Source organism: Numenius arquata, chromosome 2, assembly GCF_964106895.1.
Source record: "Numenius arquata chromosome 2, bNumArq3.hap1.1, whole genome shotgun sequence".
NCBI lineage: Eukaryota > Metazoa > Chordata > Aves > Charadriiformes > Scolopacidae > Numenius > Numenius arquata.
This window is the reverse complement of record NC_133577.1, coordinates 33,007,432-33,068,379: the sequence shown is the minus strand read 5'-3', so window position 1 is coordinate 33,068,379 and position 60,948 is coordinate 33,007,432. Positions and strand designations below refer to the sequence as shown.

Genomic DNA, 60,948 nt, shown 5'->3' with positions numbered 1-60,948 from the left:
GCCTTGCACTTACCATCACCTGGCTGGCTATGTCCCTGACATCCCGATCCCGGCATGGCTCACCCTCCCCTGGCTTCCCCACACCGCAGATGCTCCTCTGCTGTAAGAAGAAGCTACCGTCAGTGGCAGAAGGAGGACGGGGCCCTGCCCTCAGCTCCAGTAGAAAGGGATGCTGCAAAGCTGAGCTTGCTGCTTTGGCTCCCCATCTTACACCAGGCTCCATCCCCCAGCTCTCTCCCCAAGCTGAGGGTGCTGGGACCACAGCAGCCCCTATGCAAGGGATGAGAGCGAGGTGTTGCCCACCCAGTTTCACTCTGGTCGTGCAACAGCCATGCACCAGGCTGAGCCTGGTTCCAGAGCTGGTACCTTGGCGTGGATGGCCCCGAGCAGGGTATCTGCTTGCTGGAGGAAGGCGGCCACCTCCAGGGCCAGCTGCAGCACCTCGTGGTGCTCCTTCAGGGTCCCCTGCAGCCGCAGCCACCTGTGTGGGTGGAAGAGGTGAAGGACAGCCCATGCCACCTGGGAAGCTGTGCAGAGCTGGGGTGAGGGGATGCAGGCAGGAGTTTCGGGGGGTCCTGCTTCCCAGCCCAGCTTGCCCCTGCTCAGTCCTGCTCAGTATGTCCTCCACTCACGTTTTGTTGAGGTTCTTGCGCCGGGCCGAGATGCTCCTGCTCTCACTTTTGCCTTGTTTCTCCAGCTTCTGGGCCAGACTGTTCAGCTCCTCATGCAAACTCTGGAACTGCTGCTCCTCCTGGCCCGAGCAGAGACAGACATCAGCATCCCTCGGCTGACCCTCCTGACCGCCTCTCAGGGACCTGCACCATGCCCCAGCCTCATGGGGTTTGGGGTCCCTGGCACGCTGGTGGTCCCCCAGCAGCTTCTTACCTGCTTCAAGTCAAGGATGCGGCGGGTGAGCTGGATCTTGTCCGGGCTTTCCTGCAGGAGGGCTGCCAGGGAGGGCTTCTCCTCCTGGGTCAGGAGAGGGTGTGATAAGGCAGGGGGACAGTCAGGCTGTCCCCCTACCTGGACCGTGCTCCTCACACCTCATACCTTGTGCCTGATCCATGCCTCCAGCCGCTCAGCTTTCCTGTTGAAGTCCTGCAGGCTCCGCAGCCCCCCCAGGGCTTTGCTCTGGCTGGTGGCCGTCTGCTTCAGGAGCTGCCACTGGTCCCGCAGGGCCAGCAGCTGCCTCCGCACCCCCTCGGCACTGGGGCTTGCCCGCCACATCAGCTGCTCACCCATCTGTGGGGACAAGGGATTCACTCAGTGGATCAGGGGCTCCCAGGGACCCTCCACTGAGGAGAGCCTGGGGACATGGGTTCTGCAGGGAATGAGAGCTGTGCAGCTGCCTGGCCTCACCTGGTTGAGCTTTATCAGTGTGTTCTCGAAATCCTTCATGTCCCGCTGCAGGGTCTGAGCCACCTCCTCCCAGTCCTGGAGGTCACAGCCATCCTTCATGTCCCGCAGCTTGCCTCGCACCCAGCCCTCTGCCTGCAACGTGGGGAGAGCCGTGTGGCCGGGTGCCTCCTCCAGAGTCCTGAGGACACTGCTTTGGGGACCCAAGCCCAAACCCCCCCAAAACTGCCACAGGGACCGGAGGGCACCCTTTCAGCTGACAACCCATTTGCTCCGAGAGCCAACAGGCCAGCAAAGGGGCTCAGGACAGCAATGGTGGCAATGGAGGTAGGAAGGCAAGCAGCACCTTGCTTCTTTCCGGCATCTGCCCCAGCCCAGCAGGAGAAGTCAGGACCCCACCGGGCAGGCCAGACTGGGGGTCTCAGTGTAGGACATTCTTACATGAAGCATCTCTCCTCCCTGCACCCTGCTCCCCGGTGCAAGCGCCTGTGCACCCTTCCCAGCATGGCATGGAAGCAGATGCCATCTGTGCCATCCCAGTTCCCACGCCACTGAGGAGGGACAGGGGCTGGGAAGAGGAGGATGAGGGATGGGAGGAGCATGCGCATGTTGGGAGGAAGCAGGGCCCTGGTGTGGGCTGACCCCTCTCCCCGGGGCTGACAGCCAGGGAGAGGCAGCCAAACATGATCTCATGCCACAACCATGGCTTCGCTCGGGGCCGGGAGTTCAGCCCTCCCCGCCGCGCACCCCACCCCACAGCTCACATGAAAGGCTGCTGGTGGCCCCCCCGTCCTGCTCACCATGCAGCCCCTTGGGCAGGCACCCCAGCTGGCCTCACCTGCAGCATCTCCCGGTTGAACTGGGCTACCAGAGGGCTCGGGTCGAGGAAGGGGGCCACTCCCGTGCCATTTCGCCCACTGCATCTCGGTGTCACCACAGGCTCCTTGCCTCTGGGGCTTTCTTTCCGGGGTGATGACGCCAGGGGTCCTGCCAGCTGGGGTGGGCAGAGATGGGGGGTTGGTCAGCATGCTGCCCCCAGGGACCCTTCCCCACTGCCTCCCAGGAGCATTTCAGAAGCCGAAATAAATGAGGTCAGCCTGCTTCATCCCTGAGCCCACTCCTTCACTGACATATTTGGGGTGCTCTCCCAGCACCCCGAGGCACAGCTCCCCTCTACAAAGGCCACACCGGTGGCTTTTGCAGCCTCAGCAGGCAGTTGCGAGGTTGTCCCTCAGCCTTGGTTCACTCCGGGCTGGTAGGCTGGCACCCAGCACCCAGGCTGGTCCTCGCTTTGGAGGGGGATGTCATGCTTGCTGCCCCTCCACTCTGAGGCTGCACATCCCTGCAAGAAGTATTCATATCTGTGGCATCCATTTGGTGTCACCCCAAGGGACACTGCCTGGGGATAGGGGTACACGGGGCAGGTGCCCGACAAGCTCAGCCTGCCACTCCTTCAGGGGCATCCGGAGACCCCCACCCCAAGCAAGCGGCAGCAGGGGGGTAGGAAGCGCAGCATCCCCACTGGGGCTTGGCCTCGCTGGTGGCCGGCGCTGACGAAACCCTCTGTCAAGGCTCCAGCTCTGCTGGGGGTGACGGCAAAGGTCAGCCAGGGAAAGCGCTGGCCCCACTCCAAGCTCAGCCCCAGGCCCAGCTGCATGCAGCCCAGGGGATGGCACAGCCACCCAGGCACTTGCTTCCCACCCTGCTGCCCAGGGACAGGGCTCTCACAGCACACTACCTGGTGGCAAGCAGGAGCCTGAGCATCTTCAAGAGAAACCTGAGGGCGCAGGGCCCACTGCCTCCTCTCACTAGGCAGAAATTGCTCCAGGCAGCCGTCCATCCCTAAGGGAGCTTGGTGCAAGCTGCCCCGTGGGGTCCCAGCCGCCCCCAAGCCCACCAGGGTACAATTTCCCAGGAGCCTGCAGAGCAGCAGGGTTCAGGCAACTGTTTCAGGCTCTCTAAGCACTCTGGCATGTGCTGCCCCGCTGACGGCATGGGAGTCACTTTTCAAAGTCTTTCTGCCTAACCACAAGAACTAGAGAAATCCTCTGTGTTTTTTTTCCTCTTCTTTCTTCTTTCTTTTTTTTTTTTTTTTTTCCTTCTTTTTAAATAGCAACACAGACTCTCAGGCCCTCCTGCAACTCTGGGATCTTCAGTCTCTTGCCATGGCCAGGGCTGGAGGAGCCCATAATCTGACTCCCTTGGAAGTGATAAAACCTCTGGGCACTGGCCTGGGGGCTATCCCCACGCCATGTCATGCCCAGCTTGTCCCCTCGCTCATTTAACCACGGGTGAGGTTCCATCCACACCCGTGCCCACACAGACCACCAGCATCTGCCCTCACTTACTCAGCCCCAAGCTGCACCCCTGGGTCAGACCCTCCAAATGGCGAGGGCAGGGGGACGTACCACGCAGAAGGGGGAACCTCTGTCCGCCGGCGAGCAGAAACCACCGGCCTGGGGACTCCTGGCCTCCTGCTGCTCATTCTCCACATCCACGTCCTTCCTGAGGAAGACCTAGAGACGGGAAGGCGCAGCCATGAGCCTGGAAGTGCTCAACCGTGCCAGTAGTCAAGTGGACAGAGGTTAACGTGCCTGCCTAACCCTGCCCTGGGCCAGAGGAGACTGCCAGCAGCACCAGACACCACTTGGCTGGGCTCTTGCCTGTCCCTCCTTACGCATCCTGGCCAAGCTCCTCTGGGCAGCATCCGCAGTTCCTGCCATGTGTTCAGCAAGTGGGAAGAGCTCCTAAGCTTGCTCTGCTCAGCACCTTCTCCACTTTAGCTCGCCCACACACACCCTTTTTCCCCCTGAATCAACTCCAAAACCAGCAGAAACCCATTCAGTAGACACCACTGCCCCTGGTCATCTAAGAACGCTCAAGGTCAGCCACCCCTGCCCATCTCCAGGACAGCAGGGCAGAGGCATGAGGGCACAGGAGGACATTAACCCCACCGGCACAAACTTGGATCATCTCAGCTGCTGATCCCTGACCTCAGCCTGTCTGGGAGGCAAGAGTTAAGGGGGAGGCTGACTCGCAGGGAAGGGACCCTGTGGGACGGGGGTGAGGGTGGGAGCAGAAGAGGCAGGAGGAAGGAAGTCCAGGAGCCTCTGCCAGGCATGGAGAGGAGGTCCAGGATGAACTCCCTGTTACCTTGTCCTTAACAGAGCCCAGCCCCAGGAGGAGAGGTGCATGGGATTGCTTGGATCATGCACAAGGGCAGTCATTCTCATCCTCTATGGATGGATCTTTTCTTGGGCTGTTGGATACAGCAGGCTGATTTAGGGATCTCCTTCCATTCCCTTCCCAGGGCCACCTTGCTGTCTCTGTAACAGCCATCCAAGCGTGCACAGGGCAGCATGGGGTGATGGGCACACTGACACCCCCTCTCTGGTCTCCTCTGAGGCCACAGAAAACAGGGTTGGTGGATCAGCCAGAGCCGAATCCAGCCCACTCACCACCTCGACCACTCCAGACTGGGGAGAGCGTCCAAGGGGGAGACAAGCCAGGCAAAGCAGGACTCTCTCCCTGTACAGAAAGTGGCTTTCTACCTTCTCTGCAGGACTGAAGAAGAGTCCCAACATGGATGGCATCCCCCAGCGCTACAGCTGCTGTCATCAGAAAGGCTCAGAGCCCCACAAGCAGCCCAACAATTCTGTAACGCCTGGGAGACCAGCACCACCAGACCTTTCCAGAGGGCTGCAGAGGACAGACCACCGCACCGTGCTGCAGCGTCCCATCCCATGCAGGAAGAGCAGGCAGGGAGCAAGGCTGAGTCACGGCCCAGCAGGCGCAGCAAGAGCTAAGCGTGTCTGGCAGGTGGGTGCCAGAAGGAGAAGGCACCCCCCTTCCCAACCACAGGGCTGAGAGGTTTGGATGCCCATTTAGGGAATGGCAGGGAACTAAATGTGAAGGGTTCACATGGCATAAGACCCTACAAAGCCCCTCTTCTAGGCAGCAGTGTCCCACGCTGGCTGCAGCCCACGAGCCTGCCCCCCTCTTTCTCCCCTCCCCCCAAGTCTCAGTCGTGGGAGAGAAGCCTGTAGGTGACACGGGAGCTTTATTCAAAGTCCCCGTCTCGCGGTCCATCAGCTGCAGGAAAACAGGGCTGCCGGCACAAAGATGACTTCATCCTTCCTGCAGAGCTGCTCCACCGGGACTGCCCCTCCTCCCCGGTCCCTCTGGCTGGAGCTGGGTCCTTGCTCCAGCAAAACAACAAACTCTCACAGCAACAGAAGGCTGGGAGAAATGCCTTCCTCGGCATCTGCGAGGTGCCACACTAACTGCTCTCCAGCAGGACCCATGGCTTCACGACATGAGCAAAGCCATGTGTAAAACGAGCGCAGCGGCCTCAGCTGCCTCCTCTGCAAATGCTTCTTCCCCTCATTAAAAGCAAAATTAACATGGCACATATTCTCACTGCATTCCCATATAAGAGTAGGTGCCAGTGACTTCCCACAAGCAAGACGAGTCGGGACAGACCTTCCCGGACCACACTATGCTTATCCCGGAGGAGTCCCCCCATTCCTACAGGGCAAGAGTGAAGGGCAGAGCCAAGGGCCGGGGGACATGCTCAGGAAAGCCCTAATGTGCCCTATGTCAGGGACAGCATTCCCTTCTCTCCACTGGCTGTTGTCCTGCCTAACGCATGCTTTCCCCCGCGCCCTGGCTATCCCTCTCCCTCCCAAAGCTCCATCTTGCAGCCTGCCCCCCCCCCTTCCAGCTCCACCCCCCCAGGCCGGACATGCAGGAGAGGCCGATCCTGGCGGCTGCCCGAGAGTCCCGCACCGCACCACTGTGCTGAGCATGTGTCCCTACCTTATATGAAAGAGGGGAGCCCTCATGCCGATGCCCCTTGGGCTGCGCAGACTCCAGCCACCCAACGAGGAGCTGCCTGCGTGCCGGAGGAAGCAGCAGCTCTTGCGAGGCTGTGCCTGGCCTTTATTGGCAATGAAGACAAGGATTTTGGCAGTGGGCTGTGCAGCTCTCCCTAGCGCTATCCCGCCGGGAAACCAGCTGTTGTGGGTCAGGGTTAAATCCCAAGGAGTTCCTGCCTGCTCTTGCCAGCGATGCAGAAGTCTTTGAGCTGCCTTCTGCCCCATCCCAGCCACATAGGGGGTCTCCTGGGCTCCAGCACTGACAGATTTGGATCTCCATGCCTGTGAGCACTCAGACTTGGAGGGTGGGGCGCTGGGAGCCCTGAGTCCTGCTCCTAGCCTTGTCCCAGCTCTGCCTGGCTGTGTGGCCCTTCATGAGTCACTTCCCTTCTCCCAGCCTCAGTTTCCCCTCTGGTAACGGGAGAGCGAGTTTCCAGCTCCCACACACACCACTACATCTTCACAGGCATGCCTAAGCTGAGCCCTCCACAGCTCGGGCTCTGGGACAGAGCTTTTCTGGTTCTTCTTAGCCCTAGGGAAAGCCTGTCTCCAGCTCGCCTGCAAAGACCTCCTGCCCTCCAGCCTGATGGTACAGAAAAGTGCAGGGGGTGGGGAGGAGGCGAGAGGAAAAGCAACTACCCCAGGAGCCCTGTAGCGAGTGCTGCCTGGAGGACATGGGACAAGGGAGCAGGGATCCCCTGACGGCGTGCAGCCTCCCCAGGCAGCCAGGAATGGGGAACCACACGCAAGTGGGGAGAGCAGGGTCCAGGGAGCACTTACCTTGAAATGAGCTTTCCCTGGCCTGCTGTTGTTGTTATTGTGGTTCCTCTCGCTGCTGGTCCGGGCAGAGCCCTCGGGTCCCCCTGCGTCCCCAGTACCAGCCTCCCCATGCCAGTTGGACAGCGTGATCTTCTTAATGGAGCGGGCGAGGGAGTTGCGGTTCAGCCGCTCCTCGTCGGTCCCTCCATCCTCGCCGGGGCTGGGGCTGTGGGGCTGGCCCTCGGGGCCGGTGGGGCTGGCCCGGGCTTGGGCCAGGTAGAGGGAGATGCGCTCGTTGAGGCTACGGCGGAGGCCGCGGTGGTTGTCCAGAGAGGAGGCGAGGGCGATGCCGGGGCAGGTGTCCCCGGGGAAGTCGGCGGCACACTTGGGCAGCGAGAGCTTGGTGCTGATGGTGAAGGGCTGCACCTTCCTCGCCGTGCTGCCGGACATCCTCGCCCTCCCCGCCGCCGCCGGCGGGCAGCGGGGAAGCCGGGGGTGCCGGCCCGGGCACCGTGGAGCGAAACAGCAGCGCGGGTCCCCCGCTGCCCGGGAGCGCCGGTGATGGAGACCGCCCGGGCGGCGCCGGCTCCTTCCCCGGGGCGGGCGGCGGCGGGGCCGCCCCTTGCCGCGGGGGCGCTCAGTGGGGCGGCCCCGCGGCGGGGGGCAGCGGGGCGGGGGGCGGCCCGGCTCCCATGGCCGGAGTAGCAAGGCGCGGGCGGCCGTCCGGCCTCGGCTGCCGACGGACGGACGGACGGGCGGGCGGGACGGACCCTCCGCCCCCGCCGGGGCGCGTCCCCTCCCCTGCCCGGGTCCCTCCTCCCGCGGCGGGCAGGGGAGGCGGGGGGTGAGCCGCCGCGCCTTGCTCCTTCCCTTCCCCGGCGGGCTTCAGTCGTCCACCTTCTTGCGCAGGTTGAGGAGGCAGAGCAGGCAGGTGAGCAGGGCCTGGCGGCTCTCCCGGGAGCGCAGCCGGCGGCCCAGGCGGCGGAGCGGCGGCAGGAGGCGCTTGCGGGCCAGCGGCAGCAGGCGGGCGAGCAGGGCGCGCAGCAGCGGGGCGGCCAGCGGCGGGGCGGGCATGCTGGCCCCCGAGCCTGCGGGCGCACCGTCAGACCCTCGCCGCCCTCCCCCTCCCCCCCGCCCCGAGGTGCCCAGGAGCTCTGAGGGCCTTCCGACCCGAGAGGGATGCGGGAGCCCCGAGTGGGATGCTCGGGGGGTCCGCACCTCCCTGGGAGCCGGGGGCTGCTCGGGGGAGAAGCGCTGGAGGGGACCACTCTCCTCCCCGCCTCTTTCCCTGGTCACTCTTACCCTCCTTGGGATCCTTCCCGCTCCGGGACACCGCTCAGCCCTTTCTGCCAGAGGAGCCTGTAGTGCTCAGCTCCCCCCACGTGGACCTGCCACCAGCCCAAATGGCAGGAACAGCTCCAGAGCAAGGGACAACAAAAAAAAAAACAGCTGTCCATTTAAATGCCCCCTCCTCCTAGGCCAGACACATGCTCCCTGTAAACGATACTGCTCCTCAGCCCAGGACGCCATTTGTCGGGGTGGCAGTGCTGGGGAAAGAAGGGGGGCGAGGGAGGAACAACATCTGCCCACCACAGAAATGTGGGCTGGCAGGACAGGGTCCTGTTTCACTACAAGGCTTTGCTGAAGCCCCTAAGCAGGCAGCTGAGTCCAAAATATGCTTGTCTCTCATTCTCTGCCAGCACCAGCAATTGCCACCCTGCTCCCACAAGGGCCAGGAATGCAGACCAGGCGGACCGCCAAGGAGAGCCAGCAGGAGATGCCCCAGGGCACACACCAACGAGCAGATGGGGCACTCCCCTGTGGAAGAGCTGTGATCGGGTCACTAGAGCAGGCTGGTAAGCAGTGTCCCGTGCTTTCCAGCTGTGCTCCCAAGCTGAGCCTGCCTGGGGCAAGCAGCCAGGGCACTGCAGACCAGGGGAGCGCAAGCTAGCCAGGGTGAGGGAGCCAGCAGGAAGGTCCATGCCTCACTTTTGTGCCCTTCCGCTTCCCTCCTGTGCCTAACCTTTGTTTTGTTTCTGGTGGCTGTCTGGCTTCATTTCCTCCCCTTGCTGTTCCCTTCAAAAACCCTGCCAAGCCCTACTCTTGGCTCCTACTCAAGCAGAATTTAGGAGAATAAACAGACACATGGGACCAAAAGCTACTGCTCCATCTCCCAGCCTGCCTGATGCAAGCTGTCCCTTGCCCAGCGAGTCCCATCCAAGGGCGGTTAGTTCAGCCAGGGTGACCTTTCCCAGCCCCGCGGATTTCTCTTGGGGAGCCAGGCATGGATGAGGAAAGCGGGCTGGCCGTGCCTCAGCACAGAGACACCATGTGCCGAAACCAGAAACAGCTCCCCGAAGGCTCGGCTCCAGGCCCGGGAGCTGCAAGGTCTGGGGCTGACGTCAGCCCCTTGGGACTGGCCTCCCGGAGGCTCCTGGGCTCTGCATCTGCCATGGTCAAAGGGCTCCAGTGCAGGCACACTGCTTTGCTGCATGCCACCACCAGCCCCATGCTGGTGGTGCTACAGGGAATGCAAAGAGCCTGGGCAAAGGAAGCAGGAGCCAAAGCTTTGCTGCAGCTGTGTCAGGGTTTACACTTCCCTGAGAGGGAACTTCTCGCCTTTTATCAGGTAGGCAGCAGGTGTGGTGCTTGGTGCCTGCTCTTGTGATTCCTGGGTTCACTGTGCTGCACCTGAGCCCGGGTAACTCGCTGCCTTGCTTGGTGCCTCAGTTTCCTCAGCAAGAACATCCCCTCCCTGTGCAGAGGGCCCTTGAGGCATCCTGCCTCTGAGCAGGCTGGGAACCACTGGGATGAAAAGTGCAGTGTCCCCAGTCAGCAGCAATGACTGAAGTGATGGAGGGGAATGGAGATCTTATTCCCCAGGGAGCCTAGAAAAAGCTGTACCTGAGCCGGGGGAACCGCCCATCCTTCCATGCCTGCCAGGGGAATCCTGTCCTTTGGTCCCACGGGGAAAGGGAGGTGCCGGCCAGGTGCAGAGGTGTTGCAGCAGAGGTGTTGCAGCATATTCCTGGGGGCATTGTGTCTGAGTGTTAAGTGACAGATAGACACAAGGTGGGGGTGGAAAATCCCTTGGGAACAAAGGGGCTTCAGTGTGCAGCCTCTGCAGAAACCTGCTCTTTCCTAGGGAGGGAGTGCAGGTAAGGGCAGGAGGGTTACCCTCCTGTGAGAGCCGGTTGCTTGCAACATCCCAGCAGTGGGTGGGAAGTGAGGCAGGACTTGTTTGCCAAGCTCTTGGGACTCGTAAAGGGGCAGGTTTTTGTCTCTGCCAAAAATGCGGAGACATTGGTTGCCGAGCTGCTTTCCCCACCCAGAAGGTCAGGGGCTTTAGCCTCCTTTTGCAGTTAGGCAAAAGCACAGCTCAGGGAGGTGAAGGGACCCTGCTCCTCTGGTGAGCCAGGCACAGAGCTGGGAAGAGAATTCAACCTCAAAAGAAAATGAAATCCCACCAGTATCTGCTTCCAAACACAAGGGCGCTGGGGTCCTGTGCCCATGTGTTTCTCGGGCCAAGGTGTGTAGAGTCTTGCTCTAACTTCTCTGATCCACAGAGGACTTTCTGCTCCTGCAGTCACTGCTCTGTCTCTCAACCTGTGTTCTTGTCTACCCTTCATCCCTCTTCACCAAGGGGCTCAAAATCCCTCACCATGTGGCTGGCTTCTTTTTTGCTGGGTACGTATCAAGGCTGCTTCCTTTCAGGTGTCCATTTTCCTTATCATACCAATTGCACAGCCGAGTACCCCCTATTTAGTTGCTGGGGGGGGCTGGGATCCACTTCCCAAGCCCAAACAGGGACTGTGTATCCCTCTGTAGCACTTATTTCACTCAGGTGGTCAGTTGACAGCTGGACAACAGCAAACAAAGAGCAGTAGATGCCCCTGGGCAGTGTGAGACAGGCATGGGGGCCCGGGAAGCCTGCGGATGGAGCACCACAGGCGATGGGAAAGCAGGGCTGCCCAACTACAGGGTCTGTCCTCAGGATGGTGCTAGGACTGTGCAGAGCGCTAGGACTGTGCAGAGCTGTCCTCTCGTCTTCTCCTCCCTACCATCCCAAGGCTCTGGGGATTCAGCTTGCATAAAGCCCAACCCCTTCCTTCTTGCTGCTGAGCCCACAGCCCACATGTCCTCTGGGAGATCCCGGGGCTGGAGCTAGCTGGTCTGGGAAAAGATGACTCTCTTGGAGACCACCTTGGAGGAGGCACAGTTGGAGGGTCAGGGGTGTGGGATATCCAGCCTTTGGGCAGGACACGGCCGTGCTACCTCCTGGTATCACCCCTCTTGGTCACTGCTGCCCATCAGCAGAGGGGGAATGCCTTCTGAGCATCACTGTCACCCAACAAGGCAAACCTGGCATGGGCTTTGAGAGTGGGCCAGAACCCTGGCCTTTGCCCCATGAGCGACCTGCCAGCACCCAGCCTGCTCCCAGGACAGCATCTCTGCTTCCTGGGAGTTCAAGATCCCCATGCCACCTCAGAGGCAGGCACAGGGGACATAGCAACCGTTGGCACCTGACAACGTTTAAAGTGGCTGTCACATAGTTAAGGCTCCAGAGGATCCTTAACTACAACAGAAATGGGGGGAGGAAGATGAGAGGCTGGTAAGAGTCCTTTCACTGGGGAGACCTCACCCTTCTGGCAGGGACCCGAGAGGGTGTGGGTGGTGGGGACCCCAGTGGCACCCAAGCACCTGGCCCCAGGAGGAACGTGGGCCATTCCTGCCGGGGAGGGATGTGAATGCTATAAATAGTTGGTTTAACTCACCGTGGCCAGGGTCTGGAAAGCCCCAGCCCATGCACATTCCCTGTGGCTGGCGCTGAGATGGCAGCTGTTGAAAAAGGCTGAATCCAGCAGCTGCTGCCCGGTGCTGCTGGCTCCCATCCCATGCCCCCAGCCCTCCCGCTCCCCTCATGGGGTAGCCGAGGCCATGGCATCCATTAGCATGAGTCCCAAGGCTCGCCAAGGAGGGACCAGCTCCACGCTGGTGTTGACGCTGCTCCCCGGGCTGGCAGTGGCTGCAGGATGCTCCCACTGCCTGGCTGCTGGAGCCGGAGGGGTGAGGAGGACGGGGAGGGGGCTTTCCTCACTGACCACCCTTGCAGCAGCCCGGACACTGCCAAGCTGCAAGGCCATGCTGGTGGCAGCTGCTTCCCACGCACATGTCCTCGGCTGCGGCTTTCCCCAGCCCCAGCTGGGGATGCGGGGCTGGGCCATGGCCCCCCGCCCACCAGCTCTGCTCGCACAAAGGCCCCTTGTGCCCACGGGACTGACATTCCTGTGGCTGTGGGCCTGGGGCAAAGCAAAGCACAGCCAAGGGGGAGATGGGGCCAGAGCCCAGCTGCTGGGGCAGCTGGTGGGGCCAGGTGGGGATGGGCTGCGGTCTTGCCCCCCCTGCCCTGTGCCTGGAAAATGGACATGAGCAGCTGGTGGGAGAAGCGGGACCCCCAGGATGGGCAGGCGGCTCTGGGCTGTGGGAGGCAGGGACACAGAGCACAGGGTGCAGGAGGAGATGCCGTGATGCTGGGGAGCAGGAGCAGTGGTGCTGTGCACCCGTGGGTGCTGCCTGCCCACCTTGTGCACTCCCACCCAACGCAGACCTGTGGGATTGGTGTGAGAAAGCAGGGAGTGGGCTGGCTCCGGCTGGCTAGTCCCCATCGCAAGACAAACCCAGAGCTACGAGCAGTTTTGGCCACATCTGGCCCCTCAGTCCCTCTTGCTCCTCACCTCACACCAGCATTTAAGGACCCTGTTGGGCCTCCTCCTTGTCCCCTTTGCAACGAGGGGAACAAGCCAGGCTACTCTTCGTGGCATTAGCTGGCAGCTGGGGACCCCCCACCTGCTGGCCCCCCACTGATACTGGCCTGCCAGCTGCTGGGGCTGGCGAGGGAAGGGATCTGCCAGCTGGCAGCCAGAGGGAGGGAGGGAGGGGGCTTCTGGTAAGGCTACGCCGGGGGCACCTGTCATCCCAAAGCCAGGGTGTCACCGTGCCCTACAATCAGGCCTCTGTGTGTGTGACGAGGCCCTGCAGCTGGGACAGTGATGACAGCTCTACATGCTTGCCCCTGTATCCCGTCTCCACCTAAGCCCTTGTTTCCCAGGCTTTTGGGTTTGCATTGAGAAGCAGAGAGCCCAGGTTTGGCAAGCCCCAAGGTACCCCCACCCCACGGAGGGTAGCTCAGCTCACAGGTAGCCAAGAGCCAAGTGCAAGTAGGCCACCTCCATCCAGCCCTGTGGAGCCTCCGGAGGAGAGGGGAGCCTTTGGAAGCAGCTGGGGGGTTGCTCCCTCTTGCCATCATACCTCGGTTCCCCTCTGTGCTCTGAGCCAGGCTGGCTTGCTCCAGAGCTGGGTGATGCCCCACTGCAGGGAGGCTGGCCCCAGAGAGCTAGGCTGGCACAAAGGGCACCCACATGGGGGATATTGAGGTGCCAGAGGGATAAGGTGTGGAAGTGCACTGCTAGTCCAAATGCCAAGCACCCCTGGGGCCATCTGGGCTGCGATGCCCTTCTGGGGTGTCAGCAAGGGGTGGGATGCACACACCGAGAGTGAGTCCTGCTCTGAGCCATGCAGGGAAAAGCCCCACCCCCTGGCCTTTCACTACCATTTTTGTGGAAGGCTTTTGCCTCCAGCTGTAACCTGCACGGCCTCAAAGGAAGCAGGGGACAACACCGACGTTCCATAGCCCCTGCTGAGGGTCACATACCTCGTGTGTCTCTTTCCAGGGTCCAGAGTTTTAGGCTGCCCTCCACTCCCACCCACTCCATGGTTAACTCCATCCTATCCCCTCCCCAGCCTCCCCAAGACACCTTTCTTTAAGAGCAGACCCCAGATCTGCCACCAGCAGAGGAGACCTTGGCGGTCAGGACAACAAATGATGACCAACGTTAGTCCACCCCAGCAAAAAAGTCCATGGGGTCCAACCCTGCCTTCAGCCACTGCCAGGCTGCTGGCAAGGAAGGGGGACGGGGGGTTTGAACTGCTCCAGCTACTTGCATGGCAGAGGCAGCCAGGAGTGCCCTGGGGAAGCCTTTGGGACACTGTGGCCAGACCCAGGGCTCCTGTAGCTGAGAGGGAGTATGGCTGCACCCACATCCCCGGGGCACAGGCTGGGATGAACCTTCCCCAGCTCCCCAGCCCAGCCTGGCACTAACACACTTGTCCCACCGACACCAGGGAGCAAGGACTGGCTTTTCCTCCAGGGAACAGGGACCCTCGCATCCCCATGGCATGACCTGTACCAGGTGGTGCCCCTCCACCCGTGGCCCAGGCTGGGCAAGCAGTGTACCTCAGGCTTGTCTCCGCATCTCATTCCCTCTCAGACCAGGCCACAGTGAACGGAGAGAGGACACAACCCCCGAAGTCACCGCCTGGGCCACATGTCCAACAGATCTTGGTTTATTCCTGGAGTACGCAGTGAGCGGGGTGAGGAAGCGGAGCTGCCGGGCAGGCAGCAGTGGTTATTGCTGCAGGCGCGTCCTCCAGTGACGACAGGGGTCTGGGGGATGCTAACTACCTGCCTGTCTGCCTCTACAGGGCAAAGGACGGGCTGTTGCCCACTGCCAAGCTGGAGCCACCTCGTTACCCCAGAAGAAGGTGAGGGGAGCAGAGGAACAGAGAGAAGTGCAAATATGTTGGCGCCGGAGCCCATCTGCACTGGGTAGAGGAGCCCAAGGGAAGAGGAGAGAGTAACAGTGTGGGAAAATGAGGGAAAGGGGGAACACACCCCCCCCCCCCCAGCTGTGTGCAGGAGAACTGCCCCCAAAACAACCACCCCCTCCTCTCTGGAGGAAGGCATCGCCTCTTGGGTGCTGGGCCTCCTCCCCCCTGCCCCTGCTGTGGGCCATAAGCAGGAGCTGATGCTCCAGGAGCTCCCAGGGATGGGAGGGGAGGCCAAGCCGCTGACGAAGGTGGCATTGCTGTGCCTACATGGAAGAGAGGAGCTTCTGCTACACTATAGGGTGGCATGTGTTCATGCGGTGGGGGGAGCCCCCAAACATTCGGTGCTTAAGTTGCAGGGCTTGACCCAGTGGTGGGGCAAAGGCTGGGGCATGGAGGTGGGAGGGATGTCTTGAAGGCCACACAGAAAGAGCCAGTGGGTTCCATGCTTTGGTCGTGCTTAGTGGTGATGAGTGCAGTGCAAGGGCTTCAAGAAGAAGAATATGGCCCTTCCTCCTCCCAGAAGGCCACTCCAGCTCGCTGGGAACCAGCTGCCTCTGCCTGGGTAAGGCAGTACCTGCAGATGCTCCCAGGCATGTGCAGAGGCGGGCAATGCGTGCCAGTGGGGATGGGACAGCACTAGAGCAAGCGATTCGAGTCCCCTCTCTCTTCCCCCTGTAGCTCCTGCCTCTCCTGGCTCTGCAGCTGGCCCCCAGCCTGCTCCTTCACTCCTGCCAAGCTTGGTGCAGGGATGCACATGTACCCCCATGCTGCTTGCCCTCCTCTTGTTCTAGGGTGAGGAGAGAGGAGGGGGAGAGTGGAAAGAAACCCAGCCCAGAAGAGGAGAAAGGCATCTCCTGCCTGCCTTGACCCCTGGTCCACCGGAGAGGGCGGCGTGAGGCTTGCTGGGAGGCAGGGCTGGTGGCTCAGCTTGGGATGGAGCAAGGGGGGAAGAGTATCCTGTGTTCACAGATCCAAGGGGAGGCACTTGGAGGGGGCCTGGCCCGCCGAGGTGTCCCAGCCACAGCAGATCTGTCGTGGCTCCTAGCCGCACATCGTCAGCAGCAGCCACTGGGAAGGAGAAGGAGAAGGGATGAGCAGGGGGGGCTGGTGCGTTTTTGACATGCCCTCATGTGTCAACTTTGACAGCCCTTCAAGAAACATGGAGCCCGCAGCAATCCTGTTTTCTTATCTTGATCTTTCATGTGTTCCTTCCCTACTGAAGGGGCTGGAAGGCTTCCTAACACCCACCCCATGTGCCTCATTCAACCTAATGCCTTGTCCCCTTGTCTCCCACCACACTCCCTGCTGGGCTGAGCACTCACCTCGGTAAGGTTCATGACGGCGGTGCCAGTGCCTTCGGAGTCCATGCTGTGAAAGAACCCTGCAGAGGCACAAGAGCAAGGTGAGCAACATGTCCCCGTGTCCCTGCTCTCCCTGTCCCAGAGCCACCACTCACTGAACATGGCCTCCAGCTTCACGAGGCAGCAGACAAAATTGTCAAAGTCCACACCCATGTCAGCATCTGCATAGCGGGCCACCACCACCTGATGCAGCTTGTTGTTCAGCTTGAAACCTGCAAGGCAGAGAGTAGTCAGCACCCCAGGGAGAGGCTGGGACCACCTTGTGTGCACCCCTAACCCTGAGGCTCCAGCACTTGGCACAGCTGGGATGGAGAGAGCCCAGCACAGACATGGTCCACATCTTACTACCACAAAAGGTTGGCTCCAAGCATGCAATATAGGCTGGTTTCACTCTTCTCCAGATACCTGGGACAGGGGTCTGACAGCAGGAGCCCCCTCCCCAGACCCCAGCCCAGCCCCATCCTTCTCCAGACGTACCAGCTGACTCTAGAGCCATGCGCATCTCATAGGAGCTCATGGTGCCTGACTTATCCAGATCGTGCTGGCGGAAGATCATCTGCAAAAACATCACAGAGGATGCTGAGGGCAGGCTCTCCTGTGGCCTCCGGCATGGCTGTCCCCTCACCCTGCTGCCCTAGAAGGGGTGCTACCCCTTGGCAGTGTGCCATGCCCCCAGCTCGTCCTCACCAGCCAGCTCCGGATCTTGTTCCACAGGATCTGGAACTCCACCAGCCCGAGGCGGGCACTGCCATCTTTCTGGGGAGCAAAAGGTCAAGGAGAAAGCAGCCAGCAAAGGGGGTGGCGTAAAGGCAAAGCCATCAGATTCCAGCCACCTGAGGCGAGAAAAGCCTGGCCACACTTGGCCTGCCCAATTTGCTCCCCAACTTCCCCTCTCTGTCCTGCAGCATCAGCAAGATCAGAGCCTGAAACCCAGTGGGGAAAGTGCAATGCTTAAACTAGCTGCCATGCAACTCCCCAGGAGCAGCTGTGCTGCTGTTGTAGGAAGCACATCACTCTGGTGTCCTTGGAGCAAAACTGGGCTGGCCTGCAGCAAAAGGGGATGCTGCATGGCCAGGCTGGGGAAGGGCTTGGAGGTGCTCTCCTACCCTCGCCTGACCCCTCAGCTGCATGTCCTTGTGCAAGCAGGAACACAGGCTGTGGTTCCTGTTCATTTACACCTCTCATCCTCAACTGCTGGACAGGATGGTCTGGGGGGAAAGAAGCCAAACAGCCCTCGTTCCCTTTCAGGAACATCTCAAAGCTAAGTGGCATCATGGCACATCAGGCTGGGGAGCCTGTGGGGAACGGAAGCACAGGACGCTTCCTCCTGGAGGGGAAGACTGAAGGCAGGAGTGGGGCTGGACTAGGCTTCTGGCAGTGTATCCAGAGCCCAAAGCAAGCAGGGGAACTGATGGCCCTTTCTAAAAAACCTGCTGCTAAAGCCCAGGGGTGTAGGGCAGGTGGCCCTGAAGCCACAAGGATCTCTTCCTTCCCTCCCCTGGCTGAACAGCCTCAGCATGGCTGGAGAGCCAAGACCCAACTCCCACGGAGAAGCCTTACTGCTGGCAGGCTGAGGACCAGGGAGTCTGGCCCCTGCCTGCAGTGCCAAGAGGATACATCCATCAGGTTGACCATATTGCGGCACGAGTCCAGGCTGAACCCATCCGTCTTCAGATCTTTGTCTGAGGAGGAAGGAGGGGGTTGAGTGTCTGCATCAAAACCCAACCTGTTGAGCAGGCCTGGGCCATAGGGAGCAAGGGTTGGGAAGGGCAGTGCTTACGTCTAGCAATGACTCTGTTCAGAATAGTCCGGAGCTCGAAGACGCTGATTTCCATGTCCTGCAGCAGGAGCACAGTTAGCAGCCACCCCTTGCCTGCTCTCCACCCCACTTACGGCCATTCCCTGCCTCCTGCCTAAAAATCTCTGCCTTAGTCACAAAACATCAGGCTGCCATTGCATTTTCTGCATGCCCAGAAGAGATTTGGCCACAGCTGGATGCCTCTTCCCCAACTCTGTTCCTGTCACACCACCCCTGGGGGCGGCTGGGCTGAGCCACAGCAGAGATGGACTTGTCCGCAGGATTGGACTGAGAAAGCGCAGGGTGGGCTGGAGCTCTCACGGCCAGGGGTCCCATCCTGTCCCCTCCCCAGGCCAGGACCCCCCCCACAGCTCAGCGCAGCCATACCCACCTCCCCTGCCAGCTGCTGGAACATGTTCTTGAAGCCGTCCTCTATGTCATCTTCAGTTATTTCCTCCTGGGGTGACACAGCCACAAAGAAGAGGTCAAACATGGGTTCTGCCCTGCCTCCCAGGCTCAACAAACCCAAACTGGAAGGGAAGCTCTTCTTTGTTTTTATCTTTGTTATTTCCCACATCCCCATCACCTCAACTCTGCCAGCCCCTCTCCAGCCCCAGTGACATCCCAAACCCAGGCAACCACCTCCTGCCTGCAGCTCCCCCTCCCAAGCCCCAGAGCCTCAGCATCAAATGAGCCAAAGTGGCGGCTCCTACCTCATCTGCCAGATCTGCCGAGATCTCCTCGTCCAGCTCCCTGGGGGCAGAAAGAAGGAAACCAAAGTGATGAGTGGGGTTCCCAGCCAGCAGGCTGCCTGCGGTGGGAAAACATCCCACCACTCACAGACACAGGGTGCCCCCTGGCCAGGCAGGGACTCACGCCGTGTCTGACTGCTTCTCGGTGAAGACCCGCAGGACAAAGTCGGCCTCCTTGTGTGGCTCGAAGGTGGAGGGCACAATGATGTACTCGCCAGGGGGCAGCCGGATCTGGTTGCTCACCTCCCGCAGGTTGATGAAGGTCTCAGACCTTGCCCGCGACTGATTTCGCAGGAAGAAGTCCTTCTTCAAGTGCACATTCTGGGTGCCCTGGGCCTGGGGGAACGAATGTGCTTGTGGACCACAGCCTCACAACAGGGGAGACCCACAGGGAGCAGCAGAACCAAAGCCAGCCCTGTTGGCAGGACATCCCTGCCCTACCGATCCCAGCAGGAGCCATCCCTCCTGCATGGATGTGCCCTGCACCCATTAGCACCCCTTAGCCACTGCCATCGTGGTGGGAGCTTCCACACCACTGGGTGCACATGCATGTATCCATGTGCATTAACCCATTCCTGCCCACTCTTGCACTCCTCTCCAAGATGAGGTAGGCTCCGGTGGCTCAGGACATACCTCCTCAGGAACCTGCAAGGAGGAGAGAAAAGGGAAAAAAAAAAAAAATCAGAATGCCAGTAGTTTCCCCCATCCCTTACGGTACAGGGAGCATGGGACAGGGGCATTAATCCACAGACCGGCCAAAGCAGGTGGGAAAAGTTTCCTTGAGGACTGGGGTGCCAAGTCCAGGCAGGACTGGCAGGGCTGAGCCTGTCCCAAGGAAGCAGCATCGGGGTGGGCAGGGGTTACCTCGTAGACAGCGAAGCCGATGGTGTGCATGTCGCCCCCCACCCGCCGCTCCCGTCGCCGGTGCTTCTGCATCAGAGCCACCAGGAAGCTGCAGGCCACCTCATCGTCCCCGGGGTCATCATCCTCTTCCAGCAGCCTGATCTTAAACTGGGGATTGATCCAGAACGTGGCTGGGAGGAAGCGGATGAGACGTGGATGAGACACCCAGCTCAATCGCGCTGCCAAGAGCAGAGATGCAGGGGGGAGAGGGTACCTGGGTGATTCCTGCAGCCCCCGGCAGTGCTCCCCCGGCGCCACGTGCCCTCAAACACCTGCGTGTGCCACCTGCTGAGCTCATCCTTGGTGAGGGCATCGGGGGTCAGGTTGCAGATCTCCAGCCTGGAGAACTCCCTCATGAAGTCCCGGAAAGACATCCTGTGGGAGGCAGGCAGCGGCTGAGGCCAGGGCACTACTGGGGGCGAGGGAGGAGGACACAAGCAGCTCCAGACCCAGCCAACATTTTGGACGAATTACGTGACAGCAAGATCTTTTACCCTGAGCAGTTATAGCTCATTTAAAGCCCCCTGCTGCGTTTGGAAGAAGGGATGTTTAACCTTCCTAGATGTTTATTTTGCACTTAGTTGGGCTGAATTTCCTTGAAGGGAGGGAAATTATTAACTAGACCAGATGAGAAAATGCTAGCAGGCTCTCTGGTGATGGAAACCCAGCTCATAAAGGCAGGTCGTGTTTCAGGCAAAGCAGGACCACGGGATCTCTCCCCAGCTCCTCTGCTCCTTGCCAGGCTGGCTGCTGAAGAAGAGCAGGACTTTGCTCCAGCACTCACCAGAACTCTCCATCCTCCATCTTCAGCTGCAGCTGTTCCCTGTCATCAGGGTCAATGTTGTCCCACTCGGAAGAGCTGGAGTAGCAGGAGAGAGACAATTAGATGAGGACTACTCAAGGTGAATTGAGCGCATTTCAGAGCTGGCTCTCAACTGCCCCCCTCATCACGCAAAGGCCACTGCACACTGCGATCTTCCCCTCGGTAGTGCCACGCACTCGATTGCTGTGTGAGCAGTGCCCATTGGCCTGCCAGCAGCAGGACTGAAGTCCCATCTGTCCAACTCACCCATCGCTCCAGGCTCCGGTCCACTCCACCTGACCCCAGGGGTTCCTGACGCGGATGAGCTGTTCCTGCTGACCCCGGTAGTTCACCTGCCAGCCAGAAGACACAGGAGGTTGAGCCCATGCCACTGGCCAGGCTATTTTATTGCTATTCAAGTGTCACATAACCAACTCACATCTCTGAAGGCTGTGACAGAATAGGCATGGCCCTTCACCAGCTTCTTGAAGGTCACTGCTTCCATGTCAAAGGCACTTGTGATCTGAGGAGAATGTGCAAAGCTCAAGTGAATATGATTAAATTCATGTAGTCCTGTCCCCATCCCCTTCCTCCACTCTGTGGAGAATTCCCCTTGCTTTGTACTGCTCCGGCCAAGAGAAGCAGCAGGTATCAGCATCCTCTGCTCAAAGGCTGCTGGCTGAGGATAATGTAAAGACAGTTTCCAAGCTAGAAGACCCTGAAGATATATCAGGGAACCCCTCAAACTTCAGAAAGCAAGAAAAGGATTTCATGAGAGGGAACGGATGGAAACCCCAGTTCCAGACAATTCTCAAATGCTGATGTAAGACATGGTCAGAGCTACAGGCAGACCCTTGCTCAACAGCTCACGTTTGAGATGGACATTCTCACTCCATCCAAAGGAGCCCATTCCCAGCAGCTGGGCTGCAGCCTCACTGTGCCCTGTGGCTGCCATGCTGGCTCTGGAACGGGTGCTCTGCTAAAAGGGGAAAGAAGTAACCTCCCATCCTTTGTCCCAGCAAGGGGATGGCTAACATGATCTCGGGCTGTGAGGCCTCACTTTGGTCATTGCTGGGGCAGAGCCCCTGGCTCATCCCAGCACACCACTTACGTCGATGGAGCAGCCCAGCAGGGACCCCCTCTCCAGTGCCTTTCGGATGATGTGGCCCATGTTGCGTGGTGGCCGCTTGAGGTCATACATCTCTGCCACGCCACCGGTGAAGTCCTCGAAGCCCTCAGTGGTGCTGCCCCCTGAGAGCGACTCGTAGCAGCCATTCAGCCTGAGTACCAGCCGGCAAGAGGGGCACGTGAGGTGACAAGGACATTGCACACTGCTGCTCCCCAGGCACCCAGTACAAGCAGGGCCAGGGATAGAAGAGTTCCCCTCCCCTCCACCCCTCACAGTGAGGTGCTCTGTCCCCCACCCGTCCATGTGCCCACCACAGAGATACCCACTTGGCATAGGCCTTCTCCAGCAGAGCACTCCAGAACTCAGTGCACTCTGCTGAGTGCACGAACAGGAGCTCCCCATCCTTCGTGGGCAGCTGGTCATCCACCACCACATCCACCCACTCACCAAACTGCCAGATCTGGGAGATCAAGAGAGAATGGGGTGAGCTCAGAGCATCACATGACTTGTTCATCCCCAGCACAGAGGAATGCCCTCGACCCACTGTCCTTCCTCCCACCCCCGTCCCACCAGCCATGGAGGGCCAGGAGCTCACAGCCCACCTGGAAGTGGAAGATGCCAGCATAGTCCTCCTGGAAGCTCTGCCCATGGGGCACCACGCGGTGCAGGAGCTCCTCATTGAGCGTGAGGGAGCCAATGGCAGCCAGCAGCCAGCAGTCGCCTGGGGAAGGAGAGGAAGCCTGTGTGAGCACCCACCACCTCCCTGGCTGGTGTGAGGGCTAGGCAGTGGATGTGTAGGAGCCCACAGCGTGCTCTCCTTGCAAATGTTTGGGTATCCTCAGCTCAAAAAGCATGTGAAGAAACCAGAGAGGGGCCAGCAGATAAAGGGAGCTCAGGGAGCCAGGCTCGTTCAGCCTGCCTCAGAGAGAAGTAGTAGCTCAAGGCAACAGAGAACCATCTTCCCTGACCTGGAGCTTGTGTTCAGACCACCCCATACAGGTCAGTCAGCACCAACAGACTCCTCCTGCAGCCATTTATCTAGACCCTCTTGGGACTCCTTCATATGACTGCCCTCCACATCTCAGACAGTGAGTTCAGCAGTGGAATTACACTTTGCATTTAAAAAAACATTTAATCAAGTGAGAGGTTTAATGCTGCTGCCCCGGATTCTCAAATTGCGAGCAACACCACCGCACTTTTCCTTCCAAGTGCTCTTAACCACAAGTGCTGCTCCAGGCCAGCACTATGCTTTAAATTCTTTGTCTTGGTTCCCCTTTCTCTTTTGCCTTTGAAGCCTGTCACACCTTAGCCTTGAGGCTGGATAACCTGCACCGGGCTGTGGTTTGACAAAATGGCATTCCAGACTTTTTAATGACCAATTGGATGACACCACAGCGCTCTGGGCTGTTACGTGCTCCCGTTAACACCTCAAGTTTGTTCTAATTACTGGATATATTAAATGTGGTCAGCCCTGAAGCCAGTGTGCTAAGTAAGGTACACGATACTCCCAATCAAGTGCCCAACTTGATCCAGATCAGGATGACACGCTTGGTGGTACCCAGATCTGGTTCCAATGACCACAAAATCTCAGTTGCCAGCCCTGCCAGCCTACCCAGCCCATTAACACTGCTCTCCTTGTCTCAATGCCTTGGCAGACACCCCTGGAGAAATGACAAATCACCACTTGTACTCCGTAGCTCTCCCCTCAGTTCCCTTCTGCCACACTGTATCGCCTTCGCAAGCACTTTGTCACCACCAGCACATCCTCACCTCAGCTTCTTCCTATCATCCAGCTGCCATCCCTCACCATTTACCACAGAAGGGAGCTCTTTGGAGCAGCTCCTGGCATTGCTGTCAGCATGTGTCAGGTATGGATCCACCCGACATCTCCCCTGATCTTAGCATGGTTAAGCTGTGTGCACATCAGCCCATTTTCATGGAACATTAATCTAGAGCCACCAGAAGGCAGAGGGTATCCCCTGACTTCCAGTTTCCACCACACTAAATGGGAAGGGAGCCTTTGGTACCGAGGTGGTTGTGCAGAGGCTGGCATGAAAATGCGCTACACGGGCCTGGAGAAAGATGTTGTGAAACCGGTCCACCCTCAACCTTACACAAACATGTCTTCTGCAGCCATGCCAACCTTCCCCAGCCACTGCTCTCCAGACCAAGGTCCGGGGACAGAGCTTCAACACTCACCCAGAGCCCCCTGGCAGATGTCCGTCCGGGTTGCACCACCAACGATGAACTGAGGATCATCCACTAATTCCTGCAGGAGGAGGAGAGAATCAGATGCTGGTGCTGGATCTCAGCAGGGCCTGGGCTTCTTGGGGGCTGGCACCCATTGCAGCTTTGACTCAGGAGGAAGGGTATATGGTCCCCCAGAGATGCACCCCACCTGCCCTCTGCCAGGGAAATACGCTTGACTGCAACCCCAAGGTCATCACGGTAAGGCAAGGCATGATCTGCTGTAGCCATGGGAGGACATGGCTAGATAGACTAATGGCGTTCTCCTTACACTCGTGGCACGAGGGGATATTCACACCCTCAAGAGCCCCAGTCACCAAGGGTGACACATCCATGCCACACCTAGAAGCAATGACATAGCCCACCCATTTTAAAGCCCACGGTCTGCTGCCCAGAGGAAGCAAGGGCTGCCAGACATGATGCTTTTCTGAGCAGACGCTCATGGGGCATTGCTCTAGGCCCTTGGGAAAGGAGGCCATGAAGCACTCAAAGGACTTTGAGCACCGTGAGGAGCAGGCCAGGGCCAGGCTGCAGCTTGGCAAACCACGTCAGTGCAGACATTGCAGATCAGGGACACCAGACCAGCCCAAGGAGAAGCAAGCCCAGCACTTACCGATGGACGCTTCCACTCCACCCCCCGCGTCTTGCTGGAGTGTGGCCCCAGCTCCTTGAATCCAAGGGCAGAGGGGCCGGCTGGGAACTGGGGGTCCCTAAAGAGAGTGCCACTCTCAATGCACTGCTGTTTGAGGGCCTCATAGTCTTGGTTGAGGTACTTGATGGCATTGTGGTGTTGGCCCACACCCTCAGCTCTCAGGCGGTCCCTCTGTAGACGGGCAGCCATTCCACCAAAGGGCATCATAGCTGGGCACCAGCAGCGCTACCTTCAGCTCCGCTCCCTGCAATGAAACAGGCATGGCCAGGCTGAGGCCCTGCCCCCCCCTGGGGACATCAGCCATTTCACAGTGTCAGGCTTGGAGGCTGGATCCCAAATTCCTCACCACCCCCACGGCAGGGACCTTCTCTGCCAGTGTTGCCCCAGCACAGCGAGCAGAGCTGGCACACAGAGCATCCCCAGGTTGGGCCCAGGTGTCAGGAGGACCTCCCCATATCCCACCCCGGGCAGCTGCCCCGTTCCGAGCCATTGCCTCCAGCCCAGCCGTCGCAGCCCTGATGTCTTGAGGGGACACCAAAGGGGCAGAGTGGCTTTGAGGGCCAGCTGGGAGGAGGCAGCCAGCTGGGAGGAGGCAGCCCGCCGCGGCTCTCCCATCCCATCCCATCCCATCCCTGCTGAGTGGAAAGGCCGAGCCCGGAGAAATTTCAGGTGCTTTCCCACTGCTGGCAGCCTCTGCTCCCGGCACAGCTTTCCCGGACCTTCCCTGGTCCCGGCCGCCCCGCGGCGTCTCCCTCTCCCTCTCCCTCTCCCTCTCCCTCCGCCCCGGCTGCCTGAGCACTGAGTCAATCGGTCCGGGAAGGGAGGAGCCCGGCGAAGCAGCCGCAGCTCTATCTATGGGGCCGGCGAGGGAAGGAAGAGGCGGGACGGCCCTTCCCGTCGCACACAGAGACTCGCTCGGGCGGGGTGACTCAGGCCCCGCCGGCGGCCAGCGGAGCAGCCTGCTGGGAGACACCCGGGAAGGGACGCGGGGTGCAGAGGGGCACCCCGGCACCAGGAGGCCGGGAGAAGAAAGGCCCCGCAGAGCCCCCCCCCCGGCACCACACCTCCCTATCTGGTCCAAACCCCCCCATGCAAGCAGGGTCACCTGCAGCAGGGACACAGGGCAGGTGTCACCACCGTGGGCCCACCAGCATTTGCAGCTTACCCTGCCCGACTCCCCAGCCATCTCAGCTCCTGCTCAGTGGGGCGGGTGCTGAATACTCCGGAGGTTTCTCCATGCGAGGTAGGGGAGCAATCCTTGGGAAAATGACCCAGGAGCCAGCAACCCACTCAGAGCAGCGGGCTGGGATGCCAGCGCTGGCTGCTGCCTCCCCAGCACCTCGTCCCAGGGGAGCAGGGTGCAGCCTGGCTCCGGAGAGGCACCTCTCCTTGCCCTGAAGCGCCGCAATAGCTGGGGGAAGGCAGGCAACAGCGGAGAGGGCAAGCTCTTGGCATGTGCGCAGGGCATAAACCTGGCTGCCCTAACCAGAAGCTTTTCAGCAGGAAAATCTACTCCTCCCCATCACTCCTCCTGCCCTGGGATGCTCTAAACCCATTGCCCTTCTCCTAGGCGGTGCAAGTCCTTCTCTCCTCTACGACAGCCCCAAATCTGTGGAGCTCAGCCCTTCCCCGCCACCTCCTCCCTCCGACTCCCACTCTGCAGCCAGCACCCTGGCAACCTCTCCCAGCAGCGAGGCACTCACTGCCTGTAGAGCCAGCGGGATGGCTCCTCCAGTCGGAGCTGCTGCCCAGAGCCCAGGGGGGCTGCAGGAGGAGGAATCCCAAATGCAGCCGCCTGCACAGCCTCCAGCTCCCACTTCCCCATCTCCCCAGCACTCACACCGCAGCCCGCCAAGGGCCAGGGAACTCCCCTTGCCCACAGCCCCTGCCAGGCTCCCTGCACCCTCTCCCACCCTGCCTACCAGAGCTGGACATGGCTGCGGACACGGGAGCTGTTTGCTGCCGAGACATGGGCACCGTGTGAGTTATTCTTAGCTCTGTGGCTCAAAATACTTGGGAAGGCTGTGCTCGGTGGCAGACAGAGGTCACGCAAGCGCAGAGCAAGGAAAAACATTTCAGACCCCAGGATGGATGGGACAGGAACCATGCGGTGCCTTAAGCAATGGGGTTGGTTGCCGATACCCTCCTAAGGCTGATGTTGATGGACACTGCAGGTCGTCCACAGGGGAGGAACAAGCATGCAGAGACAAGCCAAGCCCCCATGGCAGTTTTCCACACCAGCCAACATCCAACCACAGTATGATGCTTTCCAATATCAGAGGCACCTCTGATCCCTCCCAGGTGGGAGCAGAAAGATATGCTGGTCCCCACAGGGCCCCTGATACCTCTTGCACCTTAGCACATACTTAAAAACCACTGGAGCGCATCATTGCTGAAGTCCAGCCAAAAATCTCTGCAGACCTCTAGTTTGCCAGCTGCTCTCAGAGATGGAAGGAGGGAGGAGCTCCCTTCCTTAAAATCAGCCAGGCCGAGCCCAGACATCACATCCTGCCGCATACTCAGCTCGGGACAAGGAGCCGCAGCCGCCCATAGGGTCCCACACTGCGCAAACAGCTCTCAGGCCCTTCCCAACCTTCCGGCTGCCAAAGATCCTCATTTCCCGCAACCTCCCCTTTATGTTCCCCCACCCCCCCGACGAGATGCGGCGCTGGCTCGGGGTCGGCATCGCATCCCGGGTCGCTGCGGTACCCAGTTTACTCGCCGCCCTGATTTGAGAAGCCTCCGGGTCTCTGCGGCTGCGTTATCTAATGCAAAAATCCCCACGGATAAAAAGGGGCTGGGGCGGGATAGGGAAGCCTGGAGCGGCTCAGAGCCCGGCGGAAGCATCCGGGGGGGGGACACCCCGCCGACGGGCGGACCCCCCTCACTGTTGATCCCCGTGCTGGGGGTCGGATAAGGGTGAGGATGGGTACGGGGGGGGGGGGGGTGGATGGACTTACGGAAGCTGCCGCCGCCACCGCCCTGCCCGCTTCAGCCCAGCCCAGCCCGGCTCGGCTCGGTACGGCCCCGCGGAAGGTGGGGTTTCGGCGGGCAGGATGTACGAGACAAGCCGGGAGGGGCGGTGGGAGGGGGAATTAAAGGCGCAGCGACCTCTCACAGCTACCGGGAAGGGTTTTGCCGGAGATGCTGGTGCGGTCCTGGCTGCCGTCACCCCCTCCCAGCTCCCGGGGATGAGGGGTAACGCCGATCTGGGCGCGCTCCTTCCAACTTTGCTCCAAGCGAAGGGATTGGTGCACACAGAAACCGAGGCTGGAAGCAGAAGAGGAAGCAACTTCCCCCTGGAAAAGGGTTTGGGGGTGACATGGCACTGCCCCACGCCACTGGGACCCCAGCTTCACTGGGTGAAACTCTGCACTGCACACCCCCCCCCCCCAGGGCTTGTTGTCCTGGGGCTGAGCACAGTGGTCCCAATGGGTGTCACCCGCCATGGGATCCCTTCTTCCCTCCTGCGTGGGGAGGCTGTGCCCACACCGCCTCACTCCTACAAGCCCAGGCAGTCATGGCCAGCACCGACCGCACCAGCTGCCCCTTGCTGCTGGTGCCAGCAGGGCCCACCCCGAGTAGGTCCCACTGCCCTGGGGCTTCCCACAGTAGGGCTGCCCGTGCGTGCCCTCCATGACTCATGGTGCAGCTATGCCGGGTGGTGCCGTTGCCAACAGGCATGGCCACAGTGGGGCTTGGCAGGGCAACACGCAGCCCAGTGTGGTGCAACATGGCTTCGATTGACATGGCATGGCCCAGCCGGGACCGGCACAGCTCGGCCTGGTGGGGCTTCGCCCAGTGTGGCCAACATGGTTCTGCACAGCATGGCTTGGCCTGGCATGACCAGCTCAGCTCAGTTTGGCATAACCTGGCCCAACCCCACTCGCTCCAGGAAGAAGCTCTCCACTGCCATCCTTCTGGTGCCAGGGCTGAACATGGTGGTCCCAAATGGTGTCACCAACCATGGGGCGCCTCCTCCTCCCCTCGTGCCTGGTTGCAGCTGGGAACGCTGTGCCAGTACCACCTCACTGCAGGAGCTGACATCCTCCTGCTCCCTCCCCCAGGCTTCACAGAGTGCCTGCTTTCCAACCCACCCCACCTTGCCCCAGCGTGGCAAATCCTTGCTAAGCAGGGAGCAGGTTGCAAGTGGGGTCAGGAGCTCTGTCCCTTGCCTGAGGGAAGGGCAACCAGGGTGTTCAAAACCAGCTGTAGTGTGGTCCTGCTGCCACACCCACAAGGGAACACTCCGGCCCTAGCCAGGAACCAGGAGCTGCCCTGTCCCCATCCCCACCTAGGGGACCTTGCCATAGGCAGATTGTTCTGCCCACCCTGGCATGGAGGAGCCTTCGGGATACTCTGCTCTGGGTTGCCATAGCGGCTGCTCCATCTTATCCTCAGCCAAAACAGTGGCTGTATCACTGCCCACAGGCTGGGAGGGTAAGGGGGTCCTTGCTGGGGTCACCAGCTTGCTCTGCACCGACCTGCAGGCAGTAGCTTGCTTTCAGCCAAGGAGCAAGCAGACCTGCGACGCCAGGGCTTGTTCCTGCTTTGGGCTTGTGCCTGAATGGCTTTGCCAGCTTTTTCTCTGGCCTTGACCACCACTGCCTGCCTGCCTGCCCGCCCGCCCGCCCGCTCAGATCCACCCAGGACAGTGCCCGTCCTTGTTGTGACCCTGTTCCCCTCCTGCCTCATTACCCCTCGGGTGGCCTTTAAAGCCGCTTTCACAGCCGACTCTCCTGGGGTACGAGAGAGCTTGTGTAATCCCGTCACACAGGCTGTCCCGTGTCCTGCCTCCTGTGCACCTGGAGCAGCTTCCATCAAACACCTGCACAAATACCTGCGCAATTTCCTTCTTCCCTTCCCTCAAGCTTCCTTTTGCAGCCGTGCCTGCAGGGACTTGGCAGCGGGCGCTGTTGTTCTTCTGGTCTTTGGTTCTCTTTGTCTGTGCCCAGGCGTTGCCTCTTCCCAGCCTTTTGGCTGCGGGGTGCCAGGGAAAGGAGAGCTTTTTGTCCTCTGCTCACGCTGCGCTGCACATGAAGCCACGGAGCCCGAACACAGGGAGGTGGGAACAGAGTTGGGAGCCTGGGATCACTCGCCTGTCTCAGATGCCTGCCCCACACCTCACCTCTCCGTGAGCCACTGAATACAAAAATTAATGAGCACACAGCAGCTGCCTGGGACCCACCCCAGCCCCAGCCTGCACCGGAGAGCAGTCCTGGGGGCTGGCTCCTTCTGCCCACCCCCATGTTCAGGAGGTGGCTGAGCTACACGCAGCATCACACAGCAGGAAAGCACTCCCAACCAAGCTGTGCTTCAGGGGTCTAGTGCCCCTCACCCTTTCCCAAAGGCTTTAGCCATCCGCCCAAACCAGGCCAGGAGACAGGTTCCTGGAGAGAGACAGCAGGAGCAGCCACATAAATTGCTACTGGGACCATCGAGTTGAGCTGACACCTGCCACCAAGGCTACCAGCAAAACTCCCTTCCCCTCCCACACCATTCCCAAAGCACCTTCCCCATCCCAGCCTCGGAGCAGGCTGCTCCCCATCCACTTGCTTTTAGCAGCAGAGCCTTTGATGCCTCTGCCAGCCAGAGGGAGAGCCCACTTGGGCTGGGAGAGCCCACAAGCCAGAGCTCGGCTCCTGGCAGCAGGGCAGGGCTTGTGCTCACACAGGGGGAGCGCACAACCCCCCACTCCTCCCTTTGCACCACGCATGCTCCTGCATCCCTGCTGCAGCTGGGGTCCTCTCTCTCCTCCCAGGTCCCAGCCCCCAACTCACTCCACAAAGAAAAGACTGCAAGAACAATAGCTCCTTTTTTTCCTTTTTTTTTTCCTTTTCTTTTGTACACAAATATATACAGGGTATTATACACATCTCTACACAGACAGTGCCACTCAGAACACACAGCTCTCCACGGCAGAGCCCCGACAGCCGCAGAGGCAGCCCCGGGCCATGGCTGTACCTACAGAGACTGGAGCATCCCAGCCTGCCTGCTGGGCTGGGGGCAAGGGCAGTAGGTGGGTGCAAGAACAGGGAAGCAGGATCAACACCCTCCCTGCCCCAGCCTGGGAGCAGACCGGGAGCTCTCAGCTCACTTGCTCATTTCATTTCCAGCCCATCCCTGGAGGGGATGGGTGACATTCACCGTGCCCCCCTGCATGTTCTCCAGCCCCAGCCAAGCCCTGGGAGCACGGGCGGGCTGCCCTCCCCATGCATCGAAGACCCACATCCCTTCCCCTCCACCCCCCCCTTTCCTCTGGGCCTGGGATTCCTATAGAGAGGTGTATGGGAAAGTCAGCTATGTCCTCCCCAGAGCAGCCCCCCGCCTACTCCGTGTGTCCTCTAATGGAGGGGGCAAGGGGGAGAAAAGCCATGGGATGTGACTGCCCTTCCCCGGAGTGGAGCCGGGCAGGGCTGATGCTTCACTTGCTCAGGTCTATTAAAGTGCTTGGAGCTCCAGGGCCAGTATGGGTGATTGAAAAAGGTAATGACTGTCCCCTTCCACCCAGCCCCATAACACCCTGGAGGGCACGGCCCCAGTAAAGCCAGTGCAGCACCCACCGATGACAGGCAAAGGGAGGGTGGTAGTGTCTGCAATGAGCACCAAACAGGATGGTGGCAGGGGTTGAGGGAAATAAATATAGCTCGATAGCAGGGAGATTTATTATTTTCCTTACATTTTACACAAGGGGAGGGGGGAAGCAATTGAGGGCAACTGATCCTGACCAGAAACCTCCTCACAAAGAGCCCTTTAAAAGGGTCGAACCTCCCTGCAGGTGCCAGGGGCTCCAGTTGACCTCTCCCATCAATCATATCCCCTGCCTGCCCTGGGACACAGCTATCACCAGGGACAGGGCTAGGGGAGGAACAGCCCCCCTCTCAGGCTGGGTGATGCTGGGGTGACTGGTGACTCAGCCAGTTAGGGTAGGCGAAGAAAGCCAGCACAGCCCTGTGAGGCTTTTGTGCTCCTGAAGATGGTGGTCTTGCTTGGAGAGGGCTCCCAGGGGCTCCTCTCCCAGGGCTCCCTCCCTCTCTGACCACCTCAGCAGGGGGAAGATCTTGCAGCAGCTCAGGGAAGGCAGCCCATGGGGCCCCATCATAACCAGGCACCCTCCAGGGTGCCGAGGGCCTGTGGTCCAGGTCCCTTTCTCCCCTCTCCCTAGCACCCAGGAGACCCCCAGTACAGCCCTCCACCCCCAGGCCTGACCCTGCTGTGCAGACACAGGGCAGCAAAGGGGGCTGCGGTACCACATGGGGATCAGGTTGATTTGTTTGAAAGGGGAGTATAATGTGCAAAAAAAAAAAAAAAAAAAAGCGCCACTTAAAACGATGCTGCAATCCCCTGCCTGTGCCCCTGGGGAAGGAGGGGACAGGACCTGGGGGAGAGGCTGCCTGCGCCTCCTCCTGCCCACAAGAAATGCCCTCAGGACCCCTCACTCTGCAAGGGGCTGCCTAGCTCACACCAACCCTGCACCCCTTCCCGGGGTGATGCCACCCCTGACCACAAGGCCAGGCTGTCACCTTCCTGGTGGTGGGGAGGTCTCTGTCACCACCCCTTGCACCTGGGATGTCACGCCAAGAGGAGGCTGCAAGGGGTTGAGAAAGGGCACACGGGAGAAGGTGCAACAAAAGCCGCCCCCCTCCCTAGAGAGTACTTCCAATACACTGACTAAAGCTTTTTGTTTGTCACCTTCCTGTAAATCTAATAAATTATTAGTGTGTTTCTTGCCAGGAGGATGGGGGACAGAGAGGCCTGCTGAAGAGCTCCCAGAAGTTCCCCTTGTGCCCCTCCCCACAGAGCACCCAGCCTTCCTCCTCCCTGTGGGTCCAGAGCAGCACCGCAGGGGTCACAGTCCCCCCTCCTCCCCAGCCCCCAGGGTTTTGGGGTCTGGGGATGCATGAAAGAAGGTAGCTAGTAAAGAGCATGCCCGCCGAGCTGCTGGGCTGGCGCAGGGGTGGAGGGGCAGGGAAACGGAGAGCTTGTGGCAGGGCCCCTGCCCTCGCTGAAGGCAGCAGCCCTGGAGGGCGGGCGAGAGCAGTGGCCAGCACCCTCGGTGCCTCTCCCTAGGTCTCCGTACATACAGCCTGCCCCGCTCCTGGGCCTCCTTCCCCTCCCTCCCTCCGAAGTCCCTACTGGTGGATCTCGTTCTCTATCAGGCTGTCCTCACACGACTGGAAATCCGTGTCGTTCATGCCATCCGTGTTGATGAGCTCCTCGTCCTGTGACCCCTGCTCCTCCGACTCTGTCGCTTCGCCCTCTGGTGAGGAGTCCTGCAGCACTTGGGCGATGTACTTCTGCCAGGGCCGCACATGGGGTGGGTGATGGGTCAGGGAGAGCAGAAACACGTTAGCCTGGGGACTTCTCATGGCAGCAGAGCCCAACACACAAAGCACAAGAGGTTGAGGGTGGGGATATGCTGGGAGGGCAAGGAAGGGCCCAGACTCCATGGGATGTACCAGGAGAGTGGTTAAAAGCAGGGCTGGCTTGGCCCTGCAACAGCAGATATGCCTGCAGTATGGCTGTGGCCAAACCCCAGCATCCTGGGAAGGCATCACCCCCAGGGAGCCAGGGCTGGGAGAGCACAGGGCTTCTCAGTGCTTCAGAGCCCACATGGACTGGAAGACCATGCTCCCATTTTTGCCAGTGGATGTGTCCCTCTGCGGCTGTATCTGCCTCTTAAGGGGAATCTCCTCTGGGAGAGATGCTGCTGCCCTTAGATACATGGAGACCAGGAAAGAACCTGCATTACAAGTCCACACCCAAGCCGTGCTCTCCTAAGGAAGCAGAAGGCTCTGCCTGTACTCCCTGAACAGCTCTGCACAGACCCCAGCTAGAAAAATCTGAAGGAAGTGGCTGGGATAGAGCCAGTGAGCCAAGCAGGAGTTCAGAAAACTGACTCTGAGATCCCAGAGAGCTAGGCAGGGGAGGAGAATCCCCAGAGTGCTTCCATAGCCTTTAAAGCAATGCCCATGGAGACCTCTTAGTTGTGATGGCACCAGGACCAGCCCAGTGGGTGGCAGCCTTTGCTGATGGGCAAGTGCTCAAAGATGCAGAAGGAGAAGGGAGGCTGACCCAGCTGGATTCACTATCCCAGCCAAGAGAGAGGCAGAAAGTAGATGCACAGCATCTGAGGAGCAGCAGGAAAGGGGTCTGTGTGTGTGGGGGTTAAACCTCATCACCCAGCTTGCTGGGAAACTCTGGGTGTTGCCTCAGAGAGGTGAGAAGCGAGGTACTTGGACAGGGAGTTACCTCCCCCTTCCCAAACCCAGGTAAGAAGCATGCCAAGGCTACGGCATGGAGGTGGGGACAAGGACTCACAGCGGATTTGGGAGCCGGCAGGCTGGTGGCAGGTCTCCCGTTCTGCCTGTTTTCTATGGAGTCCACCTCTGTGTGGTCAATCTGGAGAGCAAAGGAGAAACTGAGACTGCTGGGATGACACATCTGCTGTCCCACCACAGGAGTAGCATAAAGGCAGCAGGGACAGCCTCAGGAACCGTTCCTTCTGTGAGCCAGGGTTAAGAAGCTCTGCCAGGGAGCATTCTAGGCCCTGCCTAGAACCCTCACTGTTTCGCTGCTGAGCTGTGCTCCCAAGGAGAAGTGTCCTGCACTCCCACCCAGCACTCCACCTCACCTTGTAGTTGTGAGCGCTGAGGTATTTGAAGTGGCCGAAGCAGACGTGACACAGGCAGATCACAATGGTGATCACAAGGACCACAAAGGTGAACATTGAAGTGGGGGCCAGGAACCCTGGGGCAAAAGAAAGATGAAATGGTGGTGTCAGAGGGACCTTGACTGTGCTCTGTGGCTGGGGACTGCCAGGACCACAGCTCTCAGCCAGGGAAGCGGCTCTGCAGGAAGTCAGGGGCTGGCATCCCAGCCCAGCACTCACCTGTGCGCATGGTAGAGAAGAAAAGAAGCCAGAAGAGGCAGAGGATGGGGGCTGCCACCACCTGGTTCACAGCCCCTGAATGGATCTTCTTGTCCAGCTTGGCAGGCAGGTAAGCATAATACAGGTTGTATCGGTCCACCAGGTGCTTAAGCAGCATGTACATGAGCCCTGGAGAGAGGGGAGGGATGCCAGCAGAGAAAGAAATCAGCCTCTTTCCCAGTACCTCCAGTACAGGGAATCTCTCCCACGTGACCCTTCTTGCCTCCCCCAGCCTCTGACACAGGGTGGCAGAAGAGTATTACTTACCAAAAGGGACAATGATAGGGCAGGTGATGCTGTATGTCATGACCACAGTGAAGACGCACATCATCCAGGCGTAAGCAGCCCCAAACTGGAACTCATAGGCCTGGTGCTGCAAGAGGGAACAGAGACCCATCAGCACAACTCCAGGAGCTCAGCGGGGGTGTGCAACACACCCAGCTGCACACACAGCATCAGGTGAGCCCCATTATAGCCCTCCCACCTCTGGGTGGAGGCCACCACACACCCCCTCAGCCCCACTACATACTCGTTTGACATTCCTCCGCTCAGCGGCCGAGCGGGCCAGGCAGAGGCGTATCATGTACATGAGCAAGCCAGGGATGCGCAGCAGGTCCATGGCATTCCCGATGAAGGCAGAGGCGATGACATAGTTGACGAAGAAGGCGCCATTGTCCGGCAGGAACACACACCTGGGGAGGCACAGCAAGAGCAGGCTGCAAGAGGTGCTCCCCGTTGCAGGGCAGCAGCCAGAAGTCCCCCGTACCTTTGGACACCAACAAGAACCTCTCCACCTTGCAAAGAAGGGCCTTCTGTCCAAATCCACTTACTCAAATCGCACGGCGGCTTCGGCAAGGAATTTTTTGTCAAACAACCAGCGGAAAAACACATCCAAGCTGTAGAGAAGAGGAGCAAGAAGAAAAGGGGAACAGTCAGAAGCAGCAATAGACAGACATGTGTATGTAAATATGTGGAAGCTGCTCTAGAAGGACCCAAAGGTCTGATCACAGACTATTTTGTTCCCTCTTAGGATGTGTCACCAGCAATTATGTAAACCAGACACTGGGAAAAAAAGTGCAGCACCCAAAAAGGGATGTAAAGCTTCTCACTCACATGTGTTCTCCTCCCTTTACTCTGATCCTATCAGTAAAGTATTTTCCTTTTCCCTCTGTTTGGGCACAACATCCGTGTTAGGAACAGGTGACTGACCATAGGGAAGAAACCAGTTAGGTACAAGGCACCTTCCAATACAGAGGTTTAAAAAAAGAAAAAAAAAAAAAGCAAAAAACCACCTTTAAGAGAAACAAATCCCATTTTCCTCAATTCTGATTTTTTGATATAAAACCACCCAATCCTCTGGCATATCGGGTACTGGTGGAGTACAGAGCACCAGAGGCAACAGCAGGGGGACTGAGTCCTCAGAAAGAAGCATGGTCTGTTTAATGGTATCTGGTCAAAATGCAAACCTTCCAAGAGCATTTATCTGCCTAGGTCATAAGGTTATATGCAACAAGGCATTCTTAATCCGGCTGAAAAACGTTGCTGTAGTCACCCACTGGGATGGAGGACCATTCTTCTGCCTCTATCAGAGGGTTTGTCTATTCTCAGGAGCTGCCTGACTTTACAACTGAGAGGCTGTATTCCTAATCGTGAATTTAGGAGCGTGTAGATCTCCCACCCTACAACGTGTAAGTAACTCCCTACCACAGTGAGGGCCCCCCGTCCCACTCCCCAGTTTTTCTTTCCTCTCCATTTCCCTCCTCAGCCACTGGTCAGTGCTGGGAGTGCATGCCAACAGCCAGCAGCTGATGCACCGCTGTTTGTCACAGGGCATTTCTATAACCCCTGCAGGAAGATTTGGGGCTCACATCCAAACAGGTGAGCATTGCTGCAGCCTACACAGAACTATGCTACCCAGCTATGCAGTACAGCCTACTCGGTTCTGTCTCAAATGGGGAACTCACTATTTTTTGCAAAATTCGGAGTGCGCACTGAGTGCAGAGGTGGGGAGTCCCTCCTTGTCGTGGTTTAACCCCAGTTGGCAACTAAGCACCACACAGCCACTCGCTCACTCAACACTATTCTCATACCACATCCAAAACACAGCACTGCACCACCTACTAGGAAGAAAATTAACTCTATCCCAGCCAAAACCAGGACACTCCTTCACCAGCAGACCTTGAGCAGACTTTTCACATGCGTCCATCAACCATGCCAATTTTTGCTGCATTATCTGTATCACCATGGCACACATCAATGCGTCTTCAGATTAGGAACTTACTGAGTCAGAGACCCAGCCAGATATGGTCCAGCCTGGCCCCCCAGCCACCTTCCCAAGGGGATGGTGGCAGGACACTCATGCAGTGGGGAAAGGATGTAGTGTAGGAGAACAACCAAGGGTGCATCTCAACCCTCCCTGTGCTCCAGGTCTCTGCACTTGTTTTCCCTTCCCACCACCCCTACCTGCTCAGGCCCAGTGATGGCAGCAGCAAGACCATGAAGATGAGGAAGGTGTAACACTTGTGCATGGTCGTCCTGTTCTCTCCAGACCTGAGGGTAGAGAGAAGGCTTTTAACCTTTCACTGTTGCTCTGCCAGTCCCAGATACAGTTTCCCCATCACTTTCTCACCAGAAAGCACTTCCCAGTGTCTAGTCTGAATCCCACACTGTCCATTTCTGGTATCTTTCCCTCCAGTATGTCTGAGGTCTATTCTTGAGTCCCAGTTCCTTCCCCCTTGTTGCACAGGCCCTCCCAGCCCTCATATCTTCAGAGGACTCTCTGCAATCACCTCTCGTCCTGCAATCCTCAGAGCTGGTGACATTCTTTCCACCAGTCTTCAGAACATAGAGCAGAAAACAAAGCTTACATCGCACATCCAGTGGGGAATGTGCCTCACAAGCAGCACATTTCTAGTGCTCTGCACCTCAAATAGCTGCTATGGCTTCTGGCCATAGGGAAGGTGATTTTGCCTTAGAAAAGCCATGACTTACACGTGGGTACAGGCATACCACCCCTGCCCACTCCCTCAAGCCAAGATTTCCCTTGCTACTTGCATTTCTCACAGTGACCAGCCCCATCTCCTCCCAGCTTTCTTCTTCTTGTAGACCTACATCAAGCTCTGCTCAGACAACCACACTGCACAACAACAGCTAAGGACTGGCAGAACAGCTGTGCAGAGCAGATCCCGGGTGTCTAAGAGGTGCAATGTAACACCACACTTGGAGTGGAAGACAAGTTCAAGCAGAAGGATCCAGCCAGGAGCTTTACATCAGTGAGAAGTGTCTAATGGTCAGGCAGCACGCTGGTGTGACTAAGAACAGGCGCTGGCTGTCCTTACCTGGTCCAGTGCGCTTCAAAGAAGGCAGAGTAATACACGATGGTGGGCAGAAGAGCAGAGAAGCACCACAGCAGCAGAGTGGGGAAGAACTGGGTGATGATGGGATTCTGCAACGAGGCAGAGAGAGAAGACCGTGTGTTACACAGCATGGCGGCTCTTGCGCCAGCCCCAGCTACAGCTTCCTTTGCTGACACCGAGTCCCCAGCACTGTGGCTGCCACTGTACCCTGGCCAGGCTCAGCACCTCCCTCGTGGTCAGGCTGACAGGACCTGGGGACCACTGACAACCTCTCTCCCTACCCCCTCCCTTACAGGGGCCGTTGTGCCTCAGGGTGGTTCCCATGCTACCCATCCTGCACCCGTCTCCAAAGGCCTTACATTGAGATACTCCACAGGCTTGGTGACATTGAACTTGTCCATAGTGGTGATGATGATAGCAGGGGTGGTGAGGAAGAAGAGGAGGATGAAGAGGACCACATTGATCACAAGGCAGCGGATCCACCAGATGAAGCCCCGGATGGAAAGGTGCTCCCTGAGAGGGAAGGAAGGAGAGCATCAGGATGGCTGCATGGGGTAGGAGGGCAGGTCCGGGGCCTCACATGTACACTGCCACCCAGCCTGTGTGAAGAGCACTTGGGGCACCAGCCCAACACTTTCCCCCTCCAAGTCAGATCAGAGCTCTACCTCAGCCAGGCTGTGCTTCAGCAAGAACACCACATTCAGTTACCAGAGGTGCAGATGGGGAGGGAGACAGGGAGGGTGCACCCCTTTTCCCATTGGCAGGGCCCACTAAGCTCCACAGTGCTGCTTACCAGTAGATGTTCTGTGGGTCAGGGGCATAGCTCACAGTCCAGTTGGAGACATGGAGGGACTCGCTGCAGGAGGAGGCCCTGGGCTCCCCACGGCATGCACAGCCCTGACACTTACAAGCGTTGAAATCTTTAAGGATTCTGGAGAAGAGAAAGAGAGAGATGCTAACAGAGAGCTGGCAGGGACAAGCTGAGGGGTATGCCTTGGTGTTGGCATTCCTCTGATTTAAGGTGAGAGCTGGGACAGGTCACCTTCCTGGGGAGGACATGACCCTTTGCACTCACATGGCTGTGATGGTCTCATTGTGGAAGGTGACAAAGGCCATCCCCAGAGGCTTTTCATTCACCTTCTCCTTCTCCCGCTTGTAGTCATCTTTGAGCTTTTCCTCCAGCTTGGTATAGTACTCAATGGCCTCCACCTGGGCAGGGGGATAGGGGTCAGAGCAGAGACCTGGGCAGCCAAGCCCCAATGTGCCCCACCACCCAACACTTCCAGCTCTCCCCCCCTACCTCCTCGCAGCCCCTGATGACACAGCAGCACAGGTGGCCACAGGGCTTGGGGTTGATCATGGATGGGGTGTTGTCCTTGCTCCGCAGGTTGGTGAAGTAGATGCGCCCACGCTCAGCTTTCTTCCTGAAACAGGAGAGTGGAAGAGGAGGAAGGGAGGAAGGGAGGAAGGGAGGAAGGGAGGAAGGGAGGAAGGGAGGAAGGGAGGAAGGGAGGAAGGGAGGAAGGGAGGAAGGGAGGAAGGGAGGCTCAGAAAAGCTCCTATGGCACTGGACTTGGGGAGCGCATGGCACTGGTCCACCCTGCCTTCTCTCCCAAACCAGGGGTTACCTCTCTGCATCGAGGAACATCAGCCGGGCCACATCATAGCAGAGACGGGCCTCCAGGACGGTGCAGTTGGCGTAGGCCTCCCTGCAGACAGGAAGCACCAGTTTATCACACCTGATGCCAAAGGCTGTACCCTCAAGCAAGCCCCACGTGTCCAAGACTTCTCTCCTGCCCTGGGCTGAGCACCAAGATGCATAGCAAGAGCTTGCTGGGGGCAGCAGGGGACCCTGCAGGCTCTGTCCCTTATAGCAGAAGCAACACATGGGTAAATGCTACATCCTCCAGGCTCTGGCATAAGAAGCCTCTTTGGACTTTTGCCCTGTGACACAAGGCACTCCTCTGACCCCACAACACCTCTCTCTGCTCTCTGCTTTTTATGGGCCGTAGGGCTTGGGGGCAGAAAGAGGCAGAAGGGTTCCGAAAAGATACAAAGGCTTCTCTTCTCCCCATGGTGCTTCTAAACATGGCCCTTCTAAACATGGCTCTTACTGTGCATTCATTAAGGTCCCCAAGGAACAGTAATTTTTTTGTTAAAAGTCATTTTCTACAAGGACTGCAGTCAGGGCAGAAGCCCATATCACCCATCCCATAGTCACTGCTTGAGCGCCTCCTGCTTGCATCTCATCTCTGAACTTGACTACATCCCAGGACATGCCCTGCCCACTACTTACCACTCTGACCCCCTATGGCTCTGCAAGAGATAGCTGGGTATACCCCAAGTCACGAAACCAAGGACACTGCACATTCAGATAAAAATTTGTGCAGAACAGTAAGATGCCCAAAATAAGAGTGTTTCTGCTCTCAATGTATTATTGCCATTCCAGGGAACACTAGCACTATCCCAATAAAAACATCCCTGTTACAGAGCAGACTTTAATTAGGGTCACAGTGAGACTCACTCAAAATGCTTCTTGATCTTCTCTGGCTCAGCATATTTTGAGATCCCATTGATAAAGAGAGTTCGCTTAACCTAGAAAGAATGAAGAAAAAAGGAGAGGAGGCAGGTAGGTGTAGATGGCATGAAAGACTGGGTTGCAGCAATCCCCCCCAAGGCCTAAGTCAGTGATGGGAGAGGGCAGCCCCATCACTTCTGGCAACCAGGGCTCCCCCTTTTCTCTTCCACTAGCTGTTGGCATCCTGCATCCTGGTGTGCTGCAGATTGACAGATTAGGGGTTTACACTGCAGCAACCTGAATAGAAACAGGGAGGACCCTTAAGAAATGAAGGCAGCAAAAGCAGCTGGAGCAACCCCTGAGGAAGGCATGGGGTGCCCCCCAACATGTTCACCCAGTACAGGCCTCTCCTGTTTCCCCACAGGCAGTCAGGGCAGCTGCTCTGGAAGAGGTCTGCCCTTTGGTCATGCAGCATAAAAGAACAGCCAAAACAAGACACCCCCAAATTGCTGTGGAATGTGGGGTGCTCGGCACTCTCTCCAAGGCCACCTGACTTGACAGAAGGGCATGGGAAAATGTGCCTGGGAGAGCGGCCAGATCCTGCTCACCAAGTCATCCTCTTTGTAGCGCATCTTGGAGGTGTGCCGGCGCATGCTGTACACTGTCAGCAGCAGGTACAGGAAGGCAAAAGATGTGTGCAGCCACAGCAGGTTATTCCTGTCACAAGGAAGACCACAAAGGTCAATGCAAGGTTGTCACTGCAAGTCTGCGTATGGCTGGTCAGGCCCTGAAGGCACTGGGGCCACGAGCAGCATAACCAGCACAGCACCCACATGTCCTACAACCAACTTCCAGGAGCTCAGCCTAGAAATTGGAGCAGGGACAGTAGGCTCACAGTAAGGGCAAAAAACCTTCAAGGAGGTGAGGTTCTGCAGCAAGTGGATATTTACAAAATACCCCCTTGAGGGCCTCAATTATCCATCCCACCCCTGCCCACACATACCCAGAATTCAGGTTAGCAATAGTTGTCCTCCCAAAGCTGTAGGCGTTGTTTTCTAGAGAGAAAGAGGCAGACACAAGCACGTTCAGTTATACTGAGTGGCACAGGGCACCACTGGGTTGGGTTAGAGCAGGAATATCACCTGCAGAACACCCCAAAACCCAAGCTGCCCAGGATGACCCTCTGGATGCACCACGCTCAAAGTAGGACAGCAGTCAGGATTTGTCTGTGTTAGTTCTGTCCTGCCCTCCACCGCTCCTCAGTGGTCTGGGACACTGTTGAAAGCAGCTCCCCCAGCCCAGCCAAAGGCTCCCTGCTCTCACCTAGCAGGTCCCCTGAGAAGTTGACAGGTAACACAATGCCCACGGAGAGCACACCCACAGCCACCAGCAGCCCGATGATGTGCCTCTGGAAGGACAGGTAGTGCACCGCATCACCCCCGCACTTGTCCCGGATCTCATCATCCCTGTCAGGGAGAGAAAGGCCATCAGGCAATCTTCTACATTCCCTCAGCTGCTGAAGAAGAGTACAGGGTCATGGCTGCCCTCCTGATTTGAGCCCACACAGCACCCCTGGTTCTGCCCTACAGAGCTGTGGTGAAGCCCTGAGGTAGGGAGCCCAGCATCCAGCCTTGGACTTGCCCGTGCACTGCTTACTGCAGCCCCAGTCCCCGTGCCCTTGTCCTCTGCCCCCCAGGACAGGCAGCTGGACACATGCAAACCCCACCTCACACCCTTCTGGTGGGTCTTGCCAACCCTGCTGAGATAAGGGATGGCTGACACTATCCCACAGTGCTCTGAAGCTTTTAAAGACTACTCCTGAGGCTGAGAGGAGTCATCAGCCTGGGAGCGTCTCCCTGCATCCTCTGCTCCCCACTTCACAGCCATTCCTCAGACAGCAGTGCTCCTAGCAGGAGTGCCAGGGAGAGAAGCACCTCTGCAGAGCAGCAGACATTGTTTCTGAGATAGGACTGAGGCAGAGGAGACCTGGGCTGGGTGCTCTCCTCTGTCACAGGTTGACTGTGTGGCTTTAGGACTCCTCATCTAGTCCCACCTTTGCTTGTCCTCTCCAGAGCACACTTTGCTTGTGCTCTTCAGAGAAGTGGCTGCAGCAAGGGCAGTGACTTCACACAGCTGTACCGAGCTGGGTGTCCCAACGCCCTGCACTGCCTCTCCTTCTTCCCCATATGTGTCCCCCGTGTGCACGTCCTGGGGCACTTACTTTATCCTGAAGATGGCTGTCAGCCAGGAGCAGAAACCCTGTGCAGAAAGAAGACAGGAAGGTCTCACATCACTCTGTTCCCTGCTCCCTTCTTCAAAGACTCCGGGTACCAGACTGGTGTTCTTGCACCTCCATAGACTTGGCTCAGGGGGAAACAGACCATGAGCGCACACATGTGCAGAGCCACGGATGGGCCAAGGCAGAGGAGATGACAGTGCTACTCCATGGGGAACAACACAGGCTGGACTCTGCCATGTGGATGTTCCCTACCAACTTGCAGCTCAACCTCCCAGGCAACCCGTGGGCTCCTGGCTAGCATGGAAGCTCTCCACAGCCTAGGGACACTCAGAAAATTGACCATATGGGTACTTCAGCAATCATCCTGGACAAGAGGAGCTCTGCAGGGACCGGTAAGGCAGGCTGGGCCAAGCCCATGCTTCTCAGAGGACACCTAGGGGAGGAATAGTTCCTGGGAACTTCACCACCCGTTCATCACACCCTGTTATCCTCCTAAACTGTGCCTCGCTTTTAGAGAGGAAAACAGCAGTAGAGGTAGACAGCGGTGTGAGGAGGAGCAGGCAAGTATTGTTTGTAACGCTGAGATGATAGGTTGGACAGATGTTTGTTAAGCCACAAGGCGGTACAGCCTACTTAATTAAGCACATGTCTAGAAGCAACATAGTTATATAGAGCCTTGAGCTCTATACCACACTAGCACACTACAAGGTGTGGGACCTAAGGCCCGGGGATGAGCAAATAGTGCTTCTTCCAAAGAACCCTCAGTTCAGACAAGCTGTGGGCTCCTGGCCACTCAAAGGCAAAGTGTTTGACTCTTGCTGCTACTCACGTTGTCCCTCTGGTCGAAGTCCACAGAGCTGGAGACAGAGGTGAGGCGCTCGTAGCGGTCATGGTTGTCGGAGTGCAGGGCGGAGGCTACGCTAAAATGACAAGCAGGAGGCGAGGGAGAAAGTTAGAAGATGCAAGGAGGCAGCCTGTTCAGGAATGAAGAGCACCCACAAGATCAGAGGTTAATTCAGGTAAGTTTGCCCAGGTGAGATGGAGAGAGCTGAGACCAGAGAGCAGAGGTAGCAGTAAGCCCAGTCCCCTCCTCAAATGGCACCCTGAGCCTGGCAGCCCCCACGGGCCATGGATGCTACTTGCTCAGCACCTTCTGAGGGGCACCCGAGTTATTCGGCAGTCCCTGCGAGGAGGAGCTGGCAGTGGCTGCTACGGAGGAGAGATGAGGTCTGTTTAGCGCAGGGCGTAGACAGAGAAGAGGAGGTGGGAATCAGAGTGCTGCAGCCCCTCTGGCTCCACTGCGGCCACGAGGCGGCAGCCCCGGTGCTCCGGAGAGGCGCTAGCAGCAGCTCCCATCCGTAGGGCCTCACTCACCACAGGGAAAAGGAAGGCTGGGAGTCTGGTGGGCTGTATCCTGCTACACCAGTCCTCCCCACCCTTCGTGCTTCAGTGCAGGGAATCCCAAGAGGAACACAGCTGAGCCCCAGTGGCTGTGCTGCCGGAAGCCAGGCTCAGCCCAACCTGCTCCACAGCCTCAGCCGGGCCTCCTGCCTGGAAATCCCTCCAGCAGGAGTGGGACAGACAGCTAGAAGTGAATGACTGCAGGCTAAAGGACAGGAAAGCAAGAGAGGTGAATATCCCAGACCACTTTGCTCCAGGTGTGGGGAGGGATCTAGATGGAGAACCTGCAGCAGAAGCATCCAAGGCAGACAATAGCACCCCACTATGAATGGGGGCGGAGGGCAGCTGGCAAAGAAGGCAAGAAAACGGTCCAGAGACCTAAATTAAATAGCACCTGCAAGATGACAACAGCAGGCCAGGACCTTGGAGGTGCAAGAAGAGATATGGATGATCTGAAAGCTAGAAGCAAAGGAAAAAAAAAAAAAAAAAAAGATGAAAACATGGTCTCCTTGTAACCACTGCAGGCTCAAGGAGGATCAGATTGACAAGAACTTGGAGAAGCAGCAGCTGACAGACAAGTAGCAGAGACGAGGTAGATGACACTATGGGAAGGATAACAAGCAAAGACCCTCGTGACCCTGCTGAAGGAAAGAGGATGGGACACGTGGCCTCCCTCAGAGCAGAGCAGCACCTGCTGAGTCCCTAGCTGGAAGAAACGGAGAGAGGGGAAAAGAGATTAGCTGAAGGTCATGGCACTACAGGAGAGCAGATTAGACAGTGGTGTGCAGCCTCGCGACTGTGCAGCCCAATACTCTGCTCTGCTGGAGGGACAGAGCAAGCTTTCACCAAGCTCTCAGACCTTCAGCCCTTTTAACTCCCAGAGGCCTTCCAGCTGGGCACAGGAAGCAAGGGTGAGTTTCTGCTGTCTGCAGCCCCGAGGAGAGCCCAGCACGATGACACGGTGCGCTTTCAGCTCCTCGGTACTAGAAAAGCAGAGGGCAGAGCACAAGCAGCACTTGAAGGAAAAACTGAGGAGTGACACATTATGAGATGACCAGACTAACTCAGCTCCATTCAGTGGGATGCAGAGATGATAGTCAGGATGATTGGCAGTGCTGAGAAGACAGAGAACCTTTCCAAAGATGGGAAGCTGAAGAGGTAGTTCCAAAGGCACCTGCAACCAGCTGACAGCTTTTTAAAGCAAAATACTAACAAAGCAAGCGGGTGGGGGCAAGGTTGCCCTAAACCAGGAGAAGATTAAAGTGGGACCCTGCCCACTGCCCCAGATATGGTGCTGGCCCTGTCAGGGAGGGAGAAGGGCAGGGTCTGAAGCACAGCTACCCTCAGCCCAAGGGAATTGCAGGCTCTGGGTGGGGAGGCCAGGCACAACGCGGAAGGGGCTTGCTGCTGTGTGAAGCATGAGGTGGCTATGTGGGTGACAAGCTTCACAGGGCTCTGCGATCACTGCCTCTACACACAGAGGTACAGGTGGGTTGCCACAATCTCCCAGTGCAGACTGAGTCACTTATTAAGTGTTGATGGCTACCACAAGCCCTGGCAAAGGGTAGGACAAGGGTACTTGCCAATTCTCAGGCCAAGGGACACATCTGAGGACGATGTCCTCCTGCACCAAGAGCAATGCTTGCACATTCAAGGGCTGGGAGTGTCAGGCAGCCTACAGGTGTCCTTAATCCACCATGTGCTGCTGCACCCCAGCACAGAAAATGGCTGGGATGGGAAGGTACCACCAGCCTTGGAGGAGCACAGGCAGGAAAAGATTTCCTTGTGGAGCTCCACAGGCTTTTGGAAATTTCTGGCTACCAACACTGTCCCAGGTCAAGCAGTAGGTTTTTGGGGAGGTCAGCAAAGAGATCCAGCAAGCCCAGATGAAGAACAGAAGCAGGAAGATGCAGCCCCCTGGAGAAAGATGAGCACTTGTAAGGATAACTGAGGTGGCCCCCCTGAGAAGCCTCAAAACATAACAGCTCTGCTACTTCGGCCTTACTCACCCTATAAGGTGTTAGCACTGAAAAGTTGCCAGACACACCTGAAGCAGGGCGAACCACTAGTGAAGCACTCAAGCACAGCAACGTGTCCCCTCTGTGCCATGTACCACAGCTACCACCACCTCTGTTTTCACAGCTCTGACTGCTCTGCTCCTTTTGGGGCAAGGAGCAACTACAAAAACAGGAGCATCCCTGCACCCTCTCAAGGCAGTAGCAGTGACAGGTACCTGCTTTGCAAGTGATGGAGCACGAGAGGTGAGGCTGCAGCTTACTCCTCCAGCCTCAGACATGCATCAGCCTGGCTGGAATGACCACCACAGGCTCCATCCTGCCAGCTAACTGTATCCTCTCCGGCATGCACAACCCAGCCAGTCAGCAAGGCACGGGGGATGCTCTTTTCTTAGGCATAAAAATCAGCAAGAAAGAGGAAAGAGCAGGGAGGAAGGGTCCATGGCACTGCTTAATAGCCAATGCTAGGCCAGGGTGCTGGAGGATGCTCTCAGCAGTGCTGAGGCAAGAAGTTTGCTTCTGCCGGGAGAGGGAAGGGACAAAGGTGCTGCCTTGCCAGGCATGCTGTCAGCCAGAGGTAGGTGGCAAGGGAGAAGAGCCAACACTTGCCCTGGTCCTGGCAGCCTCACAGGGTAAAGGAAAAAGACAGAAGTCTCGCAACTGCCTGCCAGATCCTCTCCATGCACCTGCCAGCCCTTGCAGCTGGTGTGGGAGCAGCACCTGTGGCACCCTGGCACTAGAGGGACCTGGCAAAGGAGGCTCCCCTGTGCCCGGGTGACCTGAGTGTGCTGTGGGCTCAGGCAACTGGGTTTATTTTCTCCACCATAAGGCGGGATAGCTGCACATGGGCAGGTAGAGCAGGGTATGTGATGTGGCACCCTCCACCTTGGCTGGGACTGGGAACTCTTCGGTACTGCTGCCCTCAGGGAGCATTTAAGTGCTACTAGGGGAAAACCAGAGTGTATCCAGCTGTGGTAGTGGCTGACACAAAGGTGAGGGAAAAAGAAGAGCATGAATCCACTGAGAGGCACAAATCCAAGCCCGAACTCCCAGACACTTAAGATTAGTTCAAAAGCAAGACAGAAAACTGTAAGAGAAAAGGAGAGTGCGAGCAAGAAAAAGAAGAAACAAGACCCTCAAAAACAACATACTATTCCCGCTCCTCTCGCTCCATCTGCCAGTGTCGACGCCTGGGGGCACAGAAACAGAAGGGGAGAGGTTACAACCATGGGAGCAGGTGCTGGGTCTCCTCCGACACAGGGAGCTACGCACCCAACATGGCTCCACACCATCCTGAGGAAGTAAAACCTTCTGATGGTCAGGCTGGGGAAGACCTTCCTTCCAGATCCCAACACCGCCCCCAACCCACAACACTCCAGAGCCCCCACGAGCCCAGGGGCAGAGTGCCTTGCTGCCAGCTAAAGGGAAGCTGTGAAGGTGGCCTGGCTGCACACCATGGGTGTCCCAGGGAGCTCCTGAAGGACAGGGACAGGCAGGACAGCCTACCAGGGCTGCCCAGCTGCCATCTGAGCTCCCTTTCCATGCCTTCCCTCCCCACCCAGGCAGCCAACACACTTGCATCCTGCTCTCACGAAACACTCATCCCACCCCACTGATGGGCCAAATAGCAGGAGCTCCTCTCTGGAATCTTGGGCCTGGTGATGGCCTTACCACAGCCATGCTGTCCCTCTCCCTGTGCTTACCAGCTCTCCCTCGCCAAACAGCTGGCACCCCTCTGCCTTTCTGCCTACAGCCACTGCTCCACTCCCTTGCACCCAAGATGCTCAAGCATTGCCTCTGAGAAGGGCCATCCTGCTCTCCCCACTGAAGGTCAGAACTATCCAGCCCATGGCTACCAGTCAGTGCTTGGGTCCAGATAGCTTAACACCGAGGAGCTGCTGTCCTCTCCCCATTGAGGTCTCATCCACCTATTCCCTACTCCCCACTTTGCCCCAAGGCTCCTGTGTTGCCGATTTCCCCAGTCAGGACAGGAAAGGAGCAGCATAAGAGCCACAGGGACACAGCTGCTTATCTAATGCTGTCCAGGGCTGCTTATCTAAACCAGGAGAGTTCCTGATCCAGTGCTGGAATAAAACAACTCTTTCTGTTGTCATGCACGGAGTGCTCAAGAGCAACTTGCTAGAATCTGTATTGCCAAAGTAACCAAAGAGGCTGGAGCTTGGCCCCATCCAAGCCTTCAGGTGCCACGAGCTCATGGAGCTGATAAAGGGGAAGGAAAACCTATTGCAGCCAGCCTTCAGAAGCCACACTGCCACCAGCACACAACAAAGCGCCACGGGCACGGCGAACTGCCCCTGGAGAGAGACGGACTACCTGCACAACCCCTCTAACTTAATCAATGAGTTCCTTATTCTGCACTGGAAGAAAATAATCATTGTCCTTCCTGCTGCTGACAGCAAAACTGAGAATAGCATCTCACTCTGCTGTGGAGCTGCCATTCCCAATGGGCCTCGGCGTTTGCCAACAGACAGTGTAGCCCATGAATGCATTGGGCAGGAAGAATCCATACCCAGACCGACTTGTCAGCACTGGGGATGCAAGCTAAACTTGCATTTTAGCTCAGCAGTACAGCACCTGGAAATACAGCCTACTGCTTTCATGTGCTCTTAACAAGAGGTGCATCCAGCAGAGCCACAAAGAGACCTTTAGAGGCTTAACAAAGCCTTCACTGCGGCAGCTCTCACCCTTCCTGTGACCTTTTCCTCTCTCCTCCCTTCCTTCCATCTGCTGTTCCTCTGTAAGGGCCCCTGCACACCTCTGTCACTGTATGGACCATAAGTGATACGGAGCCAGTGGGGACCACTCCCTGTGTTGGGAGAAGAATGCTGTAACAAAAAAGCCACTGAACAGGGATTTTTCCTGTTCCTGGAGCTCAGGGGATACAACTGGCATTCTTGCCTCTCCCGTCCAGCTGCCTCCAGCGTATGCAAAGGAATTTACCCCTTCTGCCCTGCAGCAAAGAGCACCACTCATGCATTTTTTTTCCTGCCCCTCTCCCAAGCTTACCTGTCAGCATCAGTCACCAGGGCCAGGCGTCCATAGTCCCAAGCAACTTTACGCAAAATTGAAAAGACAAACAACAGTGCCTGGAAGACAGCAAAGGAGGAGGTATGAGATCAGGCATTGCACAGCTCTATCCTTGTCCTCTGCGTGCAGAGCCACAGGAACAGGGAGGGTAGGAGGGGACAGGACTGCTCAGCTAACAGCACACTGAGGCCATGCAACAGCACAACTTCCCCACAGCTAAAATCAGTCTATCTGGATGGCTGTGGAAGGCAGAGGTCCAGGATGCAGCACACTGTAGCTAAGTTAGCTACAGGATCAAAAGGGCCTCAGGACCCAAGGAGGTGAGATTATGGCTGCAGCATCCATGGTCCTGCAGTTCCTAAGGAGGAAAAAGCAAAGCCTTTGGGCAGGTAAAGCTGCAGGGACTTGGCATCATAAGCAGAAGTTTTGGGATGTGGGACTGACCTAACCTGACCCATGTCCTGATGAAAATTTGCAACACCGTTCCATGGGCTCAGTGCAGTGGTAGTGGAGTTAAGTCAATAGTGGCTAAGCAACACTATCAAGACCATAAAGTCAGCCAGAGCAAAGTCTGGGACGACATTTGGAGCCCGCAACTCTAACTACACAACCACAGTCCTCCCATCATGGCTAATTAGAGGAGATGGTACTGAAGAAGCAGTAGGTAGACTTACGAGAAAGCACATAAAGTCAAGGGCTAGGACGGTGGGCACCCCACCAAAGGGCAGCCCCTGCAGCACAGTGCTGCGAATGCGGGCACTGTAGCAGTAGTCCTTGGTGCTGTTGTTGCATGTGGAGGCTTTGCAGGTAGTCCCTGCTGAGCCCAGGGTGGCGATCACGTAGGGAAGCATCTCTACAGCTTCATCGTTTTCCCTGGGGAAAGGAGAGAAAGGCCTGGTTAGATACATGCCAGTTGGACAACACTGTAGCCCCATTAGAGTTAGGGGCCAACCTTGCCTGCTATCTCAGGCTCCTCTGTGCTACAGGATTTCCCTGGGAATCAGCATCCAGGGACAAGGTCATCTGGAGAAGCCTGCTGAGTTTGGGGGGTGCTGGAAGAGCCTGGGTGCGTCAGCAGCTGTGATCCCACCATGCAGAATCTTAGAGCTCCCTTCCTTGTTTCCCCACTCTCACACCATTTAGGTGCACCTCTTTCTCACAGACTACTCTTCTTCTTGAGAACACAGTGTTCAGCCCCTTCCCCTCAGTAGGGAGAATGTTTAGCTACAGGAAAGAATGAAAGGGTGGAGTGGTGGGGACATGAAGTCACGGCTGGATGACGGAAACAAATTGCTATGGGACAGTTGCTGCATCATGATCCCACAATTTCCTTTGCCTGGCTGCATGCCATTAGCTTTATTAGGCTGAATCACCACCCTCGGCTCACCATGGGCCTCAGCCCCCAGCTCCCAGGGCACCCATCAGGGGCTGGTTACAACCCCTTCTTGTTTTCTTTCCTCCCTCTGACTTGAATGCATTTAGATGCAAGCACACAGAGGGCAGACAAGAGGCTTAGGCTGTACTATATAGCTGATCAAATACTTTATTTATTTCAGTGGCATCCTCAAAGTGTTACAAGACTTGGAGCTGGGCTCAGGTCAGCATCACTGTAGCATCAGTGCTTGGACATGGGAAGAGCTTCCTCCTGTGCAGAGCAGCTCCATAGGAAACACAGAGAAGACCATGCTAGCAATGGATAAATGCAAATTAAGCATCACCAAGATAATCTAGAAACGACAAATCAAAAGCAGAAACACAACCACTTTGTGGAACAGGAGAGAGAAAACCCCATCAGCTGCAGAAAGAAGCAGTGACAACAGACGGGAAGATCTACCAAGGCTGCTGATCCCCGAACCACCCCTCTTATCCAGCACCCACCAACTACCCCAAATCCTTCACTACCACCACATACCAAGCAGAAAGGCTGGCTGGCACAGCATCACTGCTGGGCAATGCTCAGAGGCTGCTTACCCAAGCCCATAAATGCCATCCTGGTGGGCTGAGCAAAAGAGCCATCACTTGCTCAAAGCACAAGAAAGCTACCACCACTGGTTGTGCTGGTTTCAGCCTCTTGTCCAGAGATGCCCCTTGCCATCAGCTCTGCCCTTCTAGCTCCGTGTTGAATGGTGACATTAGCAGAGAGGGTGCAGGGGTCTTCCCTCCAGCTCATGAGTATAACCTGGCAATCTCCTGCCTGGCTGCAGAGATTTATCAGCACCGCAGCACATTGCTGGCTAGATAATGACCACCAAACTGTTCGCTGTGGTGTCCTAGAGAGCTCGGATTCAGTGATCCCTCCTGGATCAGCTGGAACAGATGAACAGCTGCAAACCAGCTGAAGCACCCACGAAAAAGAGCACTGTGATGAGCAAAAGCCCAGCTGGGTACAGGCTATCAGGGGGGTCAGCCAAATTGGAAAAGCCACCCAAAGATATTCACAGGTACAGAACTGGAGCACAGGTACAGAACTGGAGCTGCCAGAAGCAGAAAAAGGGATTGGAAAAGCAGGAGAAGTAAGCCAAGCCACAAGATAACAGTTGGGAACCAGCTGGGAAGCCAGGCAGGATAATTCATCCTGATTGAATTAATGAGAGACTCGGAAGCTCCAAGGGCGGGATGGGAAGAAATTATGGGATGAGAGTCACCAAAGGGAAGTCACACACTTTGGAGCGGGAACAGCTACACCCCTCTGTTTTTACCTCCAAAGTGTCAGCATAGATGGACTCACTGCAAAGAGAAATACCTCTCAGTCCTCTTCCTGGGAATTTTATAAATGGTATCTTGCAGCAACGAGTTCCAGGTGTTGAGTAAAAACACTACAATTGCACTGCAACTCCACAGACTTCAGTTCTCCTTGCATAGTGAGAAAAGGCAAAGAATAAAAGCCTTTGCTTTTTCTAGACTACTAAGCTCATTTTTATTAAGTGCTCTCTCCTTCCAACAACACAAGGTGTCTTCCAGCTCCAACCACTCTCACCACACACCCCCAATATAGTCTGCTCTCTTTTGACCCTATGGAAAGGTGACCAGAACCGCATACAATATCCTGGGTAAGGAAACGACCTTGACTGCCAGAAGAGCATCCTGATGCTCTCAGCATCTCTCCTCATGCTACTCCTCATGCGGCTGAGCATGATTTATTTCTCCAATGGCATCTTTGCCTATTGAGGAAAAAACATTTCTGTAACCAGCCTGCAATACTGCTGCCCTGAGTAGCCGCAGAAATTTAGTGGCCAGCCACGTCCCGGAACAAATCATTCCTTCCAATACACCGGGCTGCACGCTTCTCAGTACCCGCTTTCTCCTTGCCTCACACCACTTCACACGGTGGCACTTTGGAGTCCCTTCAATTTGACAAATCTGAACAACTCCAGGGTATCGGCAGACTTTGGGTACCTTGCTGCACATTATCTTTTTTGGGTCATTAATAGTGAAGGACCTCACACTCAAATTGTTCATTCACTCCTAGATTTTGTTTGCGGACCCTCAACTAGTTTTTTATCCAGGACTCTACAACTCCTCCAGTGGACAGTTTTCTTAAGAGTCTTTTGTGAGAAATTGCAGAGGTTTTCTGAACATCCAAGCAAGTTACACAAGATGGCCAAATATTACCTATTATTTTAACTAATTACTGAAAGACTTGCAACATATCAGGGAAGTATGATTATCCTCTGCAGAGACCAAATTATTTACCTCATTCCTGCATGTTTTATAGCCCCATTTTCCGGTCGTCTTTCTAAAAGAAACGAGGCTCATACACTCACATTGCCCACGACCCTATCATAATCATTATTTATAAAAAACATTATGTGTTCAAGACAACCTTTGCAAGCCTGTTGGTAATTTAAGCCACATTTCACAGAGACAGGTCCCAGAGACTTTTTTTTTTTCCTGAAGCCCAGGGGACGGACTGGAGATAAACGTTCCTAGCCTCTCCAGTAACCCAACCAGAACACCCAGTAATAGGAAAGCTGTGCCATACATGCCCAAGGCTTACACTGCCCTTTCATCAGCCCAGCCAGGTGGCCCAGCAGCAGCCAGCACCATCCTTAGGTATGCAACCTCCCACCCATCTGGTAAGCACAGGAAGGGGTTCCCCATGGAGACAGAGGTGCTTCAAGTGTGTGGGAGGGCTGGGAGAGCTTGCAGAGATGTCTGGAGCACTTCTCTCTTTCCAGATCCCCCACCTGCAGGCACACCTGGCAGAAGGCTAAAGGCAACCTGCCATCACATCACTTCAGGTCAGACCCAAGGTGCCCAGCTTCTTCTGGAGTTACAACGCAAATGAGGCAACTAAGAAAAAGCTCAGTGACCATCTCTGCAGGCTTGATTGATAGTGTCTACCTAGTATCCTTCATCCAAAGACCTTCCCCAGGAGCCTATCGGCTGAGCAGGAGGCTGACTGGTCTTGCCAGGCACAGCACAACCCGTGGGCTTGGCAATACCTCTGTCCTCACGCTCGGTTTGCACCTTGGTCTCAGATAGCTGCTCCAGGGGACACTTGGTCCCCACCTTCAACCAGGCAGGGCAGGCTGCCTCGTGCAGTGTTTTAAGCAAAGCACAGGCAGGGAGGAAAGACGGCACTCACAAAAAGCACAGCCTTGTGGCGCAGCAGCGTACTTGCCATTACCAAAGGAAATCCCCTCCAGCAGGATGGGAGGGAAAAGGCGACTTGTCCACCAACAACTGCTCCCCTCCCAAAACACAGACCTGATGCGCTGCCTCCACCCAGGCAGAGATGGTTTTGCAAAGCTTTCTGTTCAGATCCCACTGCCCGCCTATGGGGAAGGACCCTGAGTGCCTCCTTACACCTATGCTGCCACGGCAGGTAGGAGAGCCTCTGTGACCACACAGACTGTGCTGTTCCTGGATGTGGTTAAAGGTGCCTTTCCTGTTCCCTCCTTCCCCTCACAGGCTGTAGGACAGACTGAGCTTGGCTCTGCCTAGGCTGGGATGCTAACATCAGCACAAACTCCTGTGTGTCAAGAGACCCAAGGCTCAGGAAGTTGGTGGGAAGCTGTTGTGAGGGCTGGGGTGGTGGGAACCAACCTGATGCGTCCAAGCCCTTTCCTGACTATGAGCATGGCTTCCCACCACAGCCCACGGCAGGGCCAAGGAGGCAGTAAAAGGAGGACATCAGACCAGGTCCCATGCAAGCCCTGGAGCCTTCCCTGCCTTTAGTCCGCACATTTAATACTGACTTCCTCAAAACAGCAAGGACAGCATAGAAAGACTTGCCAAAAGGCATTTTCAGCTCTCAGCAATACTGGACTCCATCCCCTTTTCTATGAGCAGTGGGAAGAGGGGAGGGAGGAACAGTAGTCCCCCAGCTTCCCCCATCCCCAGAGAAGCCTGCTCCGTGCTCCATACCACAGCCTCTACATCCCCAGCAGGACCAATGTGTCCACACTGCCCCATGTGTCAGGAGCATTCTGCTTCCTAGCTGAAGTCCCTAAAGCACATCCCACTGGGTCCTGCAGCGCATGCAGCCTCCAGCCCAGCTCCCGCCTGCTAAATACTGTGAAAATGCAGCCCTGGGAACCACTGCTCTCAGGGCAGGGCAGACCCAGGTGCCCTCCTCCTCGCCTTTCTCCTTGGTCTGTAAGTCAGCACAGCTCGCTGGGTTTTACTCTTGGATGAGCATCCACATAGGAGCCAAGTGAGCCTCCATGCTCCCGGTCATCCATTGCAAAGGAAAAGAGGGAAGAAGGTGCATGAGGCTGAGAAGGCCAGGATGACACACCTTCACCCTTCTATGGCTGCGTCTCAGCCTGCAGAGTGTGCATCAGGATGCTCATGGACTCATCCTGCAGTCTGGGCAGGAGGTGATGCCCAGCAGAGCCCTGAGGGGCTTTTGCCGGGCAGGGGACCAGGAGACACCCATCGAGGAGGCTGCCTACCCCACTCTGAACTCTGCCGTGGCACAGTGTGGCTGAGGCACGCAATAAAAATAACGCTGCAGGCCCTCCCAAACGGAGCATTTCCCATTCTCCTCACCAGCTCACCCTGGAGCCTCTGCCCCTCACGCCCAGTGCTCACATCCTCTGCCAAACCCCTGGCACCAGGAGGAAAGATGGAAAAGAAAGCATTCTGCTCAGACTCGGGTAGGAGTGATGCAGAAGCTGGACAGCCTGCTTACAGGCAGACAGATGCACCGACATCAGTGAATGTCTAGCTGTGTTCTTCCAGCCACACCAATGTCAGCCAGACATGAGGAAGTGGCCTGAGAAACACTTGCAGAAAAATATAAACCAATAAAGCGTATGCCTGTGCTTGAAGTCAGAAACACGTAAGCATGCAAGCTGCATTCATTTGTTTTCTCACTGGTAAACATTAATAACCCCATCTGTAATTAGAACAGAGAGACTGTGCTCCAGTAGAGACACATTCGTTTATGGAAATGTGACAGTCTCACAACAGGCTGGGGGCAGAGAGACAGGCAGCCAGATACGAACAGGTCTGGGGTTAGGATACTAACGATTTCCAGACTAAAAAAATCCCAAAACACCAACAAAAAACAAACAAACAAAAAAACCCACAAAAACACCAACATCCCACAATTTGCTAAATCTCTAGGACATGATGTTCAGGGAGGTGAGGTGCTTTTTGGTTCCTGGCCCGAGAGTGCTGGGGGCATGGCCTGTACCTTACAGACCTGCTCCTCTGAGGTCCCCTTGGTCTCTCAAGCACCATAAGTGACCCACACCATGACACCAGGGACCTGAGCCCTGAGGACATGCCACCCTGAGCCCCTGTCTGCCAGGGCAACACAGACTTGCCTGCACTGGGCATTTGGGGACCCTCACACAGCAGCTGGCACCTAAGGTTGAGGGAGCCTTTTCACCCCCGAAACAGCCACCTAGGTTACCTGCACCTCGACGTTGAAGCCCAGCAGAGCTCTGTGCAAACCGCTTGCAGCCACAAACAGACCATAGGAAGAACAGTCCAACTCTGGGCGAGCAAGCAGGGAAAAGCCTTGGGAGACAAGGGGAAAAGGGCGCTTGAAAATTAGCTGAAAGCCTTTCCCAGAGTACAGCAGCAAAGAAAAGGGGTAAATAGCACTCTTGCTGCAGACAGAGTGGTGGGAAAGCTGCCCTGCTCCATGCTTCAGACCTGGCATGAGGCTTTCAGGCAGCTGAGGGCCGGAGAAGTGCTGACACACTGGGTGCAGCGAGGAGGAACACGATCTGCAGGCAAAGGGAAAAAGCATCAAGAAGCAAATGTGCTACTAGTGCGTTTCAAACAAGCCTGGGCAAAGCACCAGCAAGCATACAATAAGGATCAGTCTTGTATCACCAGGAAGGAGGAGGGCCTGTCAAAGCCTTGCATCTCTCTGCCTCCTCTCCATCTCCTCCAGTCAACATACAAGGCTCCCTGCACGCTTCATCATCTGCATGAGCTAGCCAAGCAGACACCAGGCCTCCAAAGCTTTGATCCGGCAGGCTTGGCTTCTTCAAAGCAAAAACCAACTGCACCCTTGCCCTGAGTCCAAAGTCCTTCCAGCTGGCTTTGCATCAGGCCTCAAATATCTCCCAGCAAAGGACATCACACCTTTTCTTGTGTGTATAAGCTTCCAGGCCCGGTGCTGGCAAATGCCATCACTGTCCCAGCCAGCCCCTGGCCCCACGCTGCTCAGAGCACCACTTTGCTGCAGCTTGCATACTGCTGTCTGTGTACCTCCCGCTGCTTGGGAAACCCTGGTCCTGCTCCCAGCACTGCTGTAAGCACAGCCAATCACCCAAGTGGTTCATCTGCACTGGGACAGTGCTTGGCAGAGACAGAAGTAGACTGTAACAGCAGGGAGCCTCTGGATCCACAAGACAGCTGGGTTTGATTTTCTAACGGCATCCGAGACCTACAGAGATCACTTAAAGAGCAAGAGGGGAAGGAAGCATGGCTTCCCCACCCAAAAGGGGGAGCAGGAACTCCTCTTGACATTCTGTCCTGAATCTGCTAGAGGGTGATCCTGAAGGGACACAGACATCTTGGAGACCCCTGCATACTTCCTGGGGCTCAGTGCTCCTTTGTTTCAAAGGCTTGAAACAGGGTTGTTAGAAGAACTCTTTTCCCTGGGAAAAAACACTCCACAAGCTGGGGAATCTCAGCATGAGGAAAATCTTCAAGTTTCAGGTGAAACCAAGCTATTTTATTTCCACAACTTCATCTTAACAGTCATCCCTTGACCGGGCCACATAAAACGTCTTTCTTGGAGGTTATTTTCTCATCCATGATTTTCAATAAGGAGAAGAGCTTTTGGGTGCTAGCTTCCATGGACGTCTGAGAACCTGTCCATTTCACAACTCTGTCTCTTTCAAGACCATCTAGGATAGTCAATCACAAAACCTTGTCTTTGCAAAGGTTCATCAGGTTGCAAAGGTTGCATCAGCAAAATCCTTTATGCTGCCTTCGCTCACTGGAAACTGCCTGCCTTGCCAAGCGATACGGATTTAGCTCCAGACAGCTAGGTCTTCTTTATGCCTCTTTTTTTACAGGAACTCCCTCCCATCTGCTGGCAGTGCTTACAAGTCATATGGTGCCCTGAACATAACGTACCATGCCAAGAGGGGCTGCTCCACAGCTCAAAACCTAAGTATGCTGTGGTTCATGCTCCTCTTATCTCAGCTGGCTGATCTGTCCTCAGCCTAAAGGCTCTTTGGTCTCTCTGGCTCTGCGTTTTGCTCCCACATCGCGCCTTGCTGCCCTCCCGCCTCAGTTTTCACATCCCTTTGGACTGGGTGCTCCTGGGCAAGGGATGCCTTTCCCTGTCTTGCCATCACAGAAGGGCTTATGGCATCCCCTTCCCTTCCAGGAAGGTTTGCTGGAACAGCAGCACCCATGTAACACCACACTGCTGCTCTGCTGTCAAGGCCACCCAATTGCCTCCATCTGGCTATGAGGAACCAACACAGCTGTGGCACACGGCATTTCTTCACCACTAGGGAGAGCTCCCCAGCCCTATCTTGTTTGCCTCCTGACAAACACTATGGAGTCTTGACACCACATGGACACCTCTAGCGTCCCATCCATGTGTCCCATCCTAGTCCATGGCAAGGGCCCATCTCTTCCTCTGCCATCATGAGGAAGCCCAAACCAATCCAACAGTTCTCCACATCAATCTGCTCTCGGTCTGCATGGCAGAGTCACAGCCAACCTGATTTGCATTAAATTTTGAGTGTTAGATTTCATGAGTCACCAAATCAAACACTTCAGTTCCAAATATATCTACCTGTCACTTTCACTTCAAGCTCCTGGGCTGTAAATCTATCAGAAAGAAATCAAGTTTGTCTGCCAGCTTGTACTTTATAAAGAAATACCGCTTACTGTTTGGCTTCCCTTGTTTCCTGTAGGCATATGCTGGTAGTGATACAGCAAACGCCAATACAAATAAGTTGAGTGGTGAGACTGACAAGGCGCTGGACTTTACACTGTATATTCTGGAGAGCAGTGGCCATAGGGCATTCCGGCACCAGTCAGGAGTAAACCCCAGAAAACAGGGCCTCCTCACCTATCACCCCATACCACAGCAGTAGCAACTCGACCAATTCCCAGTGGATGTTTACTAAACTCAAGGATGGAGACTCCATCGTCTCTCAACACCAGTGATTTTCAGCTTCTGGTTTATGGACCCCAGTGGCACATGGGCCACCTTTTCCATTTCACCCAGGTACACATTTCTAGCAAGAGCTTTGCCCCTCTCCTCCTTCTCATCTCTTTTTCCTTCATTTATCAGTAAGCTCACCTCATCTTCAAGCTTCTTGTTTATCTCTGATCTTAATCCTCTTGTGCATAGGGGAGCATTAACATACTTGCCTTCCCTCATGCCCCATATCTGTCCCCTGCCAGTCATCACAGACCGGGTATTCTTAGCTGCATCCAGCTTTTCCTCTCAAGTGAGGCATATGTGTGTGTCTCTCATAAAACCAGGTTTTTGAACTAGTCTCTCAAGGTCACATTGACTGTTTCCTCCTCCGCACTTCTGCATGACAGGAGTCTTTACCTCCTTGCAGCACGGTGCTCAAAGACACTGGAATTTTGTCCACTGGTCATGATTACAATCACTTACCTTACACAGCGTGATCAGCACTTCCCACCAAGGAAACCCTTGGTGATGCAAGTCACCAAGCAGTGGCAAGGAGCATCTCTCAGAGTTGTCCAAGCTGCCTCTCAGGGCTCCACAGCCAGTTCCTCACCAGAGGATGGTAGGATACTCTACTGTGTCAGCCCTGGTAGCATCCCTACTCCTTACATGCAATCTGCTCACTCAGAGGTTACTGGGCATAAGGTTCACTCTTGCCCAGTCCTCCTGCCCTAAGCACTGACAACACCATACTCAGCATGCACAGGGTTGGGGCATTCTCTCTCCTGGATGGTACTTCAGAAAAGCTTCATGCTTTTAGCAGGTGCTCCATAGGGACCCAGGAAAACTGAAACCCTGCATTAATTCAGGAATGGTGGCAATGACAGTGGATAGCCCGCTTAGAGCGCATCCCTGGAGATGACACTTAGTGGCACAGAAAAACCCCCCTTCACATCAGAATGTGAGGAAGCTTGGCACTAGCAGGCCCGGCTCTCTCATCCAGCAAGAAACACACTGGATGCAAAACCAGGAAGCCCAGAGGGAAACACCTTCCCCTGTGGGCACTGGAGGGCAAGGAGCCAGCACACTGCATGGCCTCCAATAGGAGAAGCTTCTCAGCATTGCTCCTACAACAACAGGAACATCTACTCCAAACTCTAGCACCTGCGCACCCTTCCTATAACAAATAAACGCTGATCCTTTCCAAAGGTCCTTAAGCAGATTGCAGCTCCGAGTGTTTGCATTTCACAGGCTTGGGATGTTCTTGCCTTTTCCTCACCTTCCTTACAGCACTCCTAGGGTAGAGCTTGCCTTGCAGGGTTGGTCTACAAAGGACCCACAGCACAGGCAAGCAACAAAGGTCAATGGAATCACAGCCCTGCAGCAGGCAAAATTGAGCTGCCTTTATAACTCCGTGCTGAGAAGAGATTCGGCAGCCACAGCAGGAGGGGGAAAGAAGTCAATTGTTCCTCAACAACAGCCGACATCAGCAAAGTGCTCTCACAGAAGGGGTCTGGATGTGGCCTGCAAGCCAGGACAGTTATAGGAGAACATCTGGGAACGAGCATTCTGCATCTGCTGGGGAAATCCTGACTCAGAGCTCTGGCGACTGCAGCACAGCACAACCCATGGCACAGCACCAGGGTACTATGCACAGGGCTGGCACAGCACCCAGTACAACCAAGAGCAAAAGGGCAACCTTGGCGACAAGGATGTCCAAACTAGGACACTGACGCTGGAAAAACCTTGAGGTTTTACAGCACACGGTTCCCCTTAAGCACTCTGTCTCAGCAGCTACTGAACTCCAACAAGGGAGACAGAGGCTGTTGAGAGACCAATTTTGAGCTCCCGCTGGGCACTGAATAAATAATAAAGGTCCATAGCAGAGTGAGATGGACGTTAAACACAGGCTTGATACTGTCCTTGCCCCCAAGCCCTCATCTATACTACAGAGAGAACCCGCTGGACCTCACTTGGCATATCAGTGTCCAAAGATGTCCCAATTCCTCTTCTGCTGGCTGTTTGCTCTGATGCTGCCAGAGAGATCTAGAGTCAGCTCCCCAATAACCTTTGCCCGCTGGGAAGAATGAGGATTGAACACCTCTTTCTGAGCTTTCAGGGCAGCTCTGCCTTCAACTGCCAGGGCTGGGGTCTGCAGGCAGGAGTCACTCACATGCACCAGGCTGGGAATGCTGGGCTCTCAGCCAGCCACCACACTTGAGAGATGCTGACTGGGCTCTTCTTTTCAATGGTCTCTCTCCACCCCATGGGGCTTGGCAAGAGGAGCTGCGCCTGGCTTGGGAACACAGGGAACAAAGCACTGGTCAGGCGCTGGGCACAGAGATGATGGCATCCAGCCGAGAACAGGAACACCGAAGTGGTACTTCAAGGTAAGCAGTCCGGCTCCCAGCCCCGCAGATAAAGGTGTGTGACATAAAGTGGCTGCTTGGACTAGGAGGAGGATACTGAATTTTCACTAAGACACAGCAGTGCAAGCCTTGTGTCATATGGACTCTATCTCAATGTTAGGACAAACAAAGAAACAGTACTTTAATTGGA

General features: G+C 56.7%; 2 protein-coding genes across 2 annotated transcripts; both read right to left on the bottom strand.

Annotated features, from left to right (window-relative positions):
- Positions 1-14,305: 14,305 nt before the first annotated feature.
- Positions 14,306-24,511, bottom strand: CAPN11 (calpain 11). Its single transcript, XM_074168339.1, has 21 exons — positions 24,266-24,511; positions 23,605-23,674; positions 22,008-22,126; positions 21,732-21,865; positions 21,388-21,556; positions 20,716-20,799; positions 20,544-20,629; positions 20,259-20,333; positions 19,689-19,849; positions 19,436-19,605; positions 19,205-19,216; positions 18,696-18,907; positions 18,533-18,572; positions 18,211-18,276; positions 17,802-17,859; positions 17,639-17,703; positions 16,709-16,777; positions 16,499-16,577; positions 16,117-16,233; positions 15,983-16,041; positions 14,306-15,728 (listed from the first exon to the last, which is right to left on the bottom strand). The coding sequence occupies exons 1-21, from the start codon at positions 24,509-24,511 to the stop codon at positions 15,702-15,704; spliced, it is 2,118 nt and encodes a 705-aa protein (XP_074024440.1). The 3' UTR covers positions 14,306-15,701.
- Positions 24,512-32,436: 7,925 nt separating this feature from the next.
- TMEM63B (transmembrane protein 63B) lies at positions 32,437-49,663 on the bottom strand. Its single transcript, XM_074168129.1, has 23 exons — positions 49,487-49,663; positions 48,792-48,871; positions 46,916-46,954; positions 43,178-43,268; positions 42,331-42,368; positions 41,433-41,575; positions 41,113-41,164; positions 40,718-40,826; positions 40,116-40,186; positions 39,220-39,300; positions 38,892-39,015; positions 38,667-38,800; positions 38,385-38,522; positions 37,951-38,104; positions 37,574-37,680; positions 36,699-36,785; positions 35,066-35,131; positions 34,765-34,927; positions 34,503-34,608; positions 34,197-34,364; positions 33,939-34,054; positions 33,626-33,706; positions 32,437-32,601 (listed from the first exon to the last, which is right to left on the bottom strand). The coding sequence occupies exons 1-23, from the start codon at positions 49,661-49,663 to the stop codon at positions 32,437-32,439; spliced, it is 2,490 nt and encodes an 829-aa protein (XP_074024230.1).
- Between the last annotated feature and the right edge of the window lie 11,285 nt (positions 49,664-60,948).

Coding starts and splice junctions, on each gene's coding strand:
- CAPN11 (XM_074168339.1), bottom strand. CDS start 24,511: ATGATGCCCTTTGGTGGAATGGCTGCCCGTCTACAGAGGGACCGCCTG. Junction 16,578..16,708: donor ACAAGATCCGGAGCTGGCTG/GTGAGGACGAGC, acceptor ATGTTTTTGCAG/ATGATCTTCCGCCAGCACGA. Junction 16,042..16,116: donor GAAGCTGGAGGCCATGTTCA/GTGAGTGGTGGC, acceptor GTGCCTCTGCAG/GGTTCTTTCACAGCATGGAC.
- TMEM63B (XM_074168129.1), bottom strand. CDS start 49,663: ATGCTTCCCTACGTGATCGCCACCCTGGGCTCAGCAGGGACTACCTGC. Junction 39,016..39,219: donor ATGTTCCTCGATGCAGAGAG/GTAACCCCTGGT, acceptor CTCCTGTTTCAG/GAAGAAAGCTGAGCGTGGGC. Junction 35,132..36,698: donor CCATCACTGGGCCTGAGCAG/GTAGGGGTGGTG, acceptor TCTTCTCTACAG/CTTGGATGTGTTTTTCCGCT.